Raw genomic sequence first — 72,089 nt, 5'->3', positions numbered from 1 at the left:
AAAAATAACAACAAAGAAAAAGGGCTAAAAACCAAATTTAGAAAATACATATGAATAAAACAATTTCTAAAAAACCATACTTCTTCTTCTTGTCCTTCCAAATCCTCATAACAGCAGCGTACAACTCATTGTATCTTTTCAGAAGAGCTGGATCAATGCTCGACGGTGTCACAACAGGAAGTTCGTCATCTATAATAAAAAAGATGAAGTTCACTTATCCAACATAATGAAGTTCAAATATTAACATAAGGAAATTCTGCTAGCTATTTTGAAAATTATAAACAAAAAGATCAAGTTTTCACTTATCGTTAAACATCTAATACAGATACCATAGTAATTAAACAAAAAATGAAATGAGAAAAACTTCAACTGCACTGTTGGAAAACAAAACTCTTGCCTTCAGTGTCAGAGTCTTCATGTTGTTGTTCTTCAGAGCTCACCAAAAGATTTTCTTTGACAGATTGCGATGAATCCACCACAACCTCACCGGACTTCCCTTCTGCAGCAGCATCAGCATTCTCTGGATTTACAACAGTCTGGTCAACCACAATGTCCTTAGATACTTCAGCTACATGAGGCTCAATTGTCGATACTTCAGGAACATCATTGGCTGCCAGACAAACAGGGGAAGCAACAACACTGACAGCAGGGACGACATTCTCCAGCGGCTTTTCAATGACAAAATCAGAGTCTTCATGCCGACTGGGGGAAAGAGCATCATGGTATTCTTGAGCTACAGAAGCGTCTGCACAGTCGACAGCTACCGATGCAGAAGCACCAACACTGCCACCATCATCAACAGCACAAGCGCCCTGATTCAGATCAACGTGAACTTCCACGTTTTCTTCTCCATGCTGTGAAAAGATTAAAAACACACAATAACACAAAAATGAGCGCGGGGATAATTAACACAACAACAACTGCAAACCACGTGTATCAAAACAACTACAACTTCAACCCACATAAACGTAAAAAATAACTGCAGTTCACTTTGTCAAACGACGCAGTTCAGTTATGTTAAATACTGAAGCTCACTTGTGTAAAACATTATGGACACGCATGCAAAAAAAAGGAATGCAGTTCACTTCAGTCAAACACTGAAGCTCACACATGTAAAATTATTGCAGCTAAAAATATGTAAATGAAAATGCATACGAGTGAACATAACAGCATACATAAAGTTTACAACAACAACAAACAAAAAATTAGATTACAACACACTAATAGAACAAGTAAAACAACTATACCTTATCAGCTACACCAACCGGAGGGGACGATGCATCAGCCAAGACCTCATCCTTCCCAGAGCCATCGTAGGTCTCTTTGTTCACATCACAAGCAGCATCACCAGTCTACAGGCACAGAACAAACCAAAAACGAAATATAAGTTGGTAACGACCAAAAAAGAAAAAACCTCAAATATGCACAAGCAATACACACTTCACAACCGCGAAGTACACAAAAAAATACAATAAAAATGGAAAGCAACAAGTGCAAGTTTAAGAAGAGGGACGCATGGCAGAACAGACATAGCAGAAGTACTTGACCTGACCAATTCCATCGTCCCTAGTTCCATGGACACCAGAAGATTCCACTCCAGCCTATCACAAAAAACATGAAAAATGAGGAGTAGTCCACATAGTACACAAAAGAGGTTCAAAACCACAAAAAACCTAGAACATACATTATCAGCGCCAACACCAGCGTCCTGACGGTTCATTTCATCCAAAATATGCCCAGCATCCTTCTCATACCGGCCGCATTTTTCCTCTTGTGAATGTCTCAATTGAGCATACGAAGACCGAACATTCGTCACTGCAATCTTCAGGCTTTCAATCACGCCACAATCAAAATTGTGAGCAGCAACAATATCTTCATCTCGTGGGCCATGGCCAACAGGGAAAAAACCAGCAACTGTCCTCAACCTGTCACCGGAGGTTGGCAAATCTTCAGTCAACTTCAAAACCTTCAGAAGAAGCTCATCGATCTCCTCGTGTTTTTTGCCGCCAACAAATGTCTGTTTAGAAGAGCTTCTATTATCAAACATCTGTTGAGCCATGAAACCACAAGTACGCGGCACATCATCATCACGGGCAAGAAGCTGGATACATATGGGCTCATAAAACCTAGCATGACTGCTAGGTCCCGCATCAGAGCTGACGCGTTCAACTGCAACTGGACGGTTGTACACAATATCACCTGACGCCTTCCACTAAAAAAAAGAAAAAGAGGCAAACAGAAGTACGCATGTGAGTACTATAGAAGTTCAGATTTATAATGGATGCACCTTTAAAAAAACTGATATTCAAAACTCAGACGCACTAACCGGCAGCTTCCCAAATTTGTAAGTTTCCAAATAAATCTTTCCCTTCACAAGCACATCCTCATTGTATAACTTCATCAGGTCCTTGGTCGTCAGGTATGACGCACGTGGCGTCAACGTGTGCATGACTGAAAATTTGCGAAGCTTCAAGCATTCAAGATACATAATCAGGGGGACAATGACACCACCCTCTGCACAATTCTGCTTGCTGCCTTCTGTTTGCCACCTTACCACAGCTGCGTGCAACTCATCAACAACAAGCTGGCAAAAGTCCATCTGAGCCATAGCCGCATAATCCATGTTCTCTACCATTGCAGCAACTCTACCCAAACGAACTGCAGGCCCGGGGCACAGCAAATTTTGGTAGAGTATCAGGAAGAACACCTTCACAGCAAGGTCAACAGTCACATGATCATCTTCCTCCACCAACACCTTCAGCTTCTCAAGCAAGTCCTTGACACCTATACTTTTTGAACGGTCAAAGCCAAGCTCATCCTTGAGGGCACTCAACGAGTCATCATGGCCACTGGCAGCAGGCATGGGTGCAGTGTGACGTCCCATGGGTAAATCAAAAATGTGATGAACTGCATCACGATTGATTCGAAGAACCCTGCCATTCCCAAAGTCCATTATCATGGTGGCAGGGTCAATCACTCCCATCAGATAGCACATAAGAATGCGCGACACATTTTTCTTTACTGTCAGTTCAAAGACAACACCAAATCCAGCATGCCGAACACGACTACAGTGTGCCTCTTTCAACAAGGCAGCAGCCTTGCAAACAGTGGGAAGCGACAAACGTACGGTCTTGTTAAATCGAGAATCATCTACCTCAGCATCATCTTCAGCTGCATTGCTCTTACTAGACTTCTTCCTCTGTGTAAACGGAAATGCAATCCACATTAGAAGACTAGCCATAAAAAAGAGACAGAGAAAACACAGATAGAATAACAATGAAGAAAACAAATGCAGTCCACTTCAACAAACCTTTGGAACAACATCCACCTCCTCGCCAGAGTCACCACAAACATCTTCATCGACATCGTCACGGGCACGCTTGGGTACTCTTAGATGAACCACAGTCTTTGCGTCTACCACTATGAACATCCCTCACAAAATCAGCAAGCACAAAGTCGTCATCATCAGAATTGGGACCTCCAGTGACATGTAGTCGCTTGCACTAAGGATCATCCTTTCCACCAGCTTCAGCAGTTCTCTTGTTCATGCCAGCAACACGTGGACTCCGACGAGGTGTACCACCTTCCTCAGCAATAGTACTCAGCCTCTTCTTCTACAAAGAAGGCTTCCTCACCTTGGCAAATTTGGCACCCTTGGCACCATCTGCAGCTCTCCTCTGCTTCTCTTTCTCCGCAAACTCTTTTGAGTCACTTTCAAACCTCAACTTCTTCTTGCTTTGCTTCAACTCATATTGATGAAGCTGTTCCGAGACCATCCAATCCTGTGTAACTTCTTCTGTACCATCAACAGACTGCGACTGTGTCTCAGACAAAACGTGTCGCCTCTGGTCAAATCTCACACCAACATTAACCTCTGCAAAATAATGGTCAATCAATTGAGTAACCTCCTCAAATCCAGGCGCCCCAGCATGGAAAACAGACACTGTGTCAAAAATGAAGTTTGACTATGGTCGTTAAAAAGTGCACAAAAAGAACAAATGCAGTACATTTAGACATATAAAATGCAGTGCTCCAACCATAAGCTAAAAATAAAAATTAATGCATTGCACAAAAAACTTGAATAAAACAACAATGCAGTTCACACAAAAATATAGTGGAGTTCACATATACAAAATAAATACATTGCTGCATACATTAACTTCATGTTTCTTCCCAAACAAGAATGCCGCACTATATATAGCAAGGCAGCACCAATTTGTACAACATCGAATTAACTAGCATACACAAAAATAAACAAATCAATCACATACCAGAAGGAGGGGCCACACTTATGGGAGAAGTTTCAATCGGCGAATTCAATTGATGTCCTCCCTCCACACCGTGATCCTTACCACCAGGACAACGAGAGCGAATTGGTGTATCATTATGAGAACCACAATCACCTACTTCATACAAAAAGAACCAGAAACAGAAATTACAAAACATCACATGACAAAAATAATGCAAACGAACACTGACAACTAACAGAGCATAAACCAAATATGTAGGATGATTTAAGAAACTAGATATACATCAAACAAAAATAAACAAAAGCCTAAAATAAGCACTCCACATACCCTGAACTCCTCCTCCCACTCTGCTCGGCGAAGACATGGCGTTTGCCTACAGCACAACGACGAAGCGATAGATATAAGCAACAAAATCGGCGAAAAATCTCAAGAAACCTTAGATCCGCCTTGCTACACACAAGTATCGACTACAAAATCGAGATAAAATCGGCTGCCTACGGAAAAATTACACAAGCAAAAACAGCAACGGCAACTACGAGAATAACAAAAACACAAGACGAGAGGACGATCAAGACCGGGAACAAGAGGAACGTACCATAAAAAAGCTGCGGTGCCGGCGGCGGGGAAGAAGGAGAGTGCGCCAACGAAAACGGACATGAAAGGGCTGTGGGAGCGCAGCGGCAAGGGCTCGCGAAGCGGACGCCGACGCCGAATGCAGCAATAGGAACCTCTTGAGGGCGGCGATTCCTCGGGCGACGGTAGTTGCTGCGGGCGACGACGGTTTTGCTCGAGGGAGGAACTGCAAGAGAGGAGAGGGGATTGTTCTCGGTCTCTCTCCTTGTCAGAGGTGGGATCGCCTGCAACGGACATGCAGGAGGCCCGCGTGTGACAAAAAGTAACATAAAACGGGCCGGCCCAAAAACGGCCCGGCTAAAATAAGAAAGACCACATCAAAACACACATGATGCAGTTCTTTATGAAAGAACAATGAAGTTTCGTCGGTAAAACAAAAATAAAATAAACGCAGTTTGCAAAAAAAGTTAAAATAAAAAACAACACGCATGTTAAGAAAACGCATTTGAAAAGAAAAAGTCTACATTCAAATAAGTGCCACACAAAAAATGGGGGGGGGGGGTTGGCCCCCCCCTACCCCTCGTGTACCAAGGAATGCAGTAAGTACAAGCAAAAAACAGATGCAGTACACAACACTAGAAAAGTGCAGTGCATTTTGTTACATGAAGCAGTACAGTTTAGCAATCCAGTTCCGGATTACCTACATTGTGAATAAATACACAGTATAGAACACAGCGAAAAAGTCTTAAAAATTGTGGAATACATTGTACTCTATTGCACATAATGAAGTACGCACCTGTGGACAACATGCAGTTCTCCGTTGCACACGATGCAGTGCGGTACTATAACAAATGCAGTTCTCCGTTGCACACGATGCAGTGAGGTACTACTACAAAAAATTGACCACCCAAGTGCAACCTGCCCCAGCCAGTCTCGTAGTAGGTATGCGCCCACAGCAGGCGAGTCGTTCTGAGCCACGTTGCATGGGGCCAGGCGCACAAGGGCCCACAGGTCAGAGAGCATAGAGCATATAGCGCCGTGTATAAGTGCTCAAATAAGTAATCGAAGGAGTTCGATACAGCTGCTGCGTCAGCGCTTATAAACAGGTCGGGCGCGCCTTCCGTGGGTGACGTGGGACTAAACATTAGGCCGCATGCAGCGCACAGGTAAACGACCGTGCTACCAGGCCGACTTGGGCCCAAATGCGTCTTCACTTCCCGAACACAGCCCAATAAGGCCCATTAAGAAAAAACAATAACTTTAAAAAATAAATGTGGGGGGGCCCAACCCCCCCCCCTTACCCCTCCCGTACAGGGACTGCAGTAAGTACAGGCAAAAAAATTGATGCAGTACGCAGCACTACAAGGATGCAGTCCTTTTAGGTACACGAAGCAGTATGGTTTAGAAAATCCAGTTGCGGATTACCTACAAGAATGAAAACACGGTATAGAACACAGTGAAAAACACGTAAAAAATCGGAATACATTATACTTTATTCAGGGGCTCCAGCAAGGACACGCAAAAAATACTGTGAAGTACGCACCTGTAGACACCATGCAGTTCTCCATTGCACATGATGCAGTGCGGTACTACAACAAATGCAGTTTCGTTGTCACGCAGGATACATATAAACGTCACAAAAAAGCCCGTTCGCACAAAAACATGGTGGTTAAAAAAATCTACTGATAAAAAAAACCACGTTCGCATACAACCGCCCAATCTGAGTGGTTCCATCATCACAAGCCCACGATCACAGACGCAACACCAACCCACGATCTGCACAAACCGCATCGTCACCGAGATCGTGCAGTTCATCCGCTGCGGCCATCCCACACCATGCCTCCCCTTAAATCCAGACCCCTGCCATAGGCCATCTCATCCACAAACAACACAAGTACCCATCACGCTGCCACCAAATCGCTCCGTCACATCCATCTCCACGCAAAAACACCAAGCCCCACTACCGGCGATGGCGTTCGCTGACGAGTACAAGGACGTGGAGGCCGTGGAGGCACACGGCAACACCAAGTTGCACGTCATCCACACCAACGACGAGAAGCAGGTGGCGATCACCCTTGCGCAGTACGAGCGCCACCTCAGCCTCCAGCGCCACAAGATCATCAGCATTGATCTCGAGTACAACAACGAGCCTGAAGCGACACAGAAACCCGCACTCTGCCAAATCTCCATCAGCAAGAAACACCAGGTGCTGCTCTTCCAACTGAGCGCTGCTGAAAGGTGCACCGTCTTTGACAACTTCCTTGCCGACCCCAGGTACACCTTTGCAGGCTTCTCCATCGACGGCGACAAAAAAAGGCTGGATCACGTCAATCTGGAGGTCGCCAACTTCGTCGACATCCAGAAGGAGTGGAGGGTGCCCGAGGCAATCAAGGAGTTGGACTCCCTTGGAGAAGTCTCCGGCATGCTCATCGACGACTACTACAACAACATGAAGAAGAAGATCACCGATGACGAGCACAAGCGCTGGGCCACCCTGCCTCTGTCCAGGAGGCACATCGAGTATGCTGCAAAGGATGCCTACACAGCATACGAGATATGGAACCGCATCACCCTCACTCAGGACGGGCTTCGCTGTTCAAAGCTGGAGAAGGAGGAGCCACCCAATAAGCGCGCCAAGACCAGCTGGGGATGGGGAGACGCTGCATGCGCTGACTGGTGAAGAAGAAGATGGTGCCGGCCAAAGATCCACCAAGGTCATCGTCGTTTTAGAATTATCATCAAATTTGCTTTATGTTGTTTGCTTATGTATCGTTAGTTTGCTTGTGATCATTTGCTTTTGCTGAACTTAGTTTACTTCCCATGCAGAATCGCTTGTAATGATGTGAACTTTGATTATGTTAGATTGCTTTCTGTTGAAATTAGTTCGCTAATGATGAACTTATCATACAGAATGCCTGTGACAATTTGTTTTCTGTTGTTTGCTCATGTATCATTAGATTCGAGCAGTGTGCAAAAAAAGACGCATGCAGTGCAAGTTGTGTACCAATGCGGTACAGACTTTGTCAAAATGAAGTTTACACATAAACAACAAAGCAGTGCATGCCCCTAAATTTGAAAAAACAGATAGATAAGAGAAAAACACAAAAAGAAAAATGCAATCTGCATATATAGTGCCGAAAAAATATGAACGTGCAGCACACAAACGAAATATATGCAGTACAAGAATGATTTACTAAGCAGTGCACTCCTCCACATTGGGAAAAAATAACATAAGAGCAAAAACACGAAAACAAAAAATGAGAACTGTGCATGTAAAGGCGTGCACACTGCACTCCAATGTAGAGGCGTGCACATGTAGTGCAGAACGCTGATCAGTGCAGTGCACACGTGGTTTACAAAGCAGTGCACGCCTCTACTTTGAAAAAAATGTGGTGCGGAAAGATATGAACATGCACTACAGGAACATAATCAATGAAGTACAGATATGTTTACTAAGCAGTGCACTCCCCTACACTGGAAATTTTTTTTACAAAAGAGCAAAAACAAGAAAACAAAAAAATGAGAAAATGTACATGTAGTAAGGAATGCTTGCACATGCAGTACAGAACACTGATCAATGCAGTGCAAGGATGGTTTCATAAGCAGTGCGTGCCCTCACATTGAAAAAAAAAGGAAAATAGAAAAAAAATTGACCACCCAGGTGCAGCCAGCCCCAGCCAGTCTCGTAGTAGGTCTGCGCCAATGGGAGGCGAGTCGTGCTGAGCCACGATGCGTAGGGCCGGGCGCACAAGGGCCCACAGGTTAGAGAGCAAAGAGCAGCGAGCGTCGTGTATAAGCGCTCAAATAAGTAACCAGGGAGTTCGATACAGCGGCCTCATCAGCGCTTATAAACAGGTCAGGCGCGCCTTCCACGGGCGAGGTGGGACTAAACATTAGGCTGCACACAGCGCACCGAAAACCAGCCGTGCTCACAGGCCGTCTTGGGCCCAATGCGCTTCACTTCGCGAACACAGGCCCAACACAGAAAAGAAAGGCAACTACTTTTGTTTTAAAAAAACCCACATACCATACATAAAACGCAGGCCCAACCAAATGTTCCGCAATTTCTCTTGATATATGACAAATGCAGTTCGCTATTTTTACGTAAGCAGTCCTTTTTGCTACTCAAATGCATTCGACGATACTGAATCAGAACCAATCTACCACCTAACACCAACCACAAACATTTATTACTTCCATTGCTCAATTGGTTGCATAAAAACGTATCCATTCGTGCTCCAGACTAACAAAACTCCTCCCCCGTTACTCTTTTTTCTTCAAATCATAGATCTAGAGTTCATCCCATCCCCAGCTCTTCGCTGGAATTCCACTGAACCAGCCATGGACTGTAAGTGCGGGTGTTTGGGAAGGATGGCGCCCGTAGCGGACACATGCGTGTACGCAGATGGTCTGGAGCTCACCAACGTCGAGTGGCGCAGCATGCTCGGATGCCTGATGATACCCAATAGGGGGTTTCGGCCGCCATTTCTTCATCGCCTCACAACCGCAGATCTGCAGGAAAGTTGGGTATGTTTTTCCCCTCACAATTCTGGACATAATCTAGCCTGCAAATTCACATCTGAATATATAGTTCAATCAATTTGTTCAGTAGTATCAACAAAAATACAAAACATAATTTGTATTGTTGTTCAGATTTGTTAGCTATTAACAATAGATGCTTCCACCTATTTTCCTTCAGTACCACACCAGGTATCGACAAAAAAAGGGTCAGTAGATCAGCGATGCAGTTCTGTTGACATGCTGGAGAAGTACACTGTAACTGACCTTGTAGTACAAGCATGTTGCAGTATAATATATATCCTAGTAAAACTAGAGGTCAATTCCGTATATAAGTTTCTTCATACATTGCAACTACATTAGAAAATAGCACTCATATATGTGTAACTATTTAAGTCAACATAAACACATCATCCTAAGTACAAAAGGAAAACATTCGCTGTTTACTTATAAAATTCTTTTAACACCCATTCCAATATGCAAAAACTGCCATCCACAATAAAATTTCATGCTCCGAGTTCAGGGAAGGTTACTTTGGAGACACAACACAAGAATGGATATGCAGACATGCAAGCTGACTACCACATCGACTCTGAAGACTGCATCAACATAACTACTGGTTGGAAAGATTTTGTCTCCCAGAATGGCTTTGACGTCGGAGAAGTGGCCATGGTGTTTTTCTACAAAGCAGAAGACTCCCTCAAGTTTACAATATTTGCACTCTAGGCTGTCTAGTATGAAGCAAACAATATTTCTAATGCTTTGATTATGTTGTATGCTTTTAAAATTATGTCCATCAGACACTTTGAACGATGCCTATTTTAAAGTATGCAACCTCAACTGCATCATTTTATCATCCTTTTTGGACAAGTTGTTGTTGGCAGTAATGCAGTTCTCTCAAGCACATAGTGTGGTCCTAATAATAAAAAAAGCAGTCCTCTGAACAGAAACAAGGAAATGCAAATGGTTGAAACTTTGCAGTTAACATACGATGTTCAAAAACAATTCTCATAGTATGCACTTCAAAAATAATTCTTATAATAACTGTTCAGCTAACACAAGCATAAAATGGACCATCCATTCTAACACCACAGTAGAAACATTAACCACACTGCTAATGCAGTACGGAAGTGCATATTATGAAGTCCTATAGAACACAGAATTCAGTTTAAGAAAACAAAAATCTCATAAACTGCAATAACAACTGTAAAGTAGCTACAACGAAGTACACTACTAACGAAAATGCAGTGCACAACAATGTATGCCACAACTACAACAAATAAAATTAAAAACAGCAGAACTGCAGACATGCGGTGGAGTATCGAAAAATACTCCAGAAACAACGTATGCATGCCTAGAAATTGTCCAACCACTAAACAAACGAAAAAATACTCCCGCAAAAAATTACATCGAAGACACGACAACTGGACGAACATCATCAGCTCTCGTTTCAAAATTGCAATTACAAAATTACAATTATAACCGCAATACAATGAATTCAAACCTATAGCAACACTAATTACAATATTCAAACACGCATGGACGCACAAAAATCCAAAAAATTGTCAAGAACAGAGGAGCGGACGAAGCTCTCCCGCCCGCAGAATCAAAATAACAGGAATTGAAAACAAACTCCTAAAAATTAACAAATTATAGAGTAAACGGACCGATTAAAACGAACACAATCAAACAATTCCTACTAAAAAACAACATGCGATCACAAAAAATCGCATCTGAAGCAAACACGGATGAACAGAGAAAGCCCGTCCGCCAAATCCGTCGATTTACCAAGATTTTAGTCGTTTTTCCTGTAAATTACAAATAATAAAGGTCAACTGACATACATAAACAAATCAAATCATCCCGCAACACCCGATTCCACACAGAATACGTGGGCGGGCCACCAGAAAATGAAGCAGTTCTACTGTGTAGCATTGCAGTGCGCAACGTAAAAAAGATGTAGTTCGCTTCCGTTGAGCGTGCAGTGCGAAAGTGTTATTAGAATAGCTATTCTGATAATATTATCAAAATAGACCGGCTGTATATATATATATATGTTGTTCTAAGAATGATCATGATGCCCTCATGTCCGTATTTTATTTTATCGACACCTCTATCTCTAAACATGTGGACATATTTTTCGATTTCGGCTTTCGCTTGAGGACAAGCGAGGTCTAAGCTTGGGGGAGTTGATACGTCCATTTTGCATCATGATTTTATATCGATATTTATTGCATAATGGGCTGTTATTACACATTATGTCACAATACTTATACCTATTCTCTCTTATTTTACAAGGTTTACATGAAGAGGGAGAATGCCGGCAGATGGGATTCTGGGCTGGAAAAGGAGCAAATATTAGAGACCTATTCTGCACATCTCCAAAAGTCCTGAAACTTCACGAGAGCACGTTTCAGAATATATAAAAAATATTGAGCGCAAGAAGTTCCAGAGGGGGGCACCCACCAGCCACGAGGGTGGGGGCGCGCCCTACCCCCTGGGCGCGCCCCCTGCCTCGTGGCCCCCTGGTGGCCCTCGATGCCCATCTTCTGCTATATGAGGTCTTTCGTCCGAGAAAAAATCATAAGCAAGCTTACGGGATGAAACTCCACCGCCACGAAGCGAAACCTTGGCGGAACCAATCTAGGGCTCCGACGAAGCTGTCCTACCGGGGAAACTTCCCTCTGGGAGGGGGAAATCATCACCATCATCATCACCACCGATCCTCTCATTGGGAATCTCCATCAACATCTTCACCAGCACCATCTCATCTCAAACCCTAGTTCATCTCTTGTATCCAAACCTCAGATTGGTACCTGTGGGTTGCTAGTAGTGTTGATTACTCCTTGTAGTTGATGCTAGTTGGTTTACTTGGTGGAAGATTATATGTTCAGATCCAATATGCATATTAATACCCCTCTGGTTATGAACATGAATATGCTTTGCGAGTAGTTACGTTTGTTCCTGAGGACATGTGAGAAGTCTTGCTATTAGTAGTCATGTGAATTTGGTATTCGTTCGATATTTTGATGAGATGTATGTTGTCATCCCTCTAGTGGTGTCATGTGAACATCGACTACATGACACTTCACCATTGTTTGGGCCTAGAGGGAGGCATTGGGAAGTAATAAGTAGATGATGGGTTGCTAGAGTAACAGAAGCTTAAACCCTAGTTTGTGCATTGCTTCGTAAGGGGCTGATTTGGATCCATATGTTTCATGTTATGGTTAGGTTTACCTTAATACTTCTGTTGTAGTTGCGGATGCTTGCAACGGGGGTTAATCATAAGTGGGATGCTTGTCCAAGTAAGGACAGTACCCAAGCACCGGTCCACCCACATATCTGATTATCAAAGTACCGAACGCGAATCATATGGACGCGATGAAAACTAGCTTGACGATAATTCCCATGTGTCCTCGGGAGCGCTTTCCTTCATATAAGAGTTTATCCAGGCTTGTCCTTTGCTACAAAAAGGATTGGGCCATCTTGATGCACCGTATTTACTTTTATTGCTTGCTACTCGATACAAATTACCTTATCACAAAACTATCTGTTACCGATAATTTCAGTGCTTGCAGAGAATACCTTACTGAAAACTGCTTATCATTTCCTTCTGCTCCTCGTTGGGTTCGACACTCTTACTTACCGAAAAGGCTACGATAGATCCCCTACACTTGTGGGTCATCATGAAGAAGCCCAAGTCTGGACCTAAGCCTGAGACTGAGTGCTTATACTACAAAGGGACTGGTCACTGGAAGCGGAACTGCCCCAGGTATTTGGCAGATAAGAAGGATAGCAAAGTGAAAGGTATATTTGATATACATGTTATTGATGTCTACCTTACTAATGCTCACAGTAGCGCCTGGGTATTTGATACTAGTTCTGTTGCTAATATATGCAACTCGAAACAGGGGCTACGGATTAAGCGAAAATTGGCTAAGGACAAGGTGACGATGCGCGTGGGAAATGGTTCCAAAGTCGATGCGATCGCCGTCGGCACACTACCTCCACATCTACCTTCAGAATTAGTTTCAGACCTGAATAATTGTTATTTGGTGACAACGTTAAGCATGAACATTATATCTGGATCTTGTTTGATGCGAGACAGTTATTCATTTAAATCAGAGAATATTGGTTGTTCTATTTATATGAGTAATATCTTTTATGGTCATGCACCCTTGATGAGTGGTCTCTTTTTACTAAATCTTGATAGTAGTGATACACATATTCATAGTATTGAAGCCAAAAGGTATAAGTTTAATAATGATAGTGCAACTTATTTGTGGCACTGCCGTTTGGGTCATATTGGTGTAAAGCGCATGAAGAAACTCCATGCTGATGGACTTTTGGAATCACTTGATTATGAATCACTTGATGCTTGTGAACCATGCCTCATGGGCAAGATGACTAAAACTCCATTCTCCGGAACAATGGAACGAGCAACAGACTTATTGGAAATAATACATAGTGATGTATGCGGTCCAATGAGTGTTGATGCTCGTGGCGGGTATCGTTATTTTCTAACCTTCACAGATGATTTGAGCATATATGGGTATATCTACTTGATGAAACATAAGTCTGAGACATTTGAAAAGTTCAAAGAATTTCATGGTGAAGTAGAAAATCATCGTAACGAGAAAATAAAGTTTCTACGATATGATTGTGGAGGAGAATATTTGAGTTACGAGTTTGGTCTTCATTTGAAACAATGCGGAATAGTTTCGCAACTCACGCCACCTGGAACACCACAGCGTAATGGTGTGTCCGAAAATCGCAACCGCACTTTATTAGATATGGTGCAATCTATGATGTCTCTTACTGATTTACCGCTATCGTTTTGGGGTTATGCTTTAGAGACGGCTGCATTCATGTTAAATAGGGCACCATCGAAATCCGTTGAGACGACACCTTACGAACTGTAGTTTGGCAAGAAACCCAAGTTGTCGTTTCCTAAAGTTTGGGGCTGCGATGCTTATGTGAAAAAGCTTCAACCTGATAAGCTCGAAGCCAAATTGGAGAAATATGTGTTCATAGGATACCCAAAAGAGTCTGTTGGGTACACCTTCTATCACAGATCCGAAGGCAAGATATTCGTTGCTAAGAATGGATCCTTTCTAGAGAAGGAGTTTCTCTCGAAAGAAGTGAGTGGGAGGAAAGTAGAACTTGATGAGGTAATTGTACCTGCTCCCTTATTGGAAAGTAGTTCATCACAGAAATCAGTTCCAGTGATTCCTACACCAATTAGTGATGAAGCTAATGATGATGACCATGAAACTTCTGATCAAGTTACTACCGAACCTCATAGGTCAATCAGAGTAAGATCCGCACCAGAGTGGTATGGTGATCCTGTTCTGGAAGTCATGTTACTGGACCATGACGAACCTACGAACTATGATGAAGCGATGATGAGCCCAGATTCCGCAAAATGGCTTGAAGCCATGAAATCTGAGATGGGATCCATGTATGAGAACAAAGTATGGACTTTGGTTGACTTGCCCGATGATCGTCAAGCCATAGAGAATAAATCGATCTTCAAGAAGAAGACTGACGCTGATGGTAATGTTACTGTCTACAAAGCTCGACTCGTTGCGAAAGGTTTTCGACAAGTTCAAGGAGTTTACTACGATGAGACCTTCTCACCCGCAGCGACGCCCAAGTCCATCCAAATCATGTTAGCAATTGCCGCATTTTATGATTATGAAATTTGGCAAATGGATGTCAAAACCGCATTCCTTAATGGATATCTTAAAGAAGAGTTGTATATGATGCAACCAGAAGGTTTTGTTGATCCAAAAGGTGCTAACAAAGTGTGCAAGCTCCAGCGATCCATTTATGGACTGGTGCAAGCCTCTCGGAGTTGGAATATACGATTTGATAGTGTGATCAAAGCATATGGTTTTATACAGACTTTTGGAGAAGCATGTATTTACAAGAAAGTGAGTGGGAGCTCTGTAGCATTTCTGATATTATATGTAGATGACATATTGTTGATCAGAAATGATACTAAATTTCTAAATAGCATAAAAGGATACTTGAATAAGAATTTTTCAATGAAAGACTTTGGTGAAGCTGCTTATATATTCGGCATCAAGATCCATAGAGATAGATCAAGACGCTTAATTGGACTTTCACAAAGCACATACCTTGATAAAGTTTTGAAAAAGTTCAAAATGGATCAAGCAAAGAAAGGGTTCTTGCCTGTGTTACAAGGTGTGGAGTTGAGTTAGACTCAATGTTTACCAAAGCAGAAGAGAGAGAGACAATGAAAGTCATTCCCTATGCTTTAGCCATAGGTTCTATCATGTATGCAATATTGTGTACCCGACCTAATGTGTGCCTTGCTATCAGTTTAGCAGGGAGGTACCAAAGTAATCCGGGAGTGGATCACTGGACAGCGGTCAAGAATATCCTGAAATACCTAAAAAGGACTAAGGATATGTTTCTCATTTATGGAGGTGACAAAGAGCTCGCCATAAACGGTTACGTCGATGCAAGCTTTGACACTGATCCAAATGAATCTAAGTCACAAACTGGATACGTATTTTTATTAAATGGTGGAGCTGTCAGTTGGTGCAGTTCTAAGCAGAGTGTCGTGGCGGGATCTACGTGTGAAGCGGAGTACATAGCTACATCGGAAGCAGCAAATGAAGGAGTTTGGATGAAGGAATTCATATCTGATCTAGGTGTCATACCTAGTGCATCGAGTCCAATGAAAATCTTTTGTAACAATACTGGTGCAATTGCCTTGGCAAAGGAATCCAGATTTCACAAGAGAACCAAGCACATCAATAGATGCTTCAATTCCATCCGCGATCAAGTCAAGGAGGGAGACATAGAAATTTGCAAGATACATGTGGATCTAAATGTTGCACACCCGTTGACTAAGCCTCTCTCACGAGCAAAACATGATCAACACCAAGACTCCATGGGTGTTAGAATCATTACTGTATAATCTAGATTATTGACTCTAGTGCAAGTGGGAGACTGAAGGAAATATTCCCTAGAGGCAATAATAAAGTTGTTATTTATATTTCCTTATATCATGATAAATGTTTATTATTCATGCTAGAATTGTATTAACCGGAAACTTAGTACATGTGTGAATACATAGACAGACAGAGTGTCACTAGTATGCCTCTACTTGACTAGCTCGTTAATCAAAGATGGTTAAGTTTCCAAACCATAGACATGAGTTGTCATTTGATGAAAGATATCACATCATTAAAGAATGATGTGATTGACTTGACCCATTTGTTAGCTTAGCACTATGAACGTTCAGTTTGTTACTATTGCTTTCTCCATAACTTGTACATGCTCCTATGACTATGAGATTATGCAACTCCCGGATACCGGAGAAACACTTAGTGTGCTATCAAACATCACAACATAACTGGGTGACTATAAAAATGCTCTACAGGTGTCTCCGATAGTGTTTGTTGAGTTGGCATAGATCAAGATTAGGATTTGTAACTCCGAGTATCGGAGAGGTATCTCTGGGCCCTCTCGGTAATGCACATCACTATAAGCCTTGCAAGCAATGTGACTAATGAGTTAGTTGTGGGATGATGCATTACGGAATGATTAAAGAGACTTGCCGGTAATGAGATTGAACTAGGTATTGAGATACCGACGATCAAATATTGGGCAAGTAACATACCGATGACAAAGGGAACAGCATATGTTGTTATGTGGTTTGACCGATAAAGATCTTTGTAGAATATGTAGGAACCAATATGAGCATCCAGGTTCTGCTATTGGTTATTGACCGGAAGTGAGTCTCAGTCATGTCTACATAGTTCTCGAACCCATAGGGTCCGCACGCTTAACGTTCGATGATGATCGGTATTATGAGTTTATGTGTTTTGATGTACCAAAGGTAGTTCGGAGTCCCGGATGTGATCACGGACATGACGAGGAGTCTCAAAATGGTCAAGACATAAAGATCAATATATTGGAAGGCTATGTTTGGACATCGGAATAGTTCTGGATGAGTTCGGGCATTTTCCGGAGTATCGAGTGTTGGGGAACGCCGTAATTTCAAAAAAAATCCTACGCACACGTAAGATCCATCTAGGTGATGCATAGCAACGAGAGGGGAGAGTGTTGTCCACGTACCCTCATAGACCGTAAGCGGAAGCATTATGACAACGCGATTGATGTAGTCATACGTCTTCACGATCCGACTGATCCTAGTACCGAAGGTACGGCACCTCCGCGATCTGCACACATTCAGCTCGGTGACGTCCCACGAACTCTAGATCCAGCTAAGGTCGAGGGAGAGTTTCGTCAGCACGATGGCATGATGACGGTGATGATGAAGTTACCGACGCAGGGCTTCGCCTAAGCTCTACAATGATATGACCGAGGTGGAAGGTACGGCACCTCCACGATCTGCACATGTTCAGCTCGGTGACGTCCCACGAACTCTAGATCCAGCTGAGGTCGAGGGAGAGTTTCTTCATCACGACGGCGTGATGACGGTGATGATGAAGTTACCAACGCAGGGCTTCGCCTAAGCTCTACAACGATATGACCGAGGTGGAAATCTGTGGAGGGGGGCACCGCACACGGCTAAACAATCAACTTGTGTGTCTATGGGGTGCCCCCTCCCCCATATATAAAGGAGGGGAGGAGGAGGCCGGCCGGCCCTAGAGGGCGCGCCAAGGGGGGGAATCCTCCTCCTAGTAGGAGTAGGATTCCTCCTTTCCTAGTCCTGCTAGGAGGGGGAAGGAAGGAGAGGGGGGAGAGGGAAAGAGGGGTCGCGCCCCCCTCCCCTGGTCCAATTCGGACTCCCTTGGGGGGCGCCACCTCCTGGCTGCTGCCCTCTCTCTCCCCTAAAGCCCACTAAGGGCCCAATAACTTCCCGGGGGGTTCCGGTAACCCTCCGGCACTCCTGTTTTATCTGAAACCTCCCGGAACACTTCCGGCGTCCGAACATAGTCGTCCAATATATCAATCTTCATGTCTCGACCATTCCGAGACTCCTCGTCATGTACGTGATCACATTCGGGACTCCAAACTACCTCCGGTACATCAAAACACATAAACTCATAATACCGATCGTCACCGAATGTTAAGCATGAGGACCCTACGGGTTCGAGAACTATGTAGACATGACCGAGACTCATCTCCGGTAAATAACCAATAGCGGTACCTGGATGCTCATATTGGTTCCTACATATTCTACGAAGATCTTTATCGGTCAAACCGCATAACAACATACATTGTTCGCTTTGTCATCGGTATGTTACTTGCCCGAGATTCGATCGTCGGTATCTCAATACCTAGTTCAATCTCATTACCGACAAGTCTCTTTACTCGTTCCGTAATGCAACATCTCGTAACTAACTCATTAGTCACATTGCTTGCAACGCTTATACTAATTTGCATTACCGAGAGGGCCCAGAGATACCTCTCCGATACACGGAGTGACAAATCCTAATCTTGATCTATGCCAACTCAACAAACACCATTGGAGACACCTGTAGAGCATCTTTATGTCACCCAGTTATGTTGTGACATTTGATAGCACACTAAGTGTTCCTCCGGTATTCGGGAGTTGCATAATCTCATAGTCATAAGAACATGTATAAGTTATGGAGAAAGCAACAGCAACAAACTAAATCATCATCGTGCTAAGCTAACGGATGGGTCAAGTCAATAACATCATTCTCTAATGATGTGATCCCGTTCATCAAATGACAACTCTTTGTCCATGGCTAGGAAACTTAACCATCTTTGATTAACGAGCTAGTCAAGTAGGCATACTAGTGACACTCATTTTGTCTATGTATTCACACATGAACTAAGTTTCTGGTTAATACAATTCTAGCATGAATAATAAACATTTATCATGATATAAGGAAATATAAATAACAACTTTATTATTGCCTCTAGGACATATTTCCTTCAGTCTCCCACTTGCACTAGAGTCAATAATCTAGATTACATAGTAATGATTCTAACACCCATGGAGTCTTGGTGTTGATCATGTTTTGCTCGTGGGAGAGGCTTAGTCAATGGGTCTGCAACATTCAGATCCGTATGTATCTTGCAAATCTCTATCTCCCTCCTTGACTTGATCGCAGATGGAATTGAAGCGTCTTTTGATGTGCATGGTTCTCTTGTGAAATCTAGATTCCTTTGCCAAGGCAATTGCACCAGTGTTGTCACAAAAGATTTTTCATTGAACCCGATGCACTAGGTATGACACCTAGATCAGATATAAACTCCTTCATCCAGACTCCTTCATTGGCTGCTTCCGAAACAAATATGTACTCTGCTTCATGCAAAGATCCCGTCACGACGCTCTGCTTGGAACTGCACCAACTGACAGCTCCACCATTCAGTAAAAATATGTATCCGGTTTGTGACTTAGAGTCATCCGAATCAGTGTCAAAGCTTGCATCGACGTAACCGTTTACGATGAGCTCTTTGTCACCTCCATAAACGAGAAACATATCCTTAGTCCTTTTTAGGTATTTCAGGATGTTCTTGACCGTTGTCCAGTGATCCACTCCTGGATTACTTTAGTACCCTCCCTACTAAACTAATAGCAAGGCACACATCAGGTCTGGTACACAGCATTACATACATGATAGAACCTATGTTTGAAGCATAGGGAATGACTTCCATTTTCTCTCTATCTTCTGTAGTGGTCGGGTATTGAGTCTGACTCAACTTCACACCTTGTAACACAGGCAAGAACCCTTTCCTTTCTTGATCCATTTTGAACTTCTTCAAAACTTTATCAAGGTATGTGCTTTGTGAAAGTCCAATTAAGCGTCTTGATCTATCTCTATAGATCTTGATGCCCAATATATATGCAGCTTCACTGAGGTCTTTCATTGAAAAATTCTTATTCAAGTATCCTTTTATGCTATTTAGAAATTCAGTATCATTTCCGATCAACAATATGTCATCCACATATAATATCAGAAATGCTATAGAGCTCCCACTCACTTTCTTGTAAATACAGACTTCTCCAAAAGTCTGTATAAAACCATATGCTTTGATCACACTATCAAAGCGTATATTCCAACTCCGAGAGGCTTGCACCAGTCCATAAATGGATCGCTGGAGCTTGCACACTTTGTTAGCACCTTTTGGATCGACAAAACCTTATGGTTGCATCATATATAACTCTTCTTTAAGATATCCACTAAGGAATGCAGTTTTGACATCCATTTGCCAAATTTCATAATCATAAAATGCGGCAATTGCTAACATGATTCGGATGGACTTAAGCATCGCTACGTGTGAGAAGGTCTCATTGTAGTCAACTCCTTGAACTTGTCGAAAAGCTTTCGCAACAAGTTGAGCTCTGTAGACAGTAACATTACCGTCAGCGTTAGTCTTCTTCTTGAAGATCCATTTATTCTCTATGGCTTGCCGATCATCGGGCAAGTCAACCAAAGTCCACACTTTGTTCTAACACATGGATCCCATCTCAGATTTCATGGCCTTAAGCCATTTTGCGGAATCTGGGCTCATCATCGCTTCCTCATAGTTCATAGGTTCGTCATGGTCAAGTAACATGACCTCTAGAACAGGATTACCGTACCACTCTGGTGAGGATCTTACTCTAGTTGACTTACGAGATTCGGTAGTAACTTGATCAGAAGTTTCATGATCATCATCATTAGCTTCCTCACTTACTGGTGTAGGAATCACTGGAACTGATTTTTGTGATGAAATTCTTTCCAATAAGGGAGCAGGTACAGTTACCTCATCAAGTTCTACTTTCCTCCCACTCACTTCTTTCGAGAGAAACTCCTTCTCTAAAAAGGATCCATTCTTAGCAACGAATATCTTGCCTTCAGATCTCTGATAGAAGGTGTACCCAACAGTCTTGGGTTTCTTGCCAAACCATAGTTCATAAGGTGTTTGTCTCAACGGATTTCGATGGTGCCCTATTGAACGTGAATGCAGCCGTCTCTAAACCATAACCCCAAAACGATAGCGGTAAATCAGTAAGAGACATCATAGATCGCACCATATCTAATAAAGTGCAGTTACGATGTTCGGGCACACCCTTACGCTGTGGTGTTCCAGGTGGCGTGAGTTGCGAAACTATTCCGCATTGTTTCAAATGAAGACCAAACTCATAACTCAAATATTCAGCTCCACGATCAGATCGTAGAAACTTAATTTTCTTGTTACGATGATTTTCCACTTCACTCTGAAATTCTTTGAACTTTTCAAATGTTTCATACTTATGTTTCATCAAGTAGATATACCCATATCTGCTCAAATCAACTGTGAAGGTAAGAAAATAACGATACCCGCCACGAGCATCAACACTCATTGGACCGCATACATCAGTATGTATTATTTCCAACAAGTCTGTTGCTCGCTCCATTGTCCCGGAGAACAGAGTCTTAGTCATCTTGCCCATGAGGCATGGTTCGCAAGCATCAAGTGATTCATAATCAAGTGATTCCAAAAGCCCATCAGCATGGAGTTTCTTCATGCGCTTTATACGAATATGACCTAAACGGCAGTGCCACAAATAAGTTGCACTATCATTATTAAACTTATATCTTTTGGCTTCAATACTATGAATATGTGTATCACTACTATCAAGATTTAGTAAAAATAGACCACTCATCAAGGGTGCATGACCATAAAAGATATTACTCATATAAATAGAACAACCATTATTCTCTAATTTATATGAATAACTGTCTCGCATCAAACAAGATCCAAATATAATGTTCATGCTTAACGCTGGCACCAAATAACAATTATTTAGGTCTAATACTAATCCCGAAGGTAGATGTAGAGGTAGCGTGCCGATGGAGATCACATCGACTTTGAACCATTTCCCACGCGCATCGTGTTGGGGAACACAGTAATTTCAAAAAAAATCCTACGCACACGCAAGATCATGGTGATGCATAGCAACGAGAGGGGAGAGTGTCGTCTACGTACCCTCGTAGACCGTAAGCGGAAGCGTTATGACAACGTGGTTGATGCAGTCGTACGTCTTCACGATCGACCGATCTAGTACCGAAGATATGGCACCTCCGTGATCTGCACACGTTCGGCTCGGTGACGTCCCGCGAACTCACGATCCAGTAAAGCTTCGAGGGAGAGCTTTGTCAGCACGACGGCGTGATGATGGTGATGATGTTGCTACCGGAACAGGGCTTTGCCTAAGCACCGCTATGATATTACCGAGGTGGATTATGGTGGAGGGGGGCACCGCACACGGCTAAATATCAATGATCAACTTGTGTGTCTATGGGGTGCCCCCTTCCCCCGTATATAAAGGAGTGGAGGAGGGGGAGGGCCGGCCCTCTGCTATGGCGCGTCCTGGGGAGTCCTACTCCCACCGGGAGTAGGATTCCCCCCCCCCCTTCCATGTAGTAGGAGTAGGAGAGAAGGAAGGGGAAGAGAGAAGAGAAGGAAGGAGCGGGCGCCACCCCTCCCCCTAGTCCAATTCGGACTAGGCCTTGGGGGGCGCGCGGCCTGCCCCAGACAGCCCCTCTCTCTCTCCCCTAAAGAAAAATAAGGCCCATATACTCCCCGGCGAATTCCCGTAACTCCCCGGTACTCCGATAAATACCCGAACCACTCAGAACCTTTCTGATATCCGAATATAGCCTTCCAATATATCGATCTTTACGTCTCGAACATTTCGAGATTCCTCGTCATGTCCCTAATCTCATCCGGGACTCCGAACAACCTTCAGTACATCAAAACACATAAACTCATAATATCGATCGTCACCGAACGTTAAGCATGCGGACCCTACGGGTTCGAGAACTATGTAGACATGACCGAGACTCATCTCCGGTCAATAACCAACATCGGAACCTGGATGCTCATATTGGCTCCTACATATTCTATGAAGATCTTTATCGGTCAAACCGCATAACAACATATGTTGTTTCCTTTGTCATCGGTATGTTATTTGCCCGAGATTCGATCGTTGGTATCTTAATACCTAGTTCAACCTCGTTACCGGCAAGTCTCTTTACTTGTTCCATAATGCATCATCCCGCAACTAACTCATTAGTCACATTGCTTGCAAGGCTTATAGTGATGTGCATTACCGAGAGGGCCCAAAGATACCTCTCCGACAATCAGAGTGAAAAATCCTAATCTCGATCTATGCCAACTCAACAAGTACCATCGGAGACACCTGTAGAGCACCTTTATAATCACCCAGTTACATTGTGACGTTTGGTAGCACACAAAGTGTTCCTCCGAGATTCGGGAGTTGCATAATCTCATAGTCAAAGGAACATGTATAAGTCATGAAGAAAGCAGTAGTAACAAACTAAACGATCATCGTGCTAAGCTAATGGAATGGGTCAAGTCAATCACGTCATTCTCCAGTGATGTGATCCCGTTAATCAAATGACAACTCATGTCTATGGCTAGGAAACTTAACCACCTTTGATTCAACGAGCTAGCCAAGTATAGGCATACTAGTGACACTCTGTTTGTCTATGTATTCACACATGTACTAAGTTTCTGGTTCATACAATTCTAGCATGAATAATAAACATTTATCATGATATAAGTAAACAAATAATAACTTTATTCTTGCCTCTAGGGCATATTTCCTTCACATCGTCACATCGTCCTTAGACAATCTTCGCTTAATCTGTAGTCCCTGTTTTGAGTTGCAAATATTAGCAACAGAACCAGTATCAAATACCCATGCGCTACTGCGAGCATTAGTAAGTTACACATCAATAACATGTATATCAAATATACCTTTCACTTTGCCATCCTTCTTATCTGCCTAATACTTGGGGCAGTTCCGCTTCCAGTGACCAGTCCCTTTGCAGCAGAAGCACTCAGTCTCAGGCTTAGGTCCAGACTTGGGCTTCTTCACTTGAGCAGCAATTTTCTTGCCATTCTTCTTGAAGTTCCCCTTTTTCCCTTTACCCTTTTTCTTGAAACTAGTGGTCTTGTTGACCATCAGCACTTGATGCTCCTTCTTGATTTCTACCTCCGCAGCCTTTAGCATTGCGAAGAGCTCGGGAATTTTCTTATCCATCCCTTGCATATTATAGTTCATCACGAAGCTCTTGTAGCTTGGTGGCAGTGATTGAAGAACTCTGTAAATGACACTATCATCAGCAAGATTAACTCCCAGCTGAGTCAAGTGGTTGTGGTACCCAGACATTCTGAGTATATGTTCACTGACAGAACTATTCTCCTCCATTTTGCAGCTGTAGAACTTATTGGAGACTTCATATCTCTCAATCCGGGCATTTGCTTGAAATATTAACTTCAACTCCTGGAACATCTCACATGCTCCATGACGTTCAAAACGTCGTTGAAGTCCCTGTTCTAAGCCGTAAAGCATGGCACACTGAACTATCGAGTAGTCATCAGCTTTGCTCTGCCAGACGTTCATAACATGTGGTGTTGCTCCTGCAGCGGGTTTGTCACCTAGCGGTGCTTCCAGGACGTAATTCTTCTATGCAGCAATGAGGATAATCCTCAAGTTATGGACCCAGTCCGTGTAATTGCTACCATCATCTTTCAACTTAGCTTTCTCTAGGAATGCATTTAAATTCAATGGAACAACAGCACAGGCCATCTATCTACAACAACATAGACATGCAAAATACTATCAGTTACTAAATTCATGATAAATTAAAGTTCAATTAATCATATTACTTAAGAACTCCCACTTAGATAGACATCCCTCTAATCATCTAAGTGATCACGTGATCCATATCAACTAAACCATGTCCGATCATCACGTGAGATGGAGTAGTTTTCAATGGTGAACATCACTATGTTGATCATATCTACTATATGATTCACACTGGACCTTTCGGTCTAAGTGTTCCGAGGCCATATCTGCATATGCTAGGCTCATCAAGTTTAACCCGACTATTCTGCGTGTGCAAAAACTGGCTTGCATCCATTTTATGTGAACGTAGAGCTTATCACACCCGATCATCACGTGGTGTCTCGGCACAACGAACTGTAGCAACGGTGCATACTCAGGGAGAACACTTGTACCTTGAAATTTAGTGAGAGATCATCTTATAATGCTACTGCCGAACTAAGCAAAATAAGATGCATAAAGGATAAACATCACATGCAATCAATATAAGTGATATGATATGGCCATCATCATCTTGTGGCTTTGATCTCCATCTCCAAAGCACCATCATGATCACCATCGTCACCGGCTTGACACCTTGATCTCCATCGAAGCATCGTTGTCATCTCGCCAACTATTGCTTCTACGACTATCGCTACCGCTTAGTGATAAAGTAAAGCAATTACATGGCGATTGCATTTCATACAATAATGCGACAACCATATGGCTCCTGCCAGTTGCTGATAACTCTGTTACAAAACATGATCATCTCATACAATAAAATTTAGCATCATGTATTGACCATATCACATCACAACATGCCTTGCAAAAATAAGTTAGACGTCCTCTATTTTGTTGTTGCAAGTTTTACGTGCCTGCTATGGGCTGAGCAAGAACCATTCTTACCTACGCATCAAAAACCACAACGCGGTATAGTGATTTCTTTTTGATCTTTAGAAAGAACCATGTTCATTGAATCCGATTCAAGTAAAGTTGGAGAAACTGACACCCACTAGCCACCTGTGTGTGAAGCACGTTGATAGAACCAGTCTCGTGTAAGCGTACGCGTAATGTCGGTTTGAGCCGCTTCATCTAACAATACCGCTGAATCAAGAATCAACTAGTGACGGCAAGCAATATGTATATACCCACGCCCACAACTCTTTTGTGTTCTACTCATGCATATAACATCTACACATAGGCCTGGCTCAGATGCCACTGTTGGGGAACGCAGTAATTTCAAAAAAATTCCTATGCACACGCAAGATCCATCTAGGTGATGCATAGCAATGAGAGGGGAGAGTGTTTTCCACGTACCCTCGTAGACCGTAAGCGCAAGCGTTATGACAACGCGGTTGATGTAGTCGTACGTCTTCACGATCCGACCGATCCTAGTACCGAAGGTACGGCACCTCCACGATCTGCACACATTCAGCTCGGTGACGACCCACGAACTCTAGATCCAACTGAGGTCAAGGGAGAGTTTCGTCAGCACAACGGCGTGATGACGGTGATGATGAAGTTACCGACGCAGGGCTTCGCATAAGCTCTACAACGATATGACCGAGGTGGAAATCTATGGGGGGCACCACACATGGCTAAACAATCAACTTGTGTGTCTATGGGGTGCGCCCCTCCCCCGTATATAAAGGAGGGGAGGAGGAGGCCGGCCGGCCCTAGAGGGTGCGCCAAGGGGGGAGGAATCCTCCTTTCCTAGTCCTACTAGGAGGGGGAAGGAAGGAGAGGGGGAGGGAGAGGGAAAGAGGGGCAATGCCCCCTTCCCCTAGTCCAATTCGAACACCCTTGGGGGGGCGCCACCTCCTGGCTGCTGCCCTGTCTCTCCCCCCTAAAGCCCACTAAGGGCCCAATAACTTCCCGGGGGGTTCCGGTAACCCTCCGGCACTCCGTTTTATCCGAAACCTCCCGGAACACTTCCAGTGTCCGAACATAGCCGTCTAATATATCAATCTTCATGTCTCGACCATTCCGAGACTCCCGTCATGTTCGTGATCACATCTGGGACTCCTAACTACCTTCGGTACATCAAAACACATAAACTCATAATACTGATCGTCACCGAACGTTAAGCGTGCGGACCCTACGGGTTCGAGAACTATGTAGATATGACTGAGACTCATCTCCGGTCAATAACCAATAGCGGAACCTGCATGCTCATATTGGTTCCTACATATTCTACGAAGATCTTTATCGATCAAACCACATAACAACATACGTTGTTCCCTTTGTCATCGGTATGTTACTTGCCCGAGATTCGATCGTCGGTATCTCAATACCTAGTTCAATCTTGTTACCGGCAAGTCTCTTTACTCGTTCCGTAATGCAACATCCCGTAACTAACTCATTAGTCACATTGCTTGCAAAGCTTATAGTGATGTGCACTACCGAGAGGGCCCATAGATGCCTCTCCGATACACGGAGTGACAAATCCTAATCTCGATCTATGCCAACTCAACAAACACCATCGGAGACACCTGTAGAGCATCTTTATGGTCACCCAGTTACGTTGTGACGTTTGATAGCACATTAAGTGTTCCTCCGGTATTTGGGAGTTGCATAATCTCATATTCATAGGAACATGTATAAGTTATGGAGAAAGCAATAGCAACAAACTAAACGATCATCGTGCTAAGCTAACGGATGGGTCAAGTCAATCACATCATTCTCTAATGATGTGATCCCGTTCATCAAATGACAACTCTTTGTCCATGGCTAGGAAACTTAACCATCTTTGATTAACGAGCTAGTCAAGTAGAGGCATACTAGTGACACTCATTTTGTCTATGTATTCACACATGTACTAAGTTTCCGGTTAATACAATTCTAGCATGAATAATAAACATTTATCATGATATAAGGAAATATAAATAACAACTTTATTATTGCCTCTAGGGCATATTTCCTTCACCGGGGGGTTACCGGAACCCCCCGGGGATTCAATGGGCCTTATTGGGCCTTAGTGGGAGAGAGGAGGAGGCGGCCAGGTGGAGGGCGCCCCCCCCCAAGCCCAATCCGAATTGGGTGGGCGGTCGCCCCCCCCCCCTTTCCTTCCCTCTCTCTCCCTCTTCCTTCTTCTCCTACTCCTACTAGGAAGGGGGCAAACCTACTCCTACTGGGAGTACGACTCCCCCCTTGGGCGTGCCCTATGAGGGCCGGCCCTCCCCTACTCCACTCCTTTATATACGGGGGAGGGGGCACCCCATAGACACACAAGTTGATTTTTTAGCTGTGTGCGGTTCCCCCCTCCACGGATTTCCACCTCGGTCATATCGTTGTAGTGCTTAGGCGAAGCCCTGCGTCGGTAACTTCATCATCACCGACGTCATGATAACCGACAAGTATAGGGGATCGCAACAGTTTTCGAGGGTAGAGTATTTAACCCAACTTTATTGATTCGACACAAGGGGAGCCAAAGAATATTCTCAAGTATTAACAGTTGAGTTGTCAATTCAACCGCACCTGAAAGACTTAATATCTGCAGCAAAGTATTTAGTAGCAAGGTAATATGGAAGTAACGGTAGCGGTGGCAAAAGTAACAGTAGTGGTTTTTTGTAGTAATCGTAACAGTGGCAACGGAAAAGTAACTAAGCAAAGATCAATATGTGAAAAGCTCGTAGGAAATGGATCAGTGGTGGATAATTATGTCGAATGCGATTCCTCATGCAATAGTTATAACATAGGGTGACACAGAACTAGCTCCAGTTCATCAATGTAATGTAGGCATGTATTCCGAATATAGTCATACGTGCTTATGGAAAAGAACTTGCATGACATCTTTTATCCTACCCACCCGTGGCAGCTGGGAAAAGTAGATACGTGGGAGAGGTATCACATCACGCCGTCGTGCTGACGAAACTCTCCCTCGGCCTCAACTGGATCAAGATGACAAGGGACGTCACCGAGCTGAACGTGTGCAGATCGCGGAGGTGCCGTGTGTTCGGTACTTGATCGGTTGGATCGCGAAGACGTTTGACTACATCAACCGCGTTTCATAACGCTTCTGCTTTCGGTCTACGAGGGTACGCAGACATACTCTTCCCCTCTCGTTTCTATGCATCACCTAGATGGATCTTGCATGTGCGTAGGATTTTTTTTGAAATTACTATGTTCCCCAACAATATCATGTCACATATTTTGATTGCATGTGATGTTTATCCTTTATGCATATTATTTTGCTTAGTACGGCGGTAGCATTATAAGATGATCTATCACTAAATTTCAAGGTACAAGTGTTCTCCCTGAGTATGCACAGTTGCTACAGTTCGTCGTGCTGAGACACCACGTGATGATCGGGTGTGATAAGCTCTATGTTCGCATACAACAGGTGCAAGCCAGTTTTGCACGTGCAGAATACTCGGGTTAAACTTGAAGAGCCTCGCATATGCAGATATGGCCTCGGAACACTGAGACCGAAAGGTCGAACATGAATCATATCGTAGATATGATCAACATAGTGATGTTCACCATTGAAAACTACTCCATCTCACGTGATGATCGGACATGGTTTAGTTGATATGGATCACGTGATCATTTAGATGACTAGAGTGATGTCTATCTAAGTGTGAGTTCTTAAGTAATATGATTAATTGAACTTTAATTTATCATGAACTTAGTACCTGATAGTATTTGCATGTCTATGTTGTTGTAGATCAATGGCCCGTGCTACCATTCCCTTGAATTTTAATGCGTTCCTAGAGAAAGCTAAGTTGAAAGATGATGGTAGCAACTACACGGACTGGGTCCATAACTTGAGGATTATCCTCATTGCTACACAGAAGAATTACGTCCTGGAAGCACCGTTAGGTGCAAGACCCGCTGCAGGAGCAACTCCGGACATTGTGAATGTCTGGCAGAGCAAAGCTAATGACTACTCGATAGTTCAGTGTGCCATGCTTTATAGCTTAGAATTGGGAATTCAAAGATGTTTTGAATGTCATGGAGCATATGAGATGTTCCGGGAGTTGAAGTTAATATTTTAAGCAAATGCCCGAATTGAGAGATATGAAGTCTCCAATAAGTTCTATAGATGCAAAATGGAGGAGAATAGTTCTGGCAGTGAACATATACTCAGAATGTCTAGGTACCACAACCACTTGACTCAACTGGGAGTTAATCTTCCTGATGATAGTGTCATTGACAGAGTTCTTCAATCACTGCCACCAAGCTACAAAAGCTTCGTGATGAACTATAACATGGAAGGGATGGATAAGACAATTCCTGAGATCTTCGCAATGCTAAAGGCTGCGGAGGTAGAAATCAAAAAGGAGCATCAAGTGTTGATGGTTATCAAGGCCACTAGTTTCAAGAAAAAGGGCAAAGGGAAGAAGGGGAACTTCAAGAAGAACGTCAAGCAAGTTGCTGCTCAAGTGAAGAAGCCCAAGTATGGACCTAAGCCTGAGAGTAAGTACTTCTACTGCAAAGGGACTGGTCACTGGAAGCGGAATTGCCCCAAGTATTTGGTGGATAAGAAGGATGGCAAAGTGAAAGGTATATTTGATATACATGTTATTGATGTGTACCTTACTAATGCTCATAGTAGCGCCTGGGTATTTCATACTTGTTCTGTTGCTCATATTTTCAACACGAAACAGGGGCTACGGATTAAAACAAAGATTGGCTAAGGACGAGATGACGATGCGCGTGGGAAATGGTTCCAAAGTCAATGTGATCGCCGTCAGCATGCTACCTCTACATATACCGTCGGGATTAGTTTTATACCTAAATAATAATTATTTGGTGCCAGCATTGAGCATGAACATTATATCCGGATCTTGTTTGATGCGAGGCGGTTATTCAATTAAATCAGAGAATAATGGTTGTTCTATTTATATAAGTAATATCTTTTATAGTCATGCACCCTTAATGAGCGGTCTAGTTTTGTTGAATCTCGATAGTAGTGACACACATATTCATAATATTGAAGCCAAAAGATGCAAGGTTAATAATGATAGTGCAACGTATTTGTGGCACTGCCGTTTGGGTCATATTGGTGTAAAGCGCATGAAGAAACTCCATGCTGATGGACTTTTGGAATCACTTGATTATGAATCACTTGATGCTTGTGAACCATGCCTCATGGGCAAGATGACTAAAACTCCATTCTCCGGAACAATGGAACGAGCAACAGACTTATTGGAAATAATACATAGTGATGTATGCGGTCCAATGAGTGTTGATGCTCGTGGCGGGTATCGTTATTTTCTAACCTTCACAGATGATTTGAGCATATATGGGTATATCTACTTGATGAAACATAAGTCTGAGACATTTGAAAAGTTCAAAGAATTTCATGGTGAAGTAGAAAATCATCGTAACGAGAAAATAAAGTTTCTACGATATGATTGTGGAGGAGAATATTTGAGTTACGAGTTTGGTCTTCATTTGAAACAATGCGGAATAGTTTCGCAACTCACGCCACCTGGAACACCACAGCGTAATGGTGTGTCCGAAAATCGCAACCGCACTTTATTAGATATGGTGCAATCTATGATGTCTCTTACTGATTTACCGCTATCGTTTTGGGGTTATGCTTTAGAGACGGCTGCATTCATGTTAAATAGGGCACCATCGAAATCCGTTGAGACGACACCTTACGAACTGTAGTTTGGCAAGAAACCCAAGTTGTCGTTTCCTAAAGTTTGGGGCTGCGATGCTTATGTGAAAAAGCTTCAACCTGATAAGCTCGAAGCCAAATTGGAGAAATATGTGTTCATAGGATACCCAAAAGAGTCTGTTGGGTACACCTTCTATCACAGATCCGAAGGCAAGATATTCGTTGCTAAGAATGGATCCTTTCTAGAGAAGGAGTTTCTCTCGAAAGAAGTGAGTGGGAGGAAAGTAGAACTTGATGAGGTAATTGTACCTGCTCCCTTATTGGAAAGTAGTTCATCACAGAAATCAGTTCCAGTGATTCCTACACCAATTAGTGATGAAGCTAATGATGATGACCATGAAACTTCTGATCAAGTTACTACCGAACCTCATAGGTCAATCAGAGTAAGATCCGCACCAGAGTGGTATGGTGATCCTGTTCTGGAAGTCATGTTACTGGACCATGACGAACCTACGAACTATGATGAAGCGATGATGAGCCCAGATTCCGCAAAATGGCTTGAAGCCATGAAATCTGAGATGGGATCCATGTATGAGAACAAAGTATGGACTTTGGTTGACTTGCCCGATGATCGTCAAGCCATAGAGAATAAATCGATCTTCAAGAAGAAGACTGACGCTGATGGTAATGTTACTGTCTACAAAGCTCGACTCGTTGCGAAAGGTTTTCGACAAGTTCAAGGAGTTTACTACGATGAGACCTTCTCACCCGCAGCGACGCCCAAGTCCATCCAAATCATGTTAGCAATTGCCGCATTTTATGATTATGAAATTTGGCAAATGGATGTCAAAACCGCATTCCTTAATGGATATCTTAAAGAAGAGTTGTATATGATGCAACCAGAAGGTTTTGTTGATCCAAAAGGTTATGGTGCGATCTATGATGTCTCTTACTGATTTACCGCTATCGTTTTAGGGTTATGCTTTAGAGACGGTTGCATTCACGTTAAATAGGGCACCATCTAAATCCATTGATACGACACCATATGAACTGTGGTTTGGCAAGAAACCTAAGCTGTCATTTCTTAAAGTTTGGGGCTGTGATGCTCATGTGAAAAAGCTTCAACCTTATAAGCTCGAACCCAAATCGAAGAAATGTGTCTTCATAGGATACCCAAAGGAGACTCTTGGGTACACCTTCTATCACAGATCCGAAGGCAAGATATTCGTTGCTAAGAATGGATCCTTTCTAGAGAAGGAGTTTCTCTCAAAAGAAGTGAGTGGGAGGAAAGTAGAACTTGATGAGGTAATTGTACCTGCTCCCTTATTGGAAAGTAGTTCATCACAGAAATTAGTTCCAGTGATTCATACACCAGTAAGTGAGGAATCTAATGATGATGATCATGAAACTTGTTGGGTGGTAGGTGCGACATATGCCAACGGGTGGCTTATCATTGTGGGAGCCAGTAAGACGTCGCCGGTGCCTGGAAACGGGATGAGGCGAAGACATGCACGCCGGTGAATCTTACCCAGCTTCGCGGCTCTCCGTGGAGATAACACCCCTCCTGCTGCTCTGCGGGGTCTCTGCATGGTCACTAGATGAACAAGTAGCTACACGGTGCTCCTTGAGCTATTTGGCGAGAGGAGGAAGAAGGGCACGGCTTGCTCTCTTCTCCTCCCTATGTGGTGTCTGAGACTAGCAGGGATCGATCTCCCTTTGCATGGATGCCCCGGGGGGTTTATATAGGCCTACCCCCTGGGGGTACAATGGTAATCCGGCTGGGCGCGGGGCCCAGCCGTCTGTGTCTGCGCTCTCCTGCTTCTGCGTTGGCTGCTGGGGCCCGCTGGCTAGTGGGTCCCGCCGGCTGCCGGCTCCTTGGTCGACAGGCAGGCCCCACTGTCAGGGCCTTGTCGGCGGCTGGTTACTGTTGCTCAATCTTGGTGGCGAGGGCTTCGCCGAAGCGGGCATGGCTACAGTGCCGCCGCCCGGTGGGCGATCACTGTAGCCCCACCGCGTCTTGTCTCCTTAATGGGGCATCTTCTTCGAGGGAGGTGGCAAGCCGGCTGTGGGGAGCCGGCTCTATCTTGGGCCGACTGGGGGAGGTCTGGCCGCCTTCGGGTGTCTCTCTGCCCGAAGGGGCCCACCGCCCGTGGGCCGTACTGGTAGCCCGTCGTGGATGTCATCAGGGTCAACGTGGCAACAATGCTGCGCCGGACGGGTCATGGCCACCCGTACGGCGCACTGTGCCAGGCGTGCTCCGGGATTCGGGGGTGGCAGACTTCACTGTAGCCACGCCCCGTCACATCGCCGTTATGTGGATGCAGACTTCGAGGGTACGATCTTGACTGCTTTATGAGAGCCGGCTTCTTGGAGTCGGCCTTCTCGCCGCCGGCTTCTCGGAGCCGGCCCTCCTGCGGCTTTTCTTCATGAGGGCTGAAGTTGGGCCGCCTTCCGATAGCCGGCCTGGAGACAGCCGGCAAGGGGAGGGCGGCCCTGTGTCTTCGATTCTTGAGGGCCGAATCGGCTCGTAATTTTTTCAAAAGGGCCAGGGGGAGCCGGCTAGGCTACCCATGGTTATTTACTCCAACAGTAGTCCCCGAAGCTGATCGACCTTCGAGGCTGACAAAGGGACGAGAAGCTAGGTCAGCTTCCTATCCCGAGGGGCCGGCTTTGCTCATGCGCGCCGTCTTCGGAAAGCTCCGTTTCTCGTAGGCGGGAACGCGGGCCACATGGCGAGGAAATCCTGCCAACGCACGCGCGCGATGGGACGCCGCCGCAGGCCTGGGCCCGCCACTCGCAGGCCTCGGTCCGAGCGCAGATCTTCTGCGGCCCACATGGACCGCTCGCCTTCCCGCGGCGATTTTATTCTGCCATCAAGGCACAATAATCGCGGGACGTGGGGGAGTGGGCGCAGTTGATCCCCACGTTCCCCCACGCCGTGCCTCCTCGGCTCCGCCGCTGTCTATAAGTAGGAGGAGGAGGGGAGCGGCAGAGGCTCGCGCGCTCTCCCTCACTCCGCCCCTTCTCGCCCTCCTTCTTCTTCTCTTCGCCGCAGCAACTCTTTGCCGCGCCGTTCCGCCGTCGCTTCGTCTTGCTCCCCGCCGCATCGCTCCCATGGCGTTGTCGAGCTCGTGGGATGGCTCCAACGTCCACGAGAACCACGTCGAGTTCCTCCGCCGGACGCGGCGTCTGCCCGGTGAGGACCTTGTGCGGGTTCGTCAAGCACCAGCGAGGGAGATTTCGCCGGCACCGGAGGAGGGCGAGCGGGTGATCTTCTGCTCCCACTGCCTGCGCGGCTTCGGCCTCCCGACGAGCAGATTCCTTCGAGCCTTCCTCGAGTTCTACCACCTCCAGTCGCATCACCTCACCCCAACGCGGTGATGCTGTTGTCGGCCTTCGTCACCCTGTGCGAGGGTTTTCTTGGAGTTCTCCACACGCTCGAGCTCTGGGGGGAGTTCTTCCAAAGCAAGCTCGGCACCGCCGTCGCGGGCGTGCCCGCCCCCTGCGGAGCCTTCATTGCCATGAGGCGGGCGAGCGAGAACAATCCGTTCCCGTCCATTCCGCTAATCCAGTCGGTGAAGCTTTGGCAGAAGTCTTATTTCTACGTGAAGAACGTTGCCCAGCAAGGCGACTACGTCAACCTGCCGGCTTACGTAGCCGGCCCGCCGGCTGGGAGGCAGCCTTCGTGGAGCTACCGGGCCAGGTCGCTGTCTCAGGCCGGGAACGCAGCCGTCTCCCGGCTTCGGGTGATGATCCAGTCGGAGGGCCTGACCGGAGCCGACTTGGTGGCCGCCTTCGTGGAGCGCCGGGTTCTTCCGCTCCAAGGCCGGCCTCACATGATCTGCCAAATGAGCGGCCGCTTTGACCCGTGCCGGCTGAGCACCAGGGAGATGCCTCACGCAGAGGTGTCTTACATGGTGAATTATATCTCCAACTGCAAGCTCGCCGAGGATTGGCGATACGGCAAGGAGCCGTATTCCCACGCCAACCCTCCGCCTGCCGTAAGTTCTTTCTTCTTTTCTTCCTTTTTTGTAGCCGGCCTCATGATAGCCGACTCTTGATCAATTGGTTTGCCTTTTGCAGAACCCTCTTCTCCAGCCGACAGCCGGGGCCGCGGGGGTAGAGCGCCAGCTCCTCCCCGACCGCACGGTGGACGACGCCGACGATCCAGACCTGGGAGCAGCCGCCATGGAAGACGCCATCGTGGGGGAAGGCGACGAGGCCGGAGGCGCGGGACTCGGGGCCAGCTTCGAGGACTGGCCGGATGACAACGAGGTTGAAGTCGCCCCGCACCGCCAGCCGGCGCCCGATCATCAAGGCGCAGGCTCGTCTGCCATGCCGGCTGCCCGTGGCGGTGCGCAGAAGCGCCAGGCCACGTCGACCTTCTTCGGCAGCCGGCCGAAAAAATCCAAGGCCTCCACGGCGGCGACCAAGCGGGATGAGGCGGCCGCGAAGGCGGACCGCTTCCGCAAGGCGGTGAAGCAGCCGCAGGCGATCTCTGCGTAAGTCGTCGAATGTCTTGTGTATATATTTTTTGTCTTCTTCGTCCGAAACTCTTCTAAACCTTTCTTTTCTTGCCGGACAGGGCGCCGCTTTCTCTCGAGCGAGGTCCTGGCGGCTCCGTAGTCGGGCCGACTGGAGGGTCCTCAAGCTCCCGCCGCGTGGATCCCCGCGCCGACCTTAAGGAGGCCACGGAGCGGAACACGCGGGAGGCGCGGGAGGAGCGGGAGGCGGCGGAGCGAAGGACCGCCCAGGCGACGAAGGAGCAGGCCGACGCGGCGGCCAAGGCCTGGGTGAAGGCGGCAGCCACGGAGCCGGAGGCGGAGGCCTCGCACAACCGGCCTCCGCTGCTCGTTGTTCCCCTCCGCGCCGTGGCCCCCGATGTTCCCGTGCCCCTGTCGGAGGAGGTCGACCAAGGCCCGCCGGTGATGGAGAGGCGGGAGGACCCCGTGATCTTCGTGGAGGGGGCGTCGCAAACGGCGTCGACTGGAGCGGGCCAAAGCGGCCAATCAGCTGCGGCGCCAGAGCAGCCGTCCAGGGGCGAGCCGGCGGCAGGGGCCGGCCTCGAGGTGCAGCCGGCATTGCGTCGGCGCGCAGGGGGTGGCGCCTCCGCGCCGGAACCGCACCGAGCAGCGGGCGCCAGCCAGACGGCGGAGGCCCTGGAGGTGGCCAGCGTCAGCACGTCCGAGTGGACTCCCAGCGGGGGGACGGGCGAGCTGAACGCGGCGGCCCAGGAGGTCCGGAACCGGCTTCAAGCTCAGGCCGCCTCGCTGCAGCGATACACTCAAGAGTTTCTCTCGACGCAGGCCGTCATCCGAGTGAGTCTTCTGTCCTTGGTTATTTTGCTCTTTCGATTTCTTCCGTGGGGGTGCGTCAGCGCACCCACTGGGTGTAGTCCCCGAGTTCCAAGCCGGCTGCTGCGCAGGCGGCTTGGAACTTACTAGGTTCTGACAACTTAACTTATCCTTGCCTCCTGTATAATCTTTCAGGAGTATCATAACCTTCGCGCAGCCGCCTTCAACTCCCAGGCTCAGGAGCTAGGCCGGAGAACTGAGGACCTGACCAGCAGCCAGAGTGCGTGTTTGTCTCGTTCATCTCCTGTGGGGGCGTGTCAGCGCACCCACTGGGTGTAGTCCCCGAGATTCGGGCCGACTGCTGAGCAGCCGGGTCGGATCTTCCTTGACGACTTCCCCTTATTAATTTTTCCTTTGTCTTCATGCTTGCAGGAGCCAATGCCGACTTGAGGGAGCAGCTCAGCGGGCCCAGGCCGCCCTTCGCGCCAAGGAAGCCGAGTACAGCGCCTTGGTCCTGGAGCGTGACCGCCTGGTCCAGAAGTTGGCCGACCAGGAGGAGAGCCACAAGGCGGCCCTAAAGAAGGCGCGGGACAACGAGGACGCCCTGAAAGCCGAGTTCGAGACCGAAGCGGCGGGCTGGGCTGAAGCGAAGCAGGTGCTGAGCGAGGGCTTCAGCCATATCGAGGATCTGATCGACGGTAAGCCGCCTTCTTCACTCCCTGCTTGCCCTTTGATCCCTGATTTGTGTTCTGACTTGTGCTGCTTTTTGTTCTCTGTGCAGACTACTTTCCCGGCTACTCCGTCTTCGCCACCCAATCCATCGAGGCCCATCGCGAGGTACGCCGGCAGGCTGGGGCTGAAATTGCGCCGGACATGAGCCGGACGCTTGAGGAGCAGCTCTTGGCGGTCCAAGCCCGGCTGCAGCCGGCTCACCGTATGCTCCGCCGCCTCCAGCGTGCTGGGGCGCAGGTGTTGGCCGCCCTCTGTCCAAGCGAGACGATTCCCCGCACCCCGAGTCGGACTGCCGACTGGCTGGAGGTGGCGGTTGGCCGCTTCGAGGCCTGGAAGGCGTCGGCAGCCCGGCTTGGAGCTGGGCGGGCGCTGGAGTTCGTCCGAGCCTGGTATCCGGGGCTGAACCTGGACCAGCTGCGCACCTGGCGGCTGGAGGCCGACGAAGAGTTGGAGGAGGTGCGGCCGGCTATCGCTCAGCGCGCTTCGACGATCGCCGAGTGTATTGACATCAGCGTCTTCGCTCCTGAGATCAATGACGACGGCGTTGCCCAGGCGGAGGAGTGGTTCGGGCTGGACCCGGCAGCGGGTGAAGACTCGGCAGAGGAGATCGCCTCCAGTGATGAAGGCGAAGACGACGAAGGAGAGGACGGCGAAGACGTTGAGCCGACTGGTGAAGCAGGCAGCCAACCTCAGCCTGATCGTGCCTCCGGCAACAAGGCGCTTGCTAGCGCGCCCTCTGCGGGAGGCGGTGATCATGCCGAGGTTCGCCAGCCGGCACTGCCGTCTCCACCGACCTGCCCGACTCGCCAGACGCTCCCTTGGCTTAGTCTGTCGTCCTTGTTTTTTCCTGCTTGTTGCCTTTTGAACAACTTTATTAAACTTGCGCAGTTCCACCCATTGGGGGTGTATTCGAACTATGTTGAATGCTGGCCTTTTGAAGGTCTTTTATGTAAATATTATTGCGTGTTTGGTTTCCATTCATGTATGCTTTTTATCCTTAGGCTGTTTCCTTTGCCGCCTTCCCTTTCTGGGAAGGCAAGTACTCGAGCTTTCTTAGATTGGAGCGAGGTGAATGGAAGCCGGCCGGCCGGCTACTCTGGTAGCCGGTCGGCGGTGGGAGAAAAACCGGCTTTTGTTATATTAGTCCGTTAGTCCCTAGCCGTTTTTCGTGTGGGCACCCGTTCCTGCCCTTAACTCTTGCCAGCCGGACAGCCGGTTCTTCGAACTGCGACTTTTGGCAAGAGAAGGCTTGGGAATCGGCATACTACTTGTCTGACTGCGGGTAGGACTTCTAATATAACTCCAGGGGGCCAGTCCCCGGGCCGACTAGTCGAACCCGGTGCCGGACAGAAAAAAGTGAATGCAATGATAAGGCCATAAGCATGATACTTTTCATTCATAGGCAAAAGATGGCAGCCCCGAGCTCTCCTCGGGGGGGGGGGGGCCTATTGTCTCGTACTTAGCACAAAAGTTAGTGTGATACATACTACATTTCAAATGTAAAACCTTCGGAGGAGGTTGGCGTTCCATGGTCGTTCCGACTCCTTGCCGGAGTCGTCTCTGTTTCATGCCTTCGGCTTCTGCGCGTCGATCAGGTAGTAGGAGTCGTTGCCTAAGGCTCTGCTGATGACGAAGGGGCCCTCCCAAGGGGCCGAGAGCTTGTGCTGGCCGGCTGTTCGCTGGATCAGCCGGAGCACAAGATCGCCCTCTTGGAAGGATCTTGGCTTGACCTTCCGGTTGTGGTAGCGGCGCAGGCCCTACTGATAGATGGCGGACCGGATGAGAGCTAACAGCCGGCCTTCTTCCAGCAGGTCGACGTCGTCTTCTCGTGCTTCCTTGGCCTCGGCTTCCGTGTACATGGTTACCCGAGGCGAGTCAAACTCGGTGTCAGTTGGGATGACCGCCTCGGCACCATATACGAGGAAGAAAGGAGTGAAGCCGGTTGACTTGTTTGGTGTAGTGCGCAGACTCCAGAGGACAGCCGGCTGAACGCTCCAGTGGTATGATCAGACGGGGCTTGATGCCAGAAAGGATGAGGCCGTTGGCTCACTCGACCTGGCTGTTTGACTGCGGGTGGGCGGCGGACGCTAGGTCCAACCGGATGCCTTGCGTCGCGCAGAAACGTGCCAAGGCTCCCTTGGCAAAATTCGTGCCATTGTCGGTGATGATGCTGTGTGGCACGCCGTACCGAGTTGTTATATCTGCGATAAATGTCACGGCAGTCGGCCCATTCAGCTTCTTGATCGACTTTGCCTCAATCCATTTGGTGAATTTGTCCATGGCGACAAGCAGATGTGTCATGCCGCCGCGCGCCGTCTTGAATGGGCCCACCATGTCTAGTCCCCAAATGGCGAAGGGCCAAGTGAGGGGAATGGTCTTGAGTGCTGAAGCCAGCATGTGTTGCTTGGAGCTGAAGAGTTGGCACCCTTTGCAATATTTAACTAACTCCTTGGCGTCATCCAAAGCAGTCGGCCAAAAGAAACCATGGCGGAAGGCTTTGGCGACGAGTGATCTTGAGGCCGCATGGTGGCCGCATTCTCCTTGGTGGATGTCTCTGAGGATTGCAATGCCCTTCTCTTGCTCGACGCATCGCTGGAGGACTCCAGTGACACTGCGCTTGACGAGTTCTCTGTTGACGATTGTGTATGCTCCGGCTCGGCGTTGGACTTGTCTTGCCTCTACTTCGTCAGCCGGCAGATCCTGGTTTATTAGGAAGTTGAGGATGGATTGAGCCCATGACGGAGCTGCGACTTCTTCTATTGCCAAAACGGCTACTGCGACCAGGGCGGGCGGGCTGGGCGGTGAAATGCTGGAGTCGGCCGCCGCCTGTTGTGTTGGTGTAGTCTCTGGGCCGACTACCGCAGTCCCCGAGCCGGGTGAGGCAGTCCCCGGGTCGGGCGTAACTACGAAAGTCCCCGAGCCGCCTGCTGATACCCCCTGGCCGACTATCGAAGTCCCCAGGTCACCTGCTTGGTTCTTCGAGCCGGTTGCGTCGGGGTCAGGCGGCACGAAGATGGAATCGGACTCTGGAGACGGCTTGATAGACGGCTTGAGGAGGCGTTGTAGAGAGACACCGGTTGGTATTGCTTGCCGAGTGGAGCCTATTCGAGCCAGGGCATCAGCTGGCTCGTTGTCGGCTCGTGGTACATGGAGGAACTCGCATCCTTCAAAATACCCACTGATCTGCTGAATGAGGAAGCAGTAGCTTTCCATATTTGCGTCTTTGGCATCCCGGTCGCCAGATGATTGCTGGACCACCAAGTCCGAGTCGCCATAACATAGGATCCGGCGAATGCCGAGTTCTTTGGCAAGCCGGAGCCCGTGTATGAGTGCCTCGTACTCGGCCACGTTGTTGGAGGCGGCAAAGTGAATTTGCAGCGTGTATCTGAGCTTGTCGCCTTTGGGAGAGGTGAGGATGACGCCGGCTCCCAAGCCGGTGCGCATCTTGGACCCATCAAAGTGCATGCGCCAATGAGTGGAGTCGGGAGCCGGCGGTAGGTACTGGGTCTCGGCCCAGTCGACGAGGAAGTCGGCCAATGCTTTGGACTTGATGGCGGTGCGAGGCTGGTAGAAGATCGTATAGGGGGCCAGCTCGATGGCCCATTTCGCCACCCGGCCGGATGCATCCCGGCTGCCTATGATCTCGGCCAGCGGGGCGGTGCATACAACCGTGATGGGATGCTCTTGGAAGTAGGGCTTCAGCTTCTTGGCGGCGAAGTACACGCCGTAGCACATCTTCTGGTAGTGCGGGTAGTTCTGCTTCGAGGTAGACAGCACCTCGCTCAAATAGTACCCCGGCCTCTGGACTGGCTGGGCTCGGCCTTCTTCTGGGCGTTGGACTACGATGACGGTGCTGACCACCCGGCTGGTTGCGGCAATGTAGAGGAGCATGGGCTCTTTCTCAGTCGGCGCCGCCAGGACAGGCGGCGTGGCCAGCATCTTCTTCAGCTCGTGAAAAGCTTGATCAGCTTGGTCATTCCACTCGAAGTGGTTGGTCTTCTTCATGAGGCGGTAGAGGGGAAGAGCTTTCTCTCCGAGCCGGCTGATGAAGCGGTTCAGGGAGGCCAAGCATCCGGTAAACTTCTGGACGTCTCGAAGTTTGGTGGGAACCGCCATTCTCTCAATGGCCTTGATCTTTACTGGGTTGCATTCGATGCCGCGTTCGGAGACCAGGAAGCCTAGGAGCTGGCCGGCTGGCACTCCGAACACGCATTTCTCGGGGTTAAGCTTGATTTGGAACCGGCGTAGGTTCTCAAATGTTTCCTTGAGGTCTTCCAGCAAGGTGCCGCGCTTCTCCGTCTTCACCACAATGTCGTCTACGTAGACATGGGCATTTCTGCCGAGTTGCTTGAGGAGGCACTTCTGCATGCAACGCTGAAAAGTGGCACCGGCATTTCTCAAGCCGAATGTCATAGTCAGGTAGCAGAAGGCCCGGCATTTCTGACAACGCCGGCCTGGCTAGGCCCGCCTGGGGGCAGCGTGCCAAAGGCGGCGCGGTCGGCCTCGCATCGGTGGGCCTCAGCGAGGCGTCTCATGGAAACCAACTTCCGGCCCTCCGCGAGGAGGGCAAGGCGGCGAGCTTCCAGTGCTTCAGCGTCGGCATCGGTCGGGAGGGGGATGGACAAGTCGTGGACCGCCGCGTGCGGGGCGTCGTGGGCGCTCTCGTCAGAAGCGCCGCCGTGGCCGATGACCATCACCTCGGTGGTGACAGCGTCGCAGCCATCGGCCCGGGGAAGCGGGTCGTTGTAGATCACGACGTTGGTGGGGAACGTGTCGAGTGAGGCCGTGTCGGAGTCGACAGGCATCAGATCGGTGGAGCCAACCGACTCCAAGTCCACGGCAGGCTCGCCGGAGACGTGGAGCTGGCCGAGGAGGTTGACGAGGTGGTCGGTGCCCGCGTCGGAGGCGAGCTCGTCAGAGATGAGAGTCTTGTCAAGGAGATCGGCGAGGCTGCTCACCGCACAGATGTTGGTGACGCCTTGTAGCGCGTCGTGGCAAGCGCCATCGGGCGTGCCGGGCTGGCTACGCTCACGGGGGAGGAAGAGGGTTCCCGTCCAGAACAGGTCTCCGGACGGCGGTGCACCTGGCCCCACGGTGGGCGCCAAATGTCAGGTGGTAGGTGCGACATATGACAACGGGTGGCTTATCATTGTGGGAGCCAGTAAGACGTCGCCGGTGCCTGGAAACGGGATGAGGCGAAGACATGCATGCCGGCGAATCTTACCCAGCTTCGGGGCTCTCCGTGGAGATAACACCCCTACTGCTGCTCTGTGGGGTCTCCGCATGGTCACTAGATGAACAAGTAGCTACACGGTGCTCCTTGACCTGTTTGGCGAGAGGAGGAAGAAGGGCACGGCTTGCTCTCTTCTCCTCCCTATGTGGTGTCTGAGACTAGCAGGGATCGATCTCCCTTTGCATGGATGCCCCGGGGGGTTTATATAGGCCTACCCCCCGGGGGTACAATGGTAATTCGGCTGGGCGCGGGGCCCAGCCGTCTGTGTCTGCGCTCTCCTGCTTCTGCGCCGGCTGCTGGGGCCCGCCGGCTAGTGGGTCCCGCCGGCTGCCGGCTCCTTGGTCGACAGGCAGGCCCCACTGTCAGGGCCTTGTCGGCGGCTGGTTACTGTTGCTCAATCTTGGTGGCGAGGGCTTCGCCGAAGTGGGCGTGGCTACAGTGCCGCCGCCCGGTGGGCGATCACTGTAGCCCCACCGCGTCTTGTCTCCTTAATGGGGCGTCTTCTTCGAGGGAGGTGGCAAGCCGGCTGTGGGGAGCCGGCTCTATCTTGGGCCGACTGGGGGAGGTCTGGCCGCCTTCGGGTGTCTCTCTGCCCGAAGGGGCCCATCGCCCGTGGGCCGTACTGGTAGCCCGTCGTGGATGTCATCAGGGTCAACGTGGCAACAGTGCTGCGCCGGACGGGTCATGGCCACCCGTACGGCGCACTGTGCCAGGCGTGCTCCGGGATTCGGGGGTGGCAGACTTCACTGTAGCCACGCCCCGTCACATCGCCGTTATGTGGATGCAGACTTCGAGGGTACGATCTTGACCGCTTTATGAGAGCCGGCTTCTTGGAGTCGGCCTTCTCGCGGCCGGCTTCTCGGAGCCGGCCCTCCCGCGGCTTTTCTTCATGAGGGCTGAAGTCGGGCCGCCTTCCGATAGCCGGCCTGGAGACAGCCGGCAAGGGGAGGGAGGCCCTGTGTCTTGGATTCTTGAGGGCCGAATCGGCTCGTAATTTTTTCAAAAGGGCCAGGGGGAGCCGGCTGGGCTACCCATGGTTATTTACTCCGATAAAACTTCTGATCAAGTTACTACCAAACCTCGTAGGTCAACCAGAGTAAGATCCGCACCAGAGTGGTACGGTAATCCTATTCTGGAGGTCATGTTACTTGACCATGACGAACCTACGAACTATGAGGAAGCGATGATGAGCCCAGATTCTGCAAAATGGCTTGAGGCCATGAAATCTGAGATGGGATCCATGTATGAGAACAAAGTGTGGACTTTGGTTGACTTTTGCGATGATTGGCAAGCCATAGAGAATAAATGGATCTTCAAGAAGAAGACTGACGCTGACGGTAATGTTACTGTCTACAAAGCTCGACTTGTTGCGAAAGGTTTTCGACAAGTTCAAGGAGTTGACTACGATGAGACCTTCTCACCCGTAGCGATGCTTAAGTCCGTCTGAATCATGTTAGCAATTGCCGCATTTTATGATTATGAAATTTGGCAAATGGATGTCAAAACTGCATTCCTGAATGGATATCTTAAAGAAGAGTTGTATATGATGCAACCATAAGGTTTTGTCGATCCAAAAGGTGCTAACAAAGTGTGCAAGCTCCAGTGATCCATTTATGGACTGGTGCAAGCCTCTCGGAGTTGGAGTATACGCTTTGATGAGTTGATCAAAGCATTAGTTTTATACAGACTTGCGGTGAAGCCTGTATTTACAAGAAAGTGAGTGGGAGCACTACAGCCTTTCTAATAAGCATATGTGAATAACATATTGTTGATCGGAAATGATGTAGAATTTTCTGGAAAGCATAAAGGACTGTTTGAAAGGAGTTTTTCAAAGAAAGACCTCGGTAAAGCTGCTTACATATTGGGAATCAAGATCTATAGAGATAGATCAAGACGCTTGATAAGATTTTTCAATGAGTACATACCTTGACAAGATTTTGAAGTGGTTCAAAATGGAACAGTCAAAGAAGGAGTTCTTGCCTGTATTGTAAGGTATGAAGTTGAGTAAGACTCAAAACCCGACCACGGCAAAAGATAGAGATAGAATGAAAGTCATTCCCTATGCCTCATCCATAGGTTCTATAAAGTATGCCATGTTGTATACCAGACCTATTGTGTACCTTGCCATGAGTTTGGCAAAGGGGTACAATAGTGATCCATGAGTAGATCACTGGACAGCAGTCAAAATTATCCTTAGAGGACAACGGAAATATTTCTCGGTTATGGAGGTGATAAAGAGTTCATCATAAAGAGTTACGTCGATGCAAGATTTAACACTGGTCTGGATGACTCTGAGTCTCAATCTGGATACATATTAAAAGTGGGAGCAATTAGTTAGAGTAGCCCCATGTAGAGCATTGTAGACATAGAAATTTGCAAAATACATACGGATCTGAATGTGGCAGACCCGTTGACTAAACTTCTCTCACAAGCAAAACATGACCACACCTTAGTACTCTTTGGGTGTTAATCACATGGCGATGTGAACTAGATTATTAACTCTAGTAAACCATTTGGGTGTTGGTCACATGGTGATGTGAACTATTGGTGTTAAATCACATGGCGATGTGAACTAGATTATTGACTCTAGTGCAAGTGGGAGACTGAAGGAAAATTGCCCTAGAGGCAATAATAAAATTGTTATTTATATTTCCTTATATCATGATATTATTCATGCTAGAATTGTATTAACCGGAAACTTAGTACATGTGTGAATACATAAATAAATAGAGTGTCCCTAGTGTGCCTCTACTTAACTAGCTCGTTAATCAAAGATGGCTAAGTTTCCTGACCATAGACATGTGTTGTCATTTGATGAATAGGATCACATCATTAGAGAATGATGTGATGGACAAGACCCATCCGTTAGCTTAGCATAATGATGGTTTAGTTTTATTGCTATTGCTTTCTTCATGACTTATACATGTTCCTCTGACTATGAGATTATGCAACCCCCGAATACCGGAGGAACACCTTGTGTGCTATCAAATGTCACAACATAACTGGGTAATTATAAAGATGCTCTATAGGTGTCTCCGATGGTGTTTGTTGAGTTGGCATAGATCAAGATTAGGATTTGTCACTCCGTGTATCGGAGAGGTATCTTTGGGCCCTCTCGGTAATGCACATCACTATGAGCCTTGCAAGCAATGTAACTAATGAGTTAGTTACGGGATGATGTATTGCGGAACGAGTAAAGAGACCTGCAGATAACGATATTGAACTAGGTATGATGATACCGACGATCGAATCTCGGGCAAGTAACATACCGATGACGAAGGGAATAACGTATGTTGTTATGCGGTTTGACCGATAAAGATCTTCATAGAATATGTAGGAGCCAATATGAGCATCCAGGTTCCGCTATTGGTTATTGACGGGAGATGTGTCTCGGTCATGTCTACAGAGTTTTCGAACATGTAGGGTCCGCACGCTTAACGTTCGATGACAATTTGTATTATGAGTTATGTGATTTGATGACCGAAGTTTGTTCGGAGTCCCGGATGAGATCACAGACATGAGGAGGAGTCTCGAAATGTTCGAGAGGTAAAGATCGATATATTGGAAGGTTATATTCGGACACCGGACCGGAGTGCTTCGGGTATTTTCCGGAGTACTGGGAGGTTACCGGAACCCCCCAGGGAAGTAGTGGGCCTTAATGGGCTTTAGGGGAAAGGAGAGAAGGGCCTCAAGGGGTGGCTGCGCCCCCTCCCCCCCCCCCCATGGCTGGTCCGAATTGGACTAGGAGGGGGCGGTGCCCCCCCCCCTCTTTCCTCCTTCCCTCCTTCTCCTAGTTGGAATAGGAAAGGGGAGCGAATCGTACTTGGACCGGGAGTCCAAGTAGGACTCCCCCCTTTGGCACGCCCCCCTTGGGCTGGCCTCCTCTTCCCCCCTCCTTTATATACGTGGGAGGGGGGACCCCAAAGACACACCAAGTCTTCTCTTAGCCATGTGTGGTGCCTCCTCCACAGTTACACACCTCGGTCATATCGTCGTAGTGCTTAGGCGAAGCCCTGGACCGGTAACTTCATCATCACCGTCAACACGCCGTCGTGCTGACGAAACTCTCCCTCATCCTCAATTGGATCAAGAGCTCGACGGACGTCATCATGCTGAACGTGTGCTGAACACAGAGGTGGCGTACGTTCGGTGCTAGGTTCGGTTGGATCGCGAAGACGTTCGACTACATCAACCGCGTTACTAAACGCTTCCACTTTCGGTCTACGAGGGTACGTAGACACACTCTCCCTCTCGTTGCTATGCATCTCCTAGATAGATCTTGCGTGATCATAGGAATTTTTTTGAAATACTACGTTCCCCAACACTTTCAACTTTATGAAAGACCATAGGTGACAGGTAGCTTGGACTACACCAAATCATGTCGGAGAATAGAAAATCTCGAATCAGAAAGTTGGAATTCACAGGTTAGGTTGCTCCTTCAGGAAAATTGGAGAATTAAAATGAAATTTGGTTTCTATGTGAAAGAACGATTCGGTAATCATCAATGAAACATGAGCAGAATCTGGCAATTCAATCCACTGGGTACAGTGCAACGCAAACATGAAAGTAAAGCAGGAGAAACATAGTAAAAAGCGTGTTTTTACATTAACTTGTTCCACTCTTGTAGCTACTTGCCATGATGCTGCCTAACCCAAGTACTGATGATGTGTAAGTTCCACTGCTCCAGCAGTACATATATTGTTCATGCAATAAGCAGAGATGAAATCAGCTATTCATAAGCAAGAAATATGTAATTTGTATTATTAAAGAAAGCAAGCAAGAAATGACTTCCTCGAGGATAGAAATCAGTGGGAAATCTGCAAAAACAAATTCATCATTCTCTTATATTTATAATCATTCAGTAAAGAACCTCAGGCTCCAGCAACTATTTGCCTGTATATAACAAGTAGTACTAACAATTACTTTGTACAAGAAACAATCGGCCTAATTAAGTTATAAAAAAGACATAAAAGAGATCTCACTGTTCAAAATCCACTGGCAGCAAAGCACCAAGAGTCAAATCCAATAGAATCAAGGAATCAACAAACAAGCGAAAGTACATGTCCATCTACTCTATACAGGGCGATCTCGCATTCTTTGGGAATGTTACAACAACACCGCAATCACACGGGGACTCATCATGGAAGGAGCTAAGTAAACTGGTACAAAAACTAAAATTTCCGTTGTGTTTTCTCTAGCTCTTCCTTTTGATTTGCAGAATTTTCGGTTGCTGGACGAGGTAAGTTAGAATCAAAATTACCCAGCTTACTTCACCTGCACATGTAATATGGACGAGAAAACCATATAAAAGGAACATATGAATTGCAATTCTAAATAGCTTATAATAGGACAGATTTGCTCAATGTTTTTACTAATCAAATCACCATGGCATATTTAGTCAACGAATTATTGCTATATGTCATAGCATCGTGGCGCTTTGTCAATAGTTACTTATCAACATGGCATATTTAGTCATCAGATGATTGTTAAATATCATAGCATCGTGGCGCTTTATCAACATTAGTTACTACTCCAACCACGACACTTATTTTGGAGGAGGGACTAATTGACATGGCCTATTCCGTCAACATATTAACTTTTGTTACTTCTTTAAACTCAAAAGCTAACTATTAGTTATAATCCCCATGGCCTATTAAATCTGCACATTGCTATTCAATGTAGCAATGCCAGCTTGCTCCCTATATGAATGATGTATCTAAAAAGACAGTGCATATGACTGCAGGGCAGCAACTACTTGAACCTGAACTAAAAGGAAACTGCTTCAGCTATAACGCGATGAGCTGAAGCTCACATGGTGGCATGAGGACTTTTTTCTCTACCACGCATTTTTTATCGTCTCCCTTTTTATTTTTATATTTCCTTTTACTCTCAACTGTTTTTTTGTTCCATGATGTAACTGAACTGCAACTCCCCAAGCCCAATTTTCTGTCTCACACAGGAGCTTGTCATCAGATTGAATCTGCTCCTATAGTTTATTTGTCAAATATATGGATACCTTGATTAACAGAAGATTATATGCTCGAATTTTAACCACTCAAAAACTATAGAGATGGCAGTTTAGCAATTTCACACCCTAATGGCAAAGTATTTATATGCGAAATGACTTGCGTACCTCTGAAATGCATAGGCATTCCAATACACTGGTCCAACCAGCACATTATCTTTATCGGTTAGTGGGGGCTGGTTCTTTGTCTGGATTGTCTCCCTTATCACTAAATGAGCTTTGGCGAGACCAAGTTCTAATCTCTGAAATTTTACATCCCTCCTCCTCTACATTAGCATCATCACTTTAGTGGCGCCATCCGAGCTAGTGTCATTGTCAAATCCACTTTCCTACAATATATAAAATAGATCCAAGTAATTCAATGAGAGCAGTTTAAAATATTTTGTAACAACAATAGGTTAAGTTAATCATGCTCTATACAAATAAAAGTGTGATATAGCTGTTCGAAACATACTACAGACATTTTACTTTCAGAAGATTGGAAAAAAGTATGGATATTATTTTTGCAATGAAATGGAAAAGACCATATATCCATAATAGTAGCGAAATATTACTGTGGCAATATCTCCAATATATCTAACAGTTAAGAAATAATACTAAACAAAACAATTGCACACGCAATACCAAGCAACATTCCCTGCACTATGTCTTCTCCATCGAGTGACCTTCCTCTCCATGCTACCCCCACCCAAAGCTCATCTGTACACTGGATCCATGTGATCTCTCAATCCTCACTGCTCTCTCATGCAGCAAACACTACAACAAGCAAGCCTTCTAGCCCTCCCCCCAAATCAAAACAAATAGCAGCAGCAGGCAAACAAACTGCAGCATCATCTCCAACTAAATCAGAGGAAAAAAACTCTACTACCTGGTGCCTGATAGATACATAACTGGGTGGATGGATGGCTCGCATGTGGAAGGACTGGCCGGTTAAATACCTTCTTCCCTCCTAGTATGTATGTTCTCAACCCGCATGAAGAAGAAATCTGTACGAGAGCTTTGCAGCAAGAACAAAGCGCGGAGCATGTCTCCTCTGCATCCTTTGTCATCTCCTTCGCAGAAGATAGGCATCCCCCGCACATGTGGAGCCGGTGGTGGTGGTGGAGGTAGTAGCCCATCCCGGAGATCTCACCTGCCGCCCGATGGCCGTTCTCCGCGCCGAGGATGACGGGGCAAAACAATAATTATAGATGCATCTAAAAATAATTATCAACGTGTCGATAACAAATTATATTGTCATTTTTATGTTGAATGGAATACCATTATGATTTTGCTCAACAACAAATTGTATTGTATAATTTTTAATGTCGAGTGGAACACCATTATGGTGGTTTTTAAATTATAAGCATCTTGCCCAAATTTCATACGGTGCTCAATTAGTTAAGCTTTTGTTTGCCAAAATTGCACTATACTGCTTCATGTTCTACAAATAGAAGGACAAATTATACTATGTGTGCATAGACATAATCTTAATGTCCCTTCTAGTTGATTTAGGCATGCAAGACCAGTTTTATCAACTTCTCAAATTTTTCAAGGATAAAATTTCAGCAAACCAACAACTCATGTATGCAAATGTGTGCTACTTGCATCATGAAAATATCACGTTTTAGAACTGAGAACCCTGTCGCGTTAATGCAACATATAATACTGACATAATATACGGTGTTACAGTTAGAAACTGTGATAAAGGGAATCACCTACTAACTTCTAAAGTGATCTCTCCAACAACAGATATGAAAGTTAGCCGACATATTTTAAATCTGGACCAATGTGAAGCAACTAAAATTACCATCATACTATTGTCTGAAATTTAGCCAAAACTCAAATATAAATTATGTGTCTTTTGAATCTGAAGTGATCTGTTGTCAGCAGAGGAACAACCATTCCTCACCAAAAATAAAGAGAACAACAACAGGAGCTACACATTAACTAACATCCCAAAAATTAATCGACACTTTGAAGTAGATTTGGTAAGAGCATTAATCAACAAGAAAAAAACCTATCCCATAATTTTCCCTAGGCTATGCAAGAAAGTAGTACCAAGGACATTGTCAAACATTCTCTGGGTACATTTGTTTCCTGCCTTTTGCACTACCAACAAGACGACAGCATCCATGCGCCGCTGCAATTTCAGCCTTTTTGTTGCATGATGGTAATAAAAGAGAAATGACCGGTCAAGGCAGGTTGTCGATCACTTGCTGGACATCATCTTATCTATTGCCAAGCACTAATGATTTGTCTCATAACCTAGCTGCCATCCCTATCATTTTGGCAAGCCTAAAATCTGAAAAGTAACAAAAAAGATTTGTAGATCTATATGAAATAGTACAAAAGAATCATACACAATTGTATAAAATGACTCTTTTACCTTGTCACTCTAGTATGAATCCAAGCATAGTACAGCGGAAACAACTCATTAGTTAGTAAACAATTTACAAATGGAAAAGATAAAATAAAACATACACCTACTTAGTAAATTTGGGAATATTAAATAGATCATCTCCGCTCCCCTCTACAAAATTCAAAAACTCTTCAAATGTATGCTTATATTATTGAGCGTCACAAGTGTAGCCTAACGGTACAGAGTGCACTACCATTCAAAGAAACAAAGGTCATTTTAGTCAAAGAAAGTCACCAAACATAATCCTTCTAGTTATGTGTCCTTTTTTACAGCAGATTGTGTGCCCTTTTCTATTAAACTGTAGTCATAAATTGTCCTTTCTATTTCTCTTTTTCCAAGCAGTGAGAGGAGATCATTTCTTTTCATTACGAAGAATAACATGTGTTTCTCTCTAGTGCTCAAGAGTGTGTGGGGCATAGCCGGCATCAGCATATCCTCCTGCAGCGCCACCATGACGAGCAGAAGCACGAACACAAGCGTCTTGCTGGAGATGGTGAAGACAATGCCATCCAGGCGTCAACATGGATGCCGAAATAGGAGGTCTCACCCACAGATGGGTGGCTCAAAATGTTTCGTGGAATGCACTGCGCCAAATAGGAGGTCCCACTCACCACCACTTCTGCCAGGAGAGACCAAAGCCTGCCAGAAAATAAAGGGAGAGATCAAAGCCTGCCAGAAAATAAAGGGAGAGACCCAGGACCTAGAGGTTGTATAACGATTTGCCTCCAACGCAAATCAAATTTGGCGCTTGTTGCGGCAGATGGCGCTGAAACATACACATGGTTGCACCAAAGAACACGTGGGCCGGACCATTTTATTGGTAGGCGAGGGATTCTGGTTTCGGTTTTGGGACCTTTTAGAAGGTTCCAAGCCGGTTTTAGCGTTTTAGGTTCCTGCACAGATTTTTTTTATGTCGCTATTTTTTTGTTTTTGTTTTTTCTGTTTCCTTATTTTCTTTTCTTCTCTTTCTTTTCAAAATTTCACATATTTTAAAAATGTTTGCAAATTTAAAAAAATGTATCCATTTCAAGAAACATTCAAAATTTGAAAAACATGTAGGCACATTGAAAAATTGCATTAAAAATAACATTCAGAATTTGAAAAAATGATCGCAAATTTGAAACAATGTTCACTTTTTGAAAAATATATTTGCATTTTCATAAAACACAAAATTTGAAAATAATCGTTCTCATTTTCAGAAAAGTTGTGCTTTTTAAAACTCGTCTTGCTACAGTAGCCCAGTTTGTTGCAGTAGATCTGTGCGCTATAGTGGACCAGCTTGGTACAATGTGCGGTATACTATAGTGTGTACGATCCGCGTTCGCTACAACTCTCGTGCTCAGTCGCTGCATGGGCGTGCAATGGCCCGGTCCAGGTGGACACGTATCTACTCTCTCTGTTTCAAATTAGATGATTCAATTTTATACTAACTTTAGAGGTAAATACATCCGTGGTGCTTGAACTTGCCAAGAATATGCAGTTTAGTGCCTGAATTCGTAAAATACATCAAACTGGTTTCATAACTTGGCATTGACGTGCATATACGGTTCAAATCACATTCCTATACGTCCACGATGCTGACGAGGTGTGCCAGCATGGCATGGGACCGCTGTCAGTGATTGGATGGATGGGACAAGGGCGTGTGCCCTGTTTTTTTGCGAAAACCCCCAATTTTTGTTCTTACAATAAGGCCCTCAGGATGAAACTAACAAATAATAAAATGAAAACTAAAAGCAGTCCGATGGGGGTTTGAATAAGCGAACTACCAATTGCGGTGTATGAGGGCCTAGCCACTCGACCACTTCACATTTGCTGTTATTTGATGATTCATAATCTTTATATAAATCATGCAGAACAACATAAATTAAAAGGAATTTAATCCTGCAAAAATAGTAACGGCTCTGTGATTCGAACATCACACCAAAGGTTATATACCAGCCCCGGATGCCATTCCAACAAATGAGGTCTAATGTATGAAAAGTACAAGTACTCGTTATGACTGTATAACAAACATAATTCTGAAAGAGTGCAAAAACCGTCATGTCATTTTAAAAATAACTCAGGTGTTATTTTTAAAATTATAATTTAAATTACATGAATATACTAATTGTTTTAATATTTTACTAAAATGCGAACAATTTTTATATTATAAAAATATATTCTTAATTCTTAATTTAATCATGTATATTTTAGTAAAATATTGCATAGATATTTTATGAAATTATATGAACTTTTTTATAGGTATTTATTTTAAATATATGTATATTGTTTGTAACATATGATTCTAATTTACGTATTTTTTACAAATTTTTGAAATGAAACAACAAACACGTTGAAAACTGGGCCACACCGTGGTCCGTTTTAGCCACACTGGCTCATTATGTTATAAATCTAAATTTAACATTTTTATCATTTGATGTCATCGGTTGGAGATGTATGTACGACCGCTATAGCCCCTGGTTGCAGGTTTGAATCAACTTCACTACTTTGCTGGATTAAGTTTTAAAATTTATTTTGTTCAACTTTATGTTAATAAAGGGTATGAATCCTCACATGGCACTAAATTTGAACGGGTCAATTGGCTAGCCACGCACACATGCATGCGTCAGGTCACTGGTTTGAACCCCAAACTTGTTTCGATTTTTAATAGATTTTTTTAGAATTTATGAGCTTCTCTCTCAGGCCTTTTTGTAAGAAAAAAATATTTCAAGGGGTTTTTCATAAAAAAAAGGCCACACTGCTTGCCCCTGCCATCCAGTCACCCACAATGGGTCCCATGCCACGCCGGCACGCCTTGTGAGCATCATGACGTATAAAAACGAGATTTGAACCGTATATGTACATCTATGCCAAGTTATGAAACCAGTTCGATTTAGTTTGCAAGTTCAGACACTAAAGTATACATTCTTGGCAAGTTCAAACATTAATGGTGTATTTACCTCCTAACTTTAGTACAAAGTTAGTATAAAATTGGGTCATCTATTTTGGAACGGAGGGAGTATTGCGGCAACCCTCCTATTGAACGCAAAAGGTCCCAACCAAAATGCCACACTGGTTGGTGTTGACCATTTCAGCCACAACATGTGTCGTGTATTTTTGTATTCCTTGTAATTAGAGCATTTTTAGTCGACCCTTTATAATTTAGTCCGTCAAACGGCCCCATAAATCTTAACTACTTATATTTAAGGAGTTAAATAAAATCGGTTCCTAACCGAACTCTTAACATTAACTTTCTAAAAGTTTTTTCATACATATTCATTTCAAACATACAATGAAATTACTCGATTCAAGCACAAATTTAAAGAAAAGATAGCTCAATTCAGTACATTTCATAGCATGAACTTAAACTACTTGATTCCGACAAAATATAACCACTACAAGCATGGTAAAAACTAAATAAGTTAATCTTCTTCGGGCAGGAGCTTCTCCTAGTCCATGTCAGAGTTATTGGAGCCGGAGTAGCTCAACGAAAGACCACTCGCTTCCGACGGACCCACGGACGTCCTGGCCTCAACGGTAGTGTTCTTGTATAGCATGTAGACCCGGAGCTCCTTGGCGACAGCTCCAGACGATTCGATCAGAGGTCGGCCGTGTAGTCCTCATTGCCGAGCCCTTCCTTGATCTGCTCGAAAATCCTCATTACCAGCACCTCACAGTGGGAGACCATTCGAGGATCGATGATGATGAATTCCTGGACGGCGCCGTTGCCGTGGGGGAAATTTATCCTCGCCCGGGTGTCATGGAGACCGAAAGCTGGCCACATGGTAGGCGCAAGCCGCCTACTTCGCCTACTAGAATGAGCCAATCCAATGATGCTTCCCCATGTTCTGATGCTTAATCTTCGACACCCATGTCCCCCACAGCCGCTATCGCACGCCGTGGTACTTCTTCGATGGCGGCAATTTGGACATGGATCTGGAGCTTAGCGCGCCCATGCGTTCTCAGCATGGTTGTGCCATCCCGTTCCAGCGGTCGAATTGGAAAAGGGTTTGGGGCCGGCCGGGGGGGGGGGGGGGGGTCGAACTATCCTAAGAACTCAACTGCGGACGCTTTAAATATAAACACCAGCCATTGCACCGCTTGAACGTTTGAGGAGTTAAATGAGACACGAGTTTTGGCTAGGTCTGGTTTTAATTCATGAATAATTTGAGGAGTTAAGCCGTTTAAAGGGAAAGTCTAGCACCAATGTATGAGTACATTGGTTGTAAGAGCATCTCCAGCCGTTGGCATTCAGGAGGGGCTAAAAATCGCCCCCTGGGGGCGCACCGGCGCTAAACCGCGCACTGAGGCGTGATGCTCCCAGTCGCGGCGCCCATGTTTTTTTGAAAAAAGTTAAATACGGCGCAAACACGGCTCAAATTTAACGCAAACATCGGCGAGTTCGTTCAAATTTAAACATATTTTAAAAAAAAAAGAAAAAACTACTACGGGCTGCTCCCGCTGCCTCCATCGCCGCTCCTCGCCGTCTACCTCGCCGCTCCCCGCCGCCCGCTGCCCGCCTTTGCAGTTCTACATGCCGAGGAGGCGGTAGAACCGCGTGTAGTCGTCGCCACCGTCGTCGTCGTCATCGGCGTCCCCGCCTCTGCCGCCGCCGTCCCTGCTGCATCCCTCCCCCGGTTGGCGCGGCGGGCTGGACGGTCCGGGGGCGTCCTCGTCGTCGTCGCTGTCGAGGATCACGATGTCGTGCTCATCCTCGCGCCCACGCTTGCGGGCGGCGATCTCCTCCAGGGCCCGGCGCTGCTGGACCATCTCGTCACGGAGGTAGTCGTCCCGCGCCCACTGCAGGGCGTCCTTGTCGGAGAAGCCACGTCGGGCTATCTCCTCGTACTCCGCAGGGAGGCCGGGCTCCGGCTTGGGCTCGACGAGGACGAAGCGGCCGGAGGGGGGGAGTCGCCGATGCGGACGCCGGAGCTGCGGGTGCGCGCGCTGACAGGCGTGTCCTTGGGCTCCGGCTTGACGGGGCGGAGGCAGGGAGAGCCCGACGAGCAGCCGGACGAGGAGGACGCCTCGGGCCGCTCCATGCGCCTCGGCGTCCAGGAGCTCCCACGACGGCGTGAGAAGGACGGGGGAGTGGTGTACTCGAGGCGCGGCGTGTTGCCGCCCTCGATGTACTCGAGGACGGCCTCCAACATGCAGCCGGGCACGCCCCACCACCGGCGCCGACCCTCGGAGTTGAGCCTGTCGGAGGGCACGACGCCGTTGGTGGCCTCGAGCTGCTCGGTGTGACGGCGGCGGAAGTAGGGCTCCCAGAGCGGGCTGTCGGGGACGTAGCGTGGCCCCTCCCTCGCCGCCCGCGGCAGGGATGCGCGGATACATGCGATCTCCGCACGCCGTGCGCGCCCCGGTGGGTGGTGGTGGCACCGGCACGCCGCCCGCGCTGATCCTCCAAGCCCCGGGCATCCGCATGTCCGGCGGGACCGGGTACTCGGCCTCGAAAAGGAGGCGAGCCTCGTCCTCGTGAAGATGGCGGCGCCCGAAGCCATTCGCCGCCGCGGCGTCGCCTGGGAAGCGCTCGGCCATTCTTCTAAACTGGAGACGGCAAGAGGAGGAAGGGGGGGGGGGAGAAATGGGCGCATCGACGGTGGAGTATCTGTGCGTGTCTCTGGCGCGCTGGTGGTCGGCTTATATAGGCGGAGGCGCCGTGTGGTAGGCTTGGCCGGCGCGTTACGCGTGGCGTAGCGGGCGAGGGGACGCGCGTCGCCCGTCCTTCACTGCGCCGCCATCAATGGAGGCTGACCGGCGCGCTCAGCTTTGGCATTGATTCACCACGGGAAACGAGGCGATGAGGACGACGAAGCGGCGAGAAGAGAGTCGAGTCGCTGACGCGGCTAGCCCGCGGCTCTTCGCGCCAAAAACGATTCGCCCGGAGCCCCCGAGCGACCCCAGCGCGCCGGGTTCGGGTTGGGTCCGCCAGCGACAATTTCGGCCCGAGCAGGCGAAAACTGGGCCCTTGGGGGCGTGACTGGACCAATTTTTTGGCGCCGGCGGCCGAAAAATCGCCGGGGGGCCTTCTTGGGACGTGGCTGGAGATGCTCTAATAACATATTACTCCATCCGTTTCAAAATAAGTGCCTTAAATTTAGTATAACTTTGTACTAAAATTAGTATAAAATTGAGACAATTATTTTAGGACGGAGGGAGTATAATATACTCTATATACCGTAGGACGGAGAGAGTATGTTTTAGAAGGAACTGCAAAAATAAGATTACACCCATCTTGCTCGATAACCACTGCTTAAACAAACCGGTTGTTCCGCGTGCTTTCCATTCTACGTTGGATCTTTTCCTTACTTCTCCACTAGCAAAAACATGCTCATGACATCAGTCGCTTGGTTCATTACCACATATAAAAGCAATCGGGTCATGGCAGATGTAGCATCCTTTTCAAGCAATCCGGATGGATGCCATTTCGTTGCTGTTCAGGTGTTCCCATCACAAAGCTTCGCCAGAAATTCTGTTCAATCAACACCGCTGCATTTTCTGTTCAATCAACTAGAGACAAATTGATCCCATTTGCCGGGCCTTGGTACTCAGTTATCCATTATGCTAGCAGGCATAATAAATTCTACTCCCTCCGTCCGGAAATACTTGTCGGAGGAATGGATGTATCTAGATATATTTTAGTTCTAGATACATCCATTTTTATTCATTTCTTCGACAAGTATTTCCGGACAGAGGGAGTAACAACAAATGCATATGAAAGTTTCATTCGCGTCATATATTATGAAAATATGAAGAAAATACAGTTGTCCAGCTTCTGAGACTGCGATTCAATTAATGCATTAAAAAACAGGCTCCGAGTCCATTACTGAAACCACACTGAAACAGAAATAGCATATGGAGTACTTTAACATCACAAAATCTATTCAGCTTGACTGCTTGAGCATTATAAGTGGACAATGAAACTTGAGAGTTTAAGCAGCAAATACATCTCACAGAAATAAGCTTCAGGCTGATCAGAAATTCAGAATCTAGGAACGTCTAAACGACATATAATGTACGTACAGAAGAAGAACATGCGTATAAAAGAGGCTGGTTGGTTTTGACTTCACTTCAGAACATATGCAAGCGCAAAGGTACCAAGAATTTGGCCCGCGAGCAAGCAGATATCATTCGCCACCATCATCAGATAAGAACCAGGACCTCCGATTCCCCTGACTTTGTTCAGCCCTCATTCACCCTTGGTATGATCCACGATGCCGCCGCCCCGCCACGCTGAGCCGTGTCAAGCTCGTTCAGCCGGCATGCAAGCTTCTTAGAGGTCCGGCTCTGCAGGTTGAAAGCCGATACACTGTATTTCACACTGCTGGAACGGCTCGCCTCCTTGGTGGTCACCGAGTAGACCGTGTTGCTTTCAAGATTCGTGAACCCTGCCGTCGTCCCCACAGCGAACCCGTGGAGAGGATCGACAAACAGCGCCCGCTCGCCGATGCTGGTGAGCTCCTGCCAGGCTGGGTTGGTGCTCCGGTGGTTCACGCAGAAGGCCTTGGAGAAGTCCACGTCGTCAGTAAAGACGTACATCCACTTGGACTTGACGAGAAGGAAGAGCTCTTCACCAGCCACCACGACGCGCGCCTCGGTGGGGAGGTCGACTTGGGGCGGCGGCTGGATGACGGCCGTGACCGCGAGGGTGATGGAGTCGACGATGGTGGTGCGGCACGCGTCCTCCTCGAAGACGAAGAAATCGCCGCCGGCGTAGTTGATGCTGCTCACGTTGCAGTCGGGCATGGCGGGGACCGGGGCCCAGGAGTCCTCGAGAGGGTCGAGGGCGCAGACCAGGACGACCTCGCCGCAGGACGCCATGATGCTGTGCGGGGACAGGTCCCAGGCCAGGTCATCCGTCTCGGCGAAGAAGGCGGGGAGCGGCGGGAGGGGGCGGACGGAGCCGGTGAAGGGGTGAAGGAGGGACGCGGCGAGATCGGTGGGGTCGACGGCGAGGATCCAGCCGTGCGGGGACGCGGAGAGGCGGCGGCGGCGGCGCCGGCGGTGGGCGTCCGCGGCGGGGACGGGCAGACGGATGTTGCGGTAGAGGCGGTCCTCCGAGGGGTTGAAGAAGAGCGGCGACGGGGAGGACGGGAGGAGGAGCCACGGGGGCTGCGACGGAGGCGCGGCCGCGGCGTCCACCCCCGCGTCGCGCCAGGTGGTGCATACGGAGCGGAAGCGGGCGATGTCCGCGAGCTCCGTGAGGTCGCCGGAGACGGTCACGAGGAGATCCGGCGCGAAGTGCGACCAGCCGCGGAGGGCCATGGCGACCGCGATCTGGAATTGGAATCAGGCGTTTCTAGGTTGTGTGGGCTCGGTTGCGACGGACAAAAAAACCTCTTTGCTCGGATTTAATGGGCATGGGCGATGCTCTATGGCGGTAGGATGCCGTGCCAGTTTTTTGTTTATCGGTCTCCTTCCGCACAGGCGGTGCGGGTAGGGTGCCGCTCTTGGGAGATCGGCGTGCCCGAGAACCATCAAACTGGTGCACCGCACGCATCAGAGCAATTTATATATATATATATATATATATATATATATATATATATATATATATATAAAGTTTATGATCTGTTCATTACCCATTATGATAATACAACGAACATAAAAAATAATAAAAATTACATAACATCAAAAATAATAAAAACTACATCAAGGTCCCTACCACCTAGCGACGACTACAAGCATAGAAGCGAGTCGAAGATGTCGTCCTCATCATCCTGGCCGGGGCCAGAAAAAAATTTGTTATAATAGACAGTTAGAAAGTCGCCGTACTAAGGCCTAACAGGACCAGCACACCGGTCTGCAACTACCGCCGATGAAGATGAGCGTTGATAGGAAGGATCCAACCTGAAAGAACACTAATGTAGACGTGCGAAGACAAGATTCGAGCGGATCCACCAAGGACAACCATCGACCGAATTCTGCAAGATCTGCTGGAGACACACCTCCACACACCCTTCGACGCTACTAGACGCACCATCAGGGCGGAGGCTAGACGGGAAGAAACTTATTCCATATTCAGAGAGTCATCGCCGTCTCGTTTATCTGAACAGGATACAAACCTTAGCAAAACTAAAAAAATGTATAAAAGCATAGCCTTCCCACTGGCAAGGGTGGAGATCCACCGTGCCCCCATGGCCCTAAGGCCACTGAAGATGAGGCAGATCGCCGGCGCCGGCGGCGGGAGGAAAATATCGTAGCCACATGTTCGCTGCTGGTCGCTAGGAGGAGCGAAGGAGTAAGTCCTGTATATAAAGGATTCATCAGAGCTATTAGAGCATCTACAACCACATTTGCTTAATTTGGCTCCTGATACGCCCATGGACGTGCCGGGGCACGTCCGTTTTAGACCACCGCTTTCCTTGTAAAACAAGCACACCTTATATTATCCGATCACATGCATATGATTGGTGAGAGAAATAGAGAGAAAAGGAAAAAGATTTAAGAAAAAGAAAAGATTGTCCACAGTGGGCCAAATCCTACATGGCACCCTGCCCGGACATCCTCATATGTTTCCCATATATAGCTTCGATATGGGGATTTGTGGACTCCCGGATATGCCTGGACAAAGTGAGGATTATCGTTGGATGACTTTTTTTATTCATTTTTTTGTCTGATAAGACATTTGTGGGCTCTGGTTGTAGATGCTCTTAGATGTAAAAAGTAAGGGATGTGATCCATCTAGGAGGGACATGTTGGTATTTCAAAATAAACGCGGGGAGCATACTTGAACTACACAACCATTGTTTCTCATCCTTGGCCCCATCCTTGATACGTCTCTGACATATTTATTTATTTTTTGATTTTTCCATGCTATTATCATACCGCTTTTGCATATTTTGATAATAATTTATATTATTCCTATTTGGACTAATCTATTAACCCAGTGTCAAAGGCCGGTTCTAGTTTTCTATTGTTTGAGGGGGGTTTTAGGTGAAAAATTCATGGAGTTGGAATGACCTGAAATTTTTTGTGGATTTTTATGAAATATATCGGAATTTATGGTGAAAGAATCAATGCAAGGAAGTGCTTGTGGGCCCCACAAGGGCTGGCCCAATGGCCAGAGGGTGCCCACGCAATGCACTCTTGTGGGTAGACCTTGAGCTCTCCTTCGGGCACAAGGAAGCTAATCTTGGGGCGAAATCGTTTTAAAATTTCGTCCTAGTTAGAGTTGCGAGCATCCTGCTATCTAAGAAACGATGTTCGGCCGCAGAAATAGTCGCGAAATAGAGAGGAAAATCTAGAGAGAAAATGACCGAAGATCCAATCTTGGAGGAGCTCCTGCCCTTTGGGAGCCATGGAGGCCAAGGACTAGAGGAGGAACCCTTCTCCCATCTAGGGGAAGACCAAGCAAGAAGGACGGTGTGCCGCTGGGGGAACCATCGTGGCGACGATCATCACCATCTTTCTGCCTCTTCGTGCAGCAGTGTACTCTCTTTCACCCCGGCGTAATCCCTACTTAAACATGGTGTTTTATGCTATATATTATTATCGAATGATGTGTTGCATCTCTGTTATGTGTGAGTAGTTTCTTTTTGTCCTCTAGGGTTTATGATATGGCTGATATGAGTTGTGTGTTATTATGGTGTTGTCCTATGGTGCCCGTCGTCTCACACAAACATGTAGGATTCCCGTTGTAGTGTGTTGCAATATGTTGATAATTTGCTTATAGTGGGTTGCGGGACTGGTAGAAACCTAAACCTGAGTTCGTGAGTTGTTGCATATGGGATTAAGGGGGGCTTTTAACTTAATGTTATGGTTGAGTACTACATAATGAATCTTTAGTATTTGTGGATGCTTGCTAGAGTTTCAGCCAAAAGAACATATGATCCAAGGACGAAAATTATGTTAGCTTAGACCTCTCCCTCATAAATATGATGAGCATCACTATAATTTCATATCCAATTGCCTATGGACAATCCCTTTCTTAACCATTCTTCCAAAATCCTTTACTTCATTGTTCTTTTATTAAAACAACACCCAACTCTTTATATTCTTGCAAAGTTATCATTTTATTCTCACAAATTAGTTTTATTTCTTGTTCTAGGTAAAGCAAGCATTAAGTGTGTGTAGAGTTGTATGGGTGCTTGATAGAACTTGAGAGAATATTAATTCTACCTTTAGCACCTCGTTAGGATCAACACCCTTATAGAAAAGACTACAACAAATCTCCTACACTTGTGGGTTATCAAGACCTTTTCTGGCGCCATTGTCGAGGAGCAATACCACAGGGTGAATAATCTTATGTGTGCTTGTTGGCGTTATCACTAAGTAGATTTTATTTCCTATTCCAAGTTATTCTTTATCTTTAGTTATGGATATGGAGCATGAAACACACAAAATAGTTGTACTTTCTACTCATGGAGATGGGGAACCTCCTGAAACCCCTGATGATGGTTATGTGCGGAACATTAAATATTACTTTAATAATCCTAATAAATCCCCATTCAACTCGGTAATGGGATACACTTTGGATTAACGTGAATACTTTACCTTGACTTTAAAAGAGAAACACTTATGGGATCAGATAAAAATATTACGTTGCTATGCTTGGAATATGTGTTGTATGTATGATTTTACTTGTTGCTTTAGGATGAAGATTCCACACCTTCCCGTCCAATATGAATTTAATGATAATGAAATATTGATCTCTTATACTAATTGTGTTTATAATTAGTTATTATATTAAACAAATAGAAGAATTTGTTGCTTTTAAGGATGCTTATGAAATTGCTTACTCCATGGCCCATTTGGCTGCTTCAATTTCTGCTACTTTGGGGTAGCTTCTACAACAACGTGCCGAGCTGACTGCCCTGCTACATCAACACTTAACGGCTGCTCAAAACTGTATGAAGTTGCAAGCTTATCGTAATCGCACTGGAAAAAAAATCCCAGTGAGAGCTCAGGTGCTGCTCAAATTGCAACCCTTCGTCCAGTCTTTAGTCGCCAATCGACCATTTCCAAAGCCTTGCTTTCAAATTCAATGGACATATCACGATCCTGGAGCGCATTCGACAAGCCAGACGATAGTTCAATCCATCCGGTGTCGGGTGTTCCACGTCTCACAACTGAAGGACCCCCGGTCAGACTATAGTTCCGATCCTACAGTTCCGAGCTGGTCGGTCAGCAGCTTCTTCCTGAAGCTATACTCGAGCGCCGCTTGGTCAAGAAAGGTAGCAATGCTGCTCCTCAGGTATTGATCAAATGGGCAGGCCTTCCAGCAGCGTCGGTGAGCTGGGACGACTACAACAATGTCGTCAAGGCTCGTTTCCCTACTGCACTTGCTTGGGGACAAGCAGTTCTTCAGCGGGGGAAGATGTAACAACCAGACAATATTGAAGATGGCCCAGGGGTCGGCCGAGGCGTTCAGAATCGTTGGCTCATTAAACAGATTTTTTGTCATATAAGACCACCTATGCTTTTGTATTGACAGAAAAGACCACTTTCGAATCGTATTGACAAAAAAGACCACGTACGTTGTGGCGGCAGGTCCGGCAGCCGACACGTGGCAGCAGCCGCCACAGCCGACGGTGGCAGCTTGCACGTAACAGGTTTTCTGCCTCTGGAGCGATTAGACTAGCCACATTGGGAGTAACTCCAGCAGTAACATTGAGTCCAACTCAACAAATTTGCTTATGTGGCAATGAGTTAATGAGGAGAGAGGTAGTTTGAGTAACTTAGCTAGTTACTGTAACATCACATGTCCCAATGCAATATGAGTCTATAAATGAGGCTTTGCATGTTACCATACTTATGTTACTACCCACTATAAAAGGTAGTAACATAGTCTAGAGATAAGTGTATGTTACCAGTGTATATTACTCTCCATTGTGGCTAGTCTTAGCAACAGAACGGAGATGGCATGTGGGCCGTGCCGCCAAAGAGGATGGCGGCAGCTCCTTTTATTGCGCTAGCTTTGCATGCAGTTCTGCTGGTTTCGTTGATTGGCAAGAGTGCGTTGAACGTGGGCCGAGACTGCATGGTGGAGTGTGTCGTGGAAACGTCACGGCAGATGTCCTAGTGTGAGGACTTAGTCATGGAGCCATCGCGTTGAGGTTAGCTTAAAGGGGTTAATCAGGACAAAGGACACAGGGAGTTTATACTGGTTCGGCCCCTTACGATGAAGGTAAAAGCCTAGTCCAGTTTGTAGTTGGTATTGCTAGGGTTTCGATGAGCAAGGAGCGAATATGCTTGACCCGGCTCTCGATCTGTTGTCTCTTGCCCTAAGCCGCCGCTAGGTCGTCCCCTTATATACACGGGTTGACGCCCTGCGGCCCTCAGAGTCCCGGCCGGCTCAACGTATCCGGCTCGGTGACCTTTCACATATGCCTTACAATACAAGCTTACATACATGGCGGTTTATACTCATGGGCCTTAAGCCGCCTTTGGGTCTGGGCCCTCTACTAAGCCTTTCTATGAATCGCCATATAACCTTGGGCTTCATTGTGATGAATCTTCATAGGGTTGACCCGGCCCCTCCTGGGCGGGTCATACCTAATAGTTATATCCCCAACATTAGGCCACATGTTGATTTGGACTTGTTCATGTCAACCTTCAAGACTTAGAAAAATCCTTCCATATCCGCTGCAAAAACCTTGTAACCCGCCATGACGTCATCTCCAAGAATCTCGGAAACCCGCCACGACGTCATCTTCAACGGATCTTTACCTTAATATCTTCCCGAAAATTGAGGCGTCCAATTAGCTAGATAACCATCATTTGGCCTCCTCGTCTTTCATGCCCACCTATTTCTTGTCTCCTTATAAATAGAACCCTAAAGCCATCTTCCATTCTTCTCCTTCTTCTTTCTTCCTCCTCGCACCGCGACGTTCCGCACGAACCTCGCCGCCGTCGACCTCCGTCTCGACCTCAACTCCGGCCGCTGCATCGCCCTGAGCAAACCAGAGAACTGCGGCGCTACTCCGTTGTTCTACCAGCTCCAGTAAGCCTTTCTTTGTTCAGCACCAATCTGTCGTTAGGGTTTCATCGGTGTTCTTCAGTGTTCATCCTCGTTCTTCTTTTACTTTGTTTAGATCCACGTGTTAGATCCAAAAAATATGGGAAACTTGCACGGTGGTAGTTTTAGCACTTGTTTTAATACTAGATCACATCCCCACCGTGATAGATCTCCTCTAGGGCTTCTCTATTTTTCCACTGTCGCCTTTTGTAGATGAATTTATCCTTTTTTTCTAAACAGCGGTAGATCCACATTTGTAACCTCCATCTGTGGAACTTGTTTGTCTCAGTACTTAGCCAATGTTGCTTCCTGTAACTCTTTGAATATCTTAGTCATGGCGGCTTACCCTGCCGGCTTATCTTTTCTTTATATATCATTAGCCCTTGCTTAAGCCGCCATTATGCACTGCAATTATTTAACTTGCAATCCCATCAACTGATTTGAGCCGACCAATTATTTTCCTTTTAGATTGTCCTTTCATCATGCCGCCGAAGACGATGACAACTTGCAACTGGGTTCCTTCCACAGTCACCGAGAGTACTTTGAAGGATTTTGTCACTGTGGGATTCTTACCAGAGAAGAATGCCATGCATTATCGTGTTCCTGGCCTTGAAGAGAAACCTCAGCCAAAAGATGGTGAAATCATTGTTTTTACTGACCATATGACCCGGGGCTTCTCACCGCCCGGCTCAAAATTCTTCAGGGATGTTCTACACTTTTTCAAACTCCATCCGCAAGATATTGGGCCCAATTCCGTATCTAATATTTGTAAATTCTAAGTTTTTTGCGAAGTTTACCTTCAAGAAGAACCTACCGTTGAACTCTTCAGGGAATACTTATACCTGAACCGCCAGAACGAGTATACCAACGGTCCCAGTTTGAAACTTGGCAGGATTTCAATTCGACGCAGACGAGATGCCGTCTTCCCTCTAGTAGTCCTACCAAGCCATCCCAAGGACTGGAATCAAACATGGTTCTACTACAAAGATACCTCGCCGTCTGATGAAAATCCAATGCCGGGTTATCGAGCTGATCGTCTTGACGCAAAGCACCCACTTCCTGATAAACTCAGCTCTGCCGAACGCAAGAAAGTTCTCCCCAAAATCAGAAAAGTCCAAGCTTTGTCAGGAAATGGCTTGGCCGGAGTTGACTTGATCCACTGCTAGATCGCATGGCAGATCATACCTTTAAGCTGCCAATCCAACTTGATGTGTTCATACACCAGAGGAACTGATGACCCTTTACTTCATAGTTCTGTGCATTTGACTGAAGAGGCCATTGTTGAAATGGCAACCACGCTTGTCAATAGCAAGTATGAAGACTGCAACATAGTAGGGTTGAATCCTTTCTGCAAGCTTAAACCCGGCGCCAGAGGTAAATCTTCTGAACTTCTTTTTCCTCAACAGTTAAGTATTTGCGTGAATTTCAACAAGTTATTTTTCCATAGGCCAAATCTGACTTTTGGAAAGCAAAATATGACCGTGAGGCTACCAAAAAAGCTAGAGCCGCTACGATAGCCGCCAAGAAGACCGTCAGAAAGTCTAAGAAGAAGCCAACCGCCTCTGAGTTACTCAAGCTGGATGACACCTCTGAGTCGGAGGTAGCCCTTGACTCTCTTGGCCTGCTTTTTAACCACCTTATGACACTGAATATTGCCAGGATGACACGGGGGCCAGCCAGGCAGTTGAAGAAGAGGTAAATATTATTTCGTCCGACTCAGAACCTTTACCAAGGCAGAAACTTCGGCAAGTAACCCGGAAAGTAAGGTTTTCACACCCCTTGGCTTATTTAGATCCTCATTTTCTTTTGAAACGACAGCAACATGAGAGCCGCCGGCAGACCCAGACTGGTGGAGATGACGATTTACCCTCCGGCTTACCAAAAACTCCTCGGAAACGCCAGAATGAGGTTCTTTTTAACTTTCAACCCTTATATTTGTTCAATGAATTACCTTCATTACTCATTTTTTGATTCCATCTTTACAGGAGATTTCCCGTTCCTCCTCTAGTGGTTCATCACAAACTCAATTGCCGGCCTTCAAGACCGCCCCCGGGTAAAGATAACCACCCTTCTTATATACTTTATATACGCATCATTATACTGACTTGTCTAACTCCCTTTTAGCGGTCAAGCAAAGCCCAAGAAGGCAAGGGTGACAAAGCCAGCTGTGGATCCAAAAACCACTGAACCGGAGCAGCCAACCCTCATACCGGAACCTCCTGAAGAACCAGAGCAGTCAACTTTTGTGCCAGAACATGCTGAACAGCCAGAAGACCCTGCTTTCAACGTTCAACCGGATTTACCTGAGCCGTCTACGGATGAAACTGCTATTAACCCATCCAGTATTGAGCTGTCAAGCTCAGCTAACCCGGCGGAAAGGCACGGTGATGATGTTTTAATCACTGGTACTAGATTTTTTGAACCGGGGAACCCAACTGTGCTGGCAAGACACTCCACAAAACAAGAAGTCATGGAGAGGCAGGAAATGAGGTTTGACGTCTCCCACTATACTCATCTGAGTATTAGTTCCCACTATACTCATCTGAGTATTAGTGAAGTGCTATCTGGTTATCTTAGTCAAGTGCACTCCAGCCGTGATTCAGAAATTGAGATGGTCAAACAGATGCACCAAAAATATGAGGTATGTTTTCCGGCTTATATAAGTTATATACCCTGCTAGCCTCCAAGTCTTCTGATTATGATAAAATTGAATGATCTGTAGACTTAAAACACTTAGAAGCCTCTGTCTTAGACTCCCTCCAAGTCCAGTTTGCAACTAAACCGGATGCTGTTAGTATTTCAATTTGCAAGTGTAGCCCCCAAGGGTCGGTTTAATCACTATGAATGAGCCAGTCCTACTAGTCGTTGCATAGAACTGAACCGTATAGCCCTCATGAGCTGCCTCAGACTGTTGACAACTTATCCGGCTCATTTGTTGAAAAAAGTCAAGCAATATGCATTAGCCCCCAAGTGCCAAGTGGTATTGCCTGCAAAACACTTGGGACTTTTTGGAAAGAACCGTTTGTTGGGGAACGTAGTAATTTCAAAAAAATTCCTACGCACACGCAAGATCATGGTGATGCATAGCAATGAGAGGGGAGAGTGTGATCTATGTACCCTTGTAGATCGACAACGGAAGCGTTAGCACAACGTGGTTGATGTAGTCGTACGTCTTCACGGCCCGACCGATCAAGTACCGAAACTACGGCACCTCCGAGTTCTAGCACACGTTCAGCTCGATGACGATCCCTGGACTCCGATCCAGGAAAGTGTCGGGGAAGAGTTCCGTCAGCACGACGGCGTGGTGACGATCTTGATGTACTACCGTCGCAGGGCTTCGCCTAAGCACCGCTACAATATTATCGAGGACTATGGTGGAAGGGGGCACCGCACACGGCTAAGAATATGATCACGTGGATCAACTTGTGTATCTAGGGGTGCTCCCTGCCTCCGTATATAAAGGATCAAAGGGGGGGGGTGTGGCCGGCCAGGATAGGGCGCGCCAGGAGGAGTCCTACTCCCTCCGGGAGTAGGATTCCCCCCCTTTCCTAGTTGGAATAGGATTCGGGAGGGGGGAAAGAGGAGAGAGAGAAGGAAGGGGGGGCGCCGCCCCCCTCTCCTTGTCCTATTCGGACTAGGGGGGGAGGGGCGCGCGGCCCAGCCCTGGCCACCTCTCCTCTCTTCCACTAAGGCCCACGTACCTCCCGGGGGGTTCCGGTAACCTGCCGGTACTCCGGTAAAATCCCGATTTCACCCGGAACACTTCCGATATCCAAATATAGGCTTCCAATATATCAATCTTTATGTCTCGACCATTTCGAGACTCCTCGTCATGTCCGTGATCACATCCGGGATTCCGAACAAACTTCGGTACATCAAAATGCATAAACTCATAATATAACTGTCATCGAAACCTTAAGCATGCGGACCCTACGGGTTCGAGAACAATGTAGACATGACCGAGACACGTCTCCAGTCAATAACCAATAGCGGAACCTGGATGCTCATATTGGCTCCTACATATTCTACGAAGATCTTTTATCGGTCAGACCGCATAACAACATACGTTGTTCCCTTTGTCATCGGTATGTTACTTGCCCGAGATTCGATCGTCGGTATCTCGATACCTAGTTCAATCTTGTTACTGGCAAGTCTCTTTACTCGTTCCGTAATACATCATCTCACAACTAACTCATTAGTTGCAATGCTTGCAAGGTTTTACGTGATGTGCATTACCGAGAGGGCCCAGAGATACCTCCCCGACAATCTAAGTGACAAATCCTAATCTCGAAATACGCCAACCCAACATGTACATTTGGAGACACCTGTAGAGCTCCTTTATAATCACCCAGTTACGTTGTGACGTTTGGTAGCACACAAAGTGTTCCTCCGGTAAACGGGAGTTGCATAATCTCATAGTCATAGGAACATGTATAAGTCATGAAGAAAGCAATAGCAACATACTAAACGATCGGGTGCTAAGCTAACGGAATGGGTCATGTCAATCAGATCGTTCACCTAATGATGTGATCCCGTTAATCAAATAACAACTCTTTGTCCATGGTTAGGAAACATAACCATCTTTGATTAACGAGCTAGTCAAGTAGAGGCATACCAGTGACACTCTGTTTGTCTATGTATTCACACATGTATTATGTTTCCGGTTAATACAATTCTAGCATGAATAATAAACATTTATCATGATATAAGGAATTAAATAATAACTTTATTATTGCCTCTAGGGCATATTTCCTTCACCGTTTCCTTTGAAAAATTTGCGCTGACAGACATTAGCCCCCAAGTGTCAAGTGTTATTGCTTGCCAAGCACTTGGGACTTGTTTGTTAGAATCTGCCATGAAACAGAAACAACCTTATGCTGTATGCATGCTGCAATCGCAGAGCTGGAATCCCAATTGTCTGAGGCCAAGTCCCGGCTGGCGACTCAAGAAACTGAGACAAAGAAAGCTAAATCCAAATTCCAGTTGAGTGTGTCTGAGGCCGGAAAGCTGAAGACCAGCTTCACGGCAGAAAAAGAGGCTTGGGCCAATGAGAAGACTGCTTTGACACAGCGTGCGGAAAAGGCTGAGGCGGCTCAGGGAGAAGTCACTGCTGAACTCACCAGTGTAAAGAACCGTGTGTCTCAGATGGTTTCTGCAATCTTCGGTAAGTCACCTTGTTACGTACATAAAGTAAGTATTTTCCATTATAAGCCGCCACTTAACTCATTGTGTACAGGTCCTAGGAGAAGCAATCTGAACCGAGATACCGTGGTAAAGCTGAAGGCGGTTTACACGCTGGTTGAATAGTTGTACACCGGAGCTCAATGGACTCTTACCACTATCTCCCCTGTGAATCAAGGGACGACTCTATTAAGTGACATCTTGAATAAGCTGTCCATCTTGCCTGCTCGGTTCCAAGAAATCAAGAGATCATGTGCTAGAGCCAGAGCTGTAATAGCTTTAAGCCGTGCCAAAGCCTGGGTACCAGAATTAGACCCGGCGAACATAGCCAGCGGATATCCCAGCCTCAAAGAAGATGGAACACCTTTCGACCAAAAAGATTTTGCCGCTTGTGTCAAGGAAATTCGCCCTCATGCTACCATCATTGGTGAAGAAACCAACCTCACCAAGTATCAGCCGGGTTTTGATGCAGATAATAAGAAGATGGCACCTCCTTCATATAAAAAGTGATGGACTTAATCCCGCCAATTCGTAAGCACACTTTCGCCCCTGAGATTGACCGGTCTGGTCTGATTGATGATGAGGTTGAATTCATCGCCCTTCATGGCTTTGACTGGTCGAAACCCAACTTCCAGACGGCGGAGGAGGACGAACCGGCAAGGGGTGAGGTGCAACCATCAAGTCAGCCGGGCCAAGAATCATGAATCGGCTCTGGTTTATTATCTGCTGTATGGGAGACTGAAAAACAGTATCATTTTGGGCTCCAAACGCCTTGTAATAGGCTAGCTGAAAACTTCTTGCTCTACTATGCCATCGTGCATATTGTGCTGCTTATAACACTTACTTATCCGTTATATGAAGATATGCTATATATCCTTGATGACTTTAACAAGTTTGAATCTGTTCCTGCATATAACATTTAAAAGTGTCTTGGCGGGTTACCGCTGGACGGGTTATAATGCCCCAACATGAACTTATCATGATTCATAACCAACGTTGGTCAAAATAATAATCATATATGAAAATATATCATACCTGTGATGTTTGATCATACTTGTTGATTTTACCAAGCCAGTGTAGTAAGGGTGATAACCCAAGACTTTGGATGCTGGTAGTTATCAGATATTGCCGACTTATGAACAAAAACTGGGCCGGGTTAATAAACACCGGATATGTACCTTTGCTTTATACTGGCGAACTATAGTCGAAGACCAGGCCGGGTTATTAAACACCGATTAATGTCATATATGACCTAGAAGGCATTTATAAGCCTTATTTTTCAACCTCGTATTACTGTGTCACAGAAGAAAAAAATCTCAAAAAGATATTCAAATCAAAACAACCGAAAAAATCCGAGGCTTTCATAGGCCGCCAAAGCCAAAATATCTTCTTCAATGAAACTATCATTAGCCACTGGAAGGTACACGCTTTCCGTGAGCCGGCCCTCATTGACCCAATCGACATTTTAACCCGGATAAGTTCAGTTCTTATTTAAAGATAGACTTATTAGGAGTACGCGGGGTTCGAGGAGCATTGTGCATCACATGCCGATTTATCCAAGTTTCAAGGTGTCGGATCACGGGTTCCGGCAAAACCCTTAAGGTTCGAACACTGGGGTATGCGCGAAGATCTCCCCCCTATCGATCCGCGTCCTAACTTAGCCTAGATCTCACGAACTAACTCGACGAACTCGCAACACAAAGGACACAAGATTTATACTGGTTCAGGCCACCGTTGTGGTGTAATACCCTACTCCAGTGTGGTGGTGGATTCCCTCTTGGGCTGAGGA

General features: G+C 46.7%; 2 protein-coding genes across 2 annotated transcripts; one reads left to right on the top strand and one right to left on the bottom strand.

Moving 5' to 3' along the window:
• Positions 1-6,792: 6,792 nt before the first annotated feature.
• LOC147965693 (uncharacterized) lies at positions 6,793-7,503 on the top strand. The gene has a single exon (XM_087530562.1). It carries the CDS (start codon positions 6,793-6,795, stop codon positions 7,501-7,503), a length of 711 nt encoding a protein of 236 aa, XP_087386688.1.
• Positions 7,504-58,015: 50,512 nt separating this feature from the next.
• LOC125514071 (uncharacterized) lies at positions 58,016-59,633 on the bottom strand. The gene has a single exon (XM_048679320.2). The coding sequence runs from the start codon at positions 59,422-59,424 to the stop codon at positions 58,342-58,344; it is 1,083 nt and encodes a 360-aa protein (XP_048535277.1). The 5' UTR covers positions 59,425-59,633; the 3' UTR covers positions 58,016-58,341.
• Between the last annotated feature and the right edge of the window lie 12,456 nt (positions 59,634-72,089).

Source organism: Triticum urartu, chromosome 6A (assembly GCF_056163025.1).
Source record: "Triticum urartu cultivar PI428250 chromosome 6A, HENAU_Tu73, whole genome shotgun sequence".
In the NCBI taxonomy this organism is placed as follows: Eukaryota; Viridiplantae; Streptophyta; class Magnoliopsida; order Poales; family Poaceae; genus Triticum; species Triticum urartu.
Note: the sequence above shows the minus strand (reverse complement) of the source record. Positions and strands in the feature narration are given on the sequence as shown.

Coding starts and splice junctions, on each gene's coding strand:
- LOC147965693 (XM_087530562.1), top strand. CDS start 6,793: ATGGCGTTCGCTGACGAGTACAAGGACGTGGAGGCCGTGGAGGCACAC.
- LOC125514071 (XM_048679320.2), bottom strand. CDS start 59,424: ATGGCCCTCCGCGGCTGGTCGCACTTCGCGCCGGATCTCCTCGTGACC.